The 67,047-nt window shown below is 48.6% G+C and overlaps 8 protein-coding genes across 9 annotated transcripts; 3 read left to right on the top strand and 5 right to left on the bottom strand.

Moving 5' to 3' along the window:
* The first annotated feature begins 23,024 nt into the window (after positions 1-23,024).
* LOC107279061 (uncharacterized) lies at positions 23,025-26,775 on the top strand. The gene is made up of 5 exons (XM_026020720.2): positions 23,025-23,252; positions 23,340-25,007; positions 25,100-26,017; positions 26,100-26,258; positions 26,338-26,775. The coding sequence occupies exons 2-5, from the start codon at positions 23,352-23,354 to the stop codon at positions 26,620-26,622; spliced, it is 3,018 nt and encodes a 1,005-aa protein (XP_025876505.1). The 5' UTR covers positions 23,025-23,252; positions 23,340-23,351; the 3' UTR covers positions 26,623-26,775.
* Positions 26,776-30,271: 3,496 nt separating this feature from the next.
* On the top strand, positions 30,272-32,422 carry LOC9267719 (uncharacterized). The gene is made up of 3 exons (XM_015757891.3): positions 30,272-30,660; positions 30,747-31,217; positions 31,298-32,422. Exons 1-3 carry the CDS (start codon positions 30,397-30,399, stop codon positions 32,141-32,143), a joined length of 1,581 nt encoding a protein of 526 aa, XP_015613377.1. The 5' UTR covers positions 30,272-30,396; the 3' UTR covers positions 32,144-32,422.
* Positions 32,423-33,767: 1,345 nt separating this feature from the next.
* LOC4348713 (SKP1-like protein 11) lies at positions 33,768-34,819 on the bottom strand. Its single transcript, XM_015757875.3, has 2 exons — positions 34,271-34,819; positions 33,768-34,156 (listed from the first exon to the last, which is right to left on the bottom strand). Exons 1-2 carry the CDS (start codon positions 34,754-34,756, stop codon positions 33,980-33,982), a joined length of 663 nt encoding a protein of 220 aa, XP_015613361.1. The 5' UTR covers positions 34,757-34,819; the 3' UTR covers positions 33,768-33,979.
* A 2,461-nt stretch (positions 34,820-37,280) lies between these two features.
* LOC9270558 (FH protein interacting protein FIP2) lies at positions 37,281-40,488 on the top strand. Its single transcript, XM_015757599.3, has 11 exons — positions 37,281-37,520; positions 37,619-37,725; positions 37,799-37,939; positions 38,054-38,215; positions 38,331-38,414; positions 38,625-38,671; positions 38,781-38,854; positions 38,988-39,046; positions 39,496-39,555; positions 39,811-39,891; positions 40,154-40,488. Exons 1-11 carry the CDS (start codon positions 37,493-37,495, stop codon positions 40,205-40,207), a joined length of 897 nt encoding a protein of 298 aa, XP_015613085.1. The 5' UTR covers positions 37,281-37,492; the 3' UTR covers positions 40,208-40,488.
* Positions 40,421-41,752, bottom strand: LOC9268009 (16.6 kDa heat shock protein-like). Its single transcript, XM_015757600.3, has 2 exons — positions 41,541-41,752; positions 40,421-41,014 (listed from the first exon to the last, which is right to left on the bottom strand). Exons 1-2 carry the CDS (start codon positions 41,659-41,661, stop codon positions 40,584-40,586), a joined length of 552 nt encoding a protein of 183 aa, XP_015613086.1. The 5' UTR covers positions 41,662-41,752; the 3' UTR covers positions 40,421-40,583.
* A 5,161-nt stretch (positions 41,753-46,913) lies between these two features.
* LOC4348712 (inactive protein RESTRICTED TEV MOVEMENT 2) lies at positions 46,914-49,337 on the bottom strand. Of its 2 annotated transcripts, none has more exons than XM_015759076.2 (3): positions 49,070-49,337; positions 48,692-48,870; positions 46,914-47,480 (listed from the first exon to the last, which is right to left on the bottom strand). In XM_015759076.2, exons 2-3 carry the CDS (start codon positions 48,792-48,794, stop codon positions 47,092-47,094), a joined length of 492 nt encoding a protein of 163 aa, XP_015614562.1. In that variant the 5' UTR covers positions 48,795-48,870; positions 49,070-49,337; the 3' UTR covers positions 46,914-47,091. The 2 variants fall into 2 exon arrangements, with proteins under 2 accessions (XP_015614562.1, XP_066160808.1); XM_066304711.1 differs by having other exon boundaries at positions 48,692-48,905; positions 49,070-49,201.
* Positions 49,323-57,332, bottom strand: LOC4348711 (soluble starch synthase 2-1, chloroplastic/amyloplastic-like). The gene is made up of 10 exons (NM_001423036.1): positions 56,960-57,332; positions 56,451-56,558; positions 56,084-56,308; positions 54,901-55,240; positions 53,291-53,355; positions 52,396-52,473; positions 52,205-52,315; positions 51,995-52,039; positions 51,416-51,589; positions 49,323-50,883 (listed from the first exon to the last, which is right to left on the bottom strand). The coding sequence occupies exons 1-10, from the start codon at positions 57,104-57,106 to the stop codon at positions 49,927-49,929; spliced, it is 2,250 nt and encodes a 749-aa protein (NP_001409965.1). The 5' UTR covers positions 57,107-57,332; the 3' UTR covers positions 49,323-49,926.
* An 8,530-nt stretch (positions 57,333-65,862) lies between these two features.
* LOC4348710 (uncharacterized) lies at positions 65,863-66,811 on the bottom strand. Its single transcript, XM_015759074.2, has 3 exons — positions 66,537-66,811; positions 66,228-66,456; positions 65,863-66,148 (listed from the first exon to the last, which is right to left on the bottom strand). Exons 1-3 carry the CDS (start codon positions 66,730-66,732, stop codon positions 66,028-66,030), a joined length of 546 nt encoding a protein of 181 aa, XP_015614560.1. The 5' UTR covers positions 66,733-66,811; the 3' UTR covers positions 65,863-66,027.
* Positions 66,812-67,047: the final 236 nt, after the last annotated feature.

Genomic DNA, 67,047 nt, shown 5'->3' with positions numbered 1-67,047 from the left:
ACCTCTCGCGTTCCCCCCCCCCAAACTTCCGAGACGGGCGGGCCCACCTGCAGTGGGGCCCAGCAGCAGCAGCGCCCTCGTTGCGCGGGCGCGGCCGTACGTGCGGAAGGATCTGACGGCGGGCGACGGCGCAGTCACCGGGGGGATGTGGCTGACAGGTGGGGTCCGCTGGCTAGCGCCGTGCGCGTCGGCTGGACGGACTCGTCGTGTCGCTTTTTCAGGTGGTGGTGTTGGTGGTAGTGGGCGCGTGCAGTACTAGTACGCGTGTTCGTGGTTGGTGAGTTTTGGTGGGCGCGGTGGTGACGGTCTCTGGCTCTCGGCTTGGCGGTGTGTGTGCGCCGCTCCCGACCCGAGCCGCGAGCGCGAGATTGTGGTGGTGGTGGGGGGCGTTGCGGCGTGCCGGCGAAGCGGAAACCGCGGAGACAGGCGCGGCGCGCGGTTGGGTGGTGGTGGTGGCCCGTAGTAGGCCGTAGGCGTAGACGGCGGGTGGACGGGTGGTGGATGAGTACGTGCGGCTTTTCCGGGGGTTTTTCCTCGGCGCGCGGTTGCGTTTGTGTCGGTGAGGGGAGGAAATCCCGCGTGTGCCGTGTGCGCGGTGCGCGTGAGAGAGAGGTTGGCGATTCTTGCGTGCGGCGTCTGGGGTGTTGGAAGGAAGAATTCCCCGTGCGCCGTCGGGACGCGGGAGTCGGGACGGGCGGCCGTCCGCTCTAAGAGCAAGGCGCCAATAATATAGCCAACTACTGTCTCCAAAATATTTATAGCCAATCTAATAGCCCATTCATATAATAGTTAACTATAAAAATATACTACATCATTAATATCTGATCCCACCTCTCATACACACATAATATCTTAGAGTCTGTGTTGCAGCCGGCTATAAATCTGTAGTCCGCTTTCTTCTCTCTCTTCTCTTTTCTCCTCGATATATGGTTATAGCCGGCTTATAGCCTGCTATTGTACCTGCTCTAATCTGCACCGCAGCATCCCTTCAACCAAGACTATGTGGTCTTTTGTTGCTAGCCCATTGGGCATTGGCAGATGGCAATGTACTACTCCCTCCAGTTTCATTTTAATTGATATTTTGGATAATAACACGGTCTACGAAATATACCTTTGATCTTATTTTTCTATTGTAATATACACAATAAATAAATGCATGTTAACTTTTATTATAGTGTTTTGAAAGACAAATTTATATATCTTGTTCTAGTTTTTTTAAACTAAATACTTTACTTTTGAAGTTATTAATAGTCAAAATTATAAAAGTTTGATCTTAACCTTGTCTAAAACGTCAATTATTATAGAACGGTTGCTAGCTTTTCTTTTCCTGGCCTTGCGTGTCAGCGGTCGGCAGTCGGCACGATTGAGAATTTGCTCGCTCATTATCTGGAAAAGTCTAAATCTAAACCCACCGGAGTTAACTATAGGGGTACTATTAAGGGAAAGAAAAATTGAGCAGAGTTAGCTCCTGTTTTTTTCAGTTTAAGATTATTATAATCTAGATTATTAAGTCAGATTACTATAAGCTAGATTGTTATAATCTATTCTCTCTGTTTTACAATATAAGTTATTCTAGCATTTTCCACATTCATATTGATGTTAATAAATCTAGACATATATATCTAGCTAGATTCATTAACATCAATATGAATGTAGGAAATGCTAGAATGACTTACATTGTGAAACGGAGGAAGTACAGTAGAATAAGCGGTTAGTTGTTTCTTTCCTAAATTATTAAAGCCTAGATTGTTGGGTTTGCAAGTCTAAAGAGGGAGTGGGGTGGCATGGTGGGTAATTTTTCACCCAATAATCTGAAAAAAGCTCACCTAAATAAGCTTATCAGATTATAATAAGCTAGACTCCAGATTATAATAAACTACTTCAATAAATTATTTGTTTCTTTCAGCTTACTCCCAATAATCTGGATTATAATAATCCCAAGCTGAAAGAAACAGAGCCTTAGGCCATGTTTAAATCCCACCTCAAAAGTTTACATCATGTCACATCGAACGTTTAAACACCTATATGAATTATTAAATATAGGCTAAAAGAATAACTAGCTGCACAGATTGCGACTAATTTGCGAGCTGAATCTTTTAAGGCTAATTGCTCCATGATTTGACAATGTGGTGCTACAATAAACATTTGCTAATGATTAATTAATTAGGCTTCATAAATTCGTCTCACGGTTTAGTGACGGATTCTGTAATTAGTTTTTTTATTAGTGTCTGAACACTTCATGTGACACCCTATATAATATCTGATGTAACACGCTAAAACTTTACACCCCTGAATCTAAACACCCCCTTATTTCCATTCTCAAAGCTAGTCTGAGCAAGGCAGAGCGTAGGATGTCGAATCGAATTCCTATAATGATTTTTTTTTACTTGGCCTGTTTAGTTCGCGAAATGAAATTTTTTGTGTCACATTGGATGTTTGACCAAATGTCGGAAGGGGTTTTCGAACACAAATGAAAAAACTAATTTCATAACTCGCATGGAAACCGCGAGACGAATCTTTTGAACCTAATTAATCCGTCATTAGCACATGTAGGTACTGTAGCAGTTATGGCTAATCATGGACTAATTAGGCTCAAAAGATTCGTCTCGCGATTTCCCCCGTAACTGTGTAATTAGTTTTTCTTTTAATCTATATTTAATGTTCTATGCATGCGTTCAAAGATTCGATATGATGTTTTTGGGAAAAACTTTTGGGGAACTAAATGGGGCCTTACAATGTGTCTTGTGCTATACATTCTCTTTCTCTCATGAAAGCTTTTACTTTTTATGTTTCTCTGTTTTTATTTAGAGAAAATCCCCTGTGTATCCCTGAAAGTTCACCTAATCCCTTATGTACCCCTGAATTTTGCTCAATCCCTTACTGTAACGCCCCGGTTTTCGTTCGGGAATAAAAATCATTTAATAATGCATTTTCTATAAATTAAATAAAAATTTAATCAATTTAATTTGGTGAAATTATGGAGGAAATTAAAATTTCCTTTAAAAATCATTGGCCGGGAATATTTTGTAATATTCTTTGTGCCCTAATATACTCTCCGGATTTTTCCGTGAATTTTCAGAGCTCAAGAAATAATTATAACAATACAAAGTTCATATAATCAAATAAAATAAAAAGAAAACAAATAAAATCTCCCTCCATCCCCCTTGGGCCATTTTCGACCCAAGTCCCTTTCCCCCTCCTGCGGCCCGCGCCCCCTCTCTCCCACTCTCGTGTCATAGGCCCATCTCCCTCAAGTTTGCTTTTCCTCCCCCTTCCAACTGTCTCGCTCCCCCTCCCCGACAGGTGGGTCCCGTGGGCCCCACCTGTCATCCCCAACCTTCGGCCTCCCTGGCCGGCAACCGCCCATGCCGCCACTGCCGCCCCACGTCGCGGCATTTTCTCGCGTGCCCGTCCCGCTCCCGCGCGCGTGTGCGACGTGGTCGTTGCCCACCTTCTTCCCCACCATTTCCCCCACTCAGCCCACAAAAACCGACGCCGGCCGAGCCGCCACCACCCCACGTCGGCGTCCCGCTTCCATCGGCCAATCCCACCTCTCCCGGCCACGATTTCAACCTCCCGAGCTCTATAAAACGATCCCCGCACCTCCTTCTCTCTTTTCCCCTCTCTCCCGAGCCCTCCCGTGCCCGGAAACCACCGCGACACCGCCGCACCCCATCGCCGCCGCTCGCCGGCAACCTTCGGCCGCCCGCCACTGCCGCCCTAGTGGTCGCCGCACCGCGTAGCCACCGCCGCAGGCTCCACCGCACGGTGCCGCACCTTGGCCCCGCTCCGTTTCCCCATTCCATCGCCGGAACCACCTCCCCACCGCGCTCCCTCTCTCCACCACTCACCGACGAGCTTGGCCGCCGCTCCTCGCCGCTCCAGCCACCGCCGCGCCATGCCGCCGCCACCGCCGGCATCGCCCCGCCGAGCTCCATCCCAGCCTCCGCTCCATTTTCCCCCTCCACCACTGGAACCGCCATTGCACCACCACACCCAAGCCGCTTCAACTCCTCAGCCACCAGCCGGTCGCCGCTGGCATTCGGAGCCACGTTCGGCCGCGCCGACGCCCCCTCTGTCTCCGTGGTGTTGAGCTGCGCGTTGGCCACCCCTCCGTCTTCGCGAATCACCGCCGAAAATCCCTCCCCTCTGCTCAAGGTGAGTTCGGCCTTTCCCGTCGGGTTCCGGCCGCCTTTTGCCGTCGTTCCGCGCCATCTCCCTCACTCCAGCTCCCTTCTATACCTTCCCCAGGTCCTGCCGGTTCTTGGCCGCGCCGCGGTCTTCGCCGGGAATCACCGGAGTGCCATCCCACCGTCATCCCGAGGCGCCCACCGTCGCCTTGCTCGCCGCCGGCCGCCTCCTTCCACTGTTTGACCTATCGGTGAGCACTCCCCTCCCTCTCCCTCTTCCTCCCCTTCGCCGGCAGCCTCCCGGGCCTGCCCGTGACGCGCCGCCGCCGCCGGTGGCCGTCCGACCGGGTCGCCGCCGCCGCGCTCCGCGCCGTGCCACTGCCAGCAATGTCGGGCAGCCGGCTGCCGCCTCACCTTGCCGCGTCGCGCCGCCGCTCCCTAGCGTGCGCCGTCGCCGCCCGCATGCGCCGCCGCTCCCCGCGCCGTCGCCGGCCGTCGTCGCCGGTGGCCGCGTTGCCGCGCGCCGTCGCTCGGTCGGGCCAGTCTAAGCCGTGCCTGTGTCCCGGCTACGCCGCCTCGTGGCCGCCCGATCGGCTAGGGCCGATCCGGGGCATCGGTTCCAGTGGACCACCTCGGTGGTCCCGGTCCACGGTGGTCTGGTGCCCTTGTGCCGCTGACCGGTGGGGCCTGCTTGCCGGCGCCACCCCTCCCCCTTGATGACATCAGCAAATCTTTTTTTCCTTTGAGAAATTATTTATTAATTTCGCAATAAATCGAGTTTAATTCTAGAAATTCATTTAAATGGCCCAAAACTTCTAAAATTCATATCTAATTCATATGAACTCCAAACTGGGCCATTCAACTTGCAAAATTCATCTAAAATTGAGCTCTACATGTTTGTTTACTTTTGATATACTGTTTGCTTGGTGTTTATTAGAGTTTTTCCTCGTTTTGTATGCCAGCGTGTAGAATCCGTCGTTTCGGAAGTCCGCGGTCGCGAGGATAAGAGTTCGGAAGATTGTTCGAAGAAGCAAGGCAAGTCACACATTCCCCTTGAGCATTTTGATCCTACTTTACAAATGTTTTACCGTTTGCAAATAAATATGCATGTTTTGCTAATTCCATGGGATCGGGGTTTACCTATCTGCTCGCTTGTGCCATATTTACTTGATATCTGTCCTTTGTCAACCTTGCATAATAAATCGACTAGCTTGTGTTACTATGTTGACCTAGCTATAACTATATGCTTAGCCATGCTTAATTGCCACTAACTCAGTTGATGGGATAATTGTAGTATTAGACCTTGTTAGTATCAGAACGAGCTGCGTGCTCGAGACATTTGGCCATGTTTCATGGTCGTAATTATCCAACTAAAATGCGACTGAATGGTGGGCTATGGGTGCATGGTGTTGCTGGTCGCACCCATGGCAATTAAGGACCGGTTCGCGGGATGCACTGGAAGACATACAACGCTTGCCACAAGCGGGAATGGGTAACTGCCTGACTTGAAGTATAGCTTTCCGCTGGCTGACGCATCCAGGCAAGGGTGAGCGTGATGAAGTTCGGATGGGCCCTACGACAGCCTATGCGGCTTTCTGATTTACCTAGGCACGAGAGGGGACTGCCCGCTGCCTGCCGGGGGCGGGGGTGAAACCTGAGGTGTTGTGTGCTTGGTCAGAGGGGGTTATATGAAGGGTCTTGTCACAATCACTCGACATGGTGACGTGTCTGGCCTGGCACGGTGACATGCCGGTGGATTGTGTCTTGTGGGTACAGTTGTGCACCTCTGGCTAGAGTAAAACTATTCGAATAGCCGTGCCCGCGGTTATGGGCGATCGACCAGAATCACCGTTGTCGGTGATATGGGACCGGGAGTATCATGACCAGAGGCTTGAGGCAGACGCAATCGCCCACGTGGCCTGGCACCTTCGGGAACGTCGGGCCCGAGGGTGAGGTGTCCGCCCTCCTCCTGATTTCCCCCGAGGGGGGGTCGGGTTGCGCTTGCCCCGGCCCCGAGGGCCGGGGCACCCCGACCCCTTAAGGAAGTCTGCGCCACATATATGGGATAAGTGAGCACAGCTGTGCTCACCTAACAGCATTTATTGCAGTCTGGTCAAGCGTGTCACGCTGCATGCAGCGCAGTACAGCACGCTCTTTTATCCGGTCTGTGACCAGTCACAGACCGGTCAGATCAAGGGTTAGGTGGCGACTGGCGGTCTGACGCACGCCTTGCCCCATCCCGTCAAGACGAAAGCCTCTAGGCACTCGTCTCAAACCGGAGCTAGCGTGTTATACCTTAAGAGATGGCACGTTAGCCCTGGTTAGATTTATACCAGGCTTCATCCTAACCATTACAGGCAAGGTGTTACTCGAAGAAGGGCAAACATGCACGTTGTTAAACTGACGCGTGGGGGACAAGAATGACCGGTCTGACACTGGTCGCATCAGCAACGGGCAGCCACGATCCCGCGTCATCTCCGTCTCCGCCGGGAGTGGAGGTAGGTGTGGGCTGTCCCATCAGAAGGGCTCCCGGATGGAAACCGTACCGATCTCCGCCCATTAAAGAGAAAAAGAACAGTCCAGTTTGGAAAGAGAAGGGTGCATGTGGTATCCCCTTGAAGTATAAAAGGAGGACCTTGCCCATAGAGAAGGGGGTTGATTCTTTCCAGATTCAGAGCCTAGAACGAGGGAGAGGTGGGCTCACACTTTGTAACTTGTCCATACACAAATCCACAAAAACACAGGAGTAGGGTATTACGCTTCCGAGCGGCCCGAACCTGTATAGATCGTCCGTGTCTCGCGTTTCTTGCTGGCTGACGATCCTTCCACATACAGAGAGAGAGAGAGAGAGCTTGGGATCTCACCCTAAGCCCCCGGCCGAACCGGCAAAGGGGGGCCTGCGCGGTCTCCCGGTGAGGAGCCTCGAGCTCCGTCATCTGGCGCGCCAGGTAGGGGGCTCAGCGTGTTTTTTCTGAGCTCTCATACTCTTCCGTGTGCACCAAGCTTCCCTTGTTCAACCTAATGGCTGAGCAAGCAAAGGCGCACGACCTCTCTCCGAGTGTGAGCGGCGACGACGGGGAGCCAAACCCACGCCGTCGAGCTCGTACTCCACCTCCTCCGCGCCAAAGCCCTAAGCAGGGGGAGGCGCTTGAGAGGGTCGACAAATCCGTGGCATCACCAGTCGCAGGTGATGCAGGAGAACGGCGAGATGGGGAGCGTCGCCTCCTCGTCTACGGCGACGGCAGCACGCCTCAGGGTGCGCTTCAGGCTGCTGGCGCACTCCTACGACACCCGCCTGTCGTCCATGACCCGGAGTCTCCAGCCCAGCGATGGCTGGACGACGTGGCCAACTTGGTCATGACGGCGCAGCAACGCCTGGGTGCTGGCGGACGGTCCGCCACCACCAGGACCTCAGGCGCCGCCACTACCGGTTCCGCGTCGTCAAGACGGAGGGCACGGCGAGCGGCGGCGGCTGCACGTCATTCGGCTGCCACTCCCTCGTCGACACCTTCGACTCGGGAGGATCAGCATGGGGAGCCGGATGCCCGCCTCGACATTGAGCGCCGACGTAGTGATCGGCGTGCTCCCCGCGCAATGGAGGGTGCCTCTTCGTCCAGGGTGTCACCTCGACATGGACGTGAGGATCAGCCCTCCGTGCCCCCGGCCGGTGGTGTTGGCTGTAGAGCCTTTGTGGCGAGTCTTCGGAATGTCCGTTGGCCCCCAAGGTTCCGGCCCACCATCACCGAGAAGTACGATGGGAGCGTCAACCCCACCGAGTTTCTCCAGGTCTATACGACCGGGATCGAGGCCGCTGGGGGTGACGACAGGGTCATGGCGAACTTCTTTCCCATGGCCCTAAAAGGACAGGCGCGGGGTTGGCTAATGAACCTGCCACCCGCGTCGGTCCACTCCTGGGAAGATTTGTGCCAACAGTTCACTATGAACTTCCAAGGCACATATCCGCGCCCAGGCGAAGAAGCGGACTTGCATGCAGTACAGCGAGGCGATGATGAGTCGCTTCGCTCGTACATTCAGCGGTTTTGCCAAGTCCGCAATACTATACCATGCATCCCTGCACACGCGGTGATCTACGCGTTCAGGGGGGGCGTGCGGCACAACCGCATGCTCGAAAAGATCGCTTCCAAAGAGCCCCAGACTACCGCGGAGCTTTTTCAGCTCGCGGACCGAGTGGCTCGTAAGGAGGAAGCGTGGACATGGAACTCCTCCGGTTCCGGAGTGGCAGCTTCGGCCGCCCCCGGATCCGCCGCTCAGACAGGGCGGCGTGACAGGAGGAGGAAGAAGAGGTCAGACCGTTCCGGCGACGAGGGTCATGTCCTCGCCGTCGAGGGCGCTCCGCGGGCCACTCGAAAGGGGAGGCCTGCGAGCGACAAAAAGAAAGAGGCTGGTACTCCCAGCAGGGAGCGCCCCGCCGGCAGGTGGTGCTCCGTCCACAACACCTCCCTCCACGATCTCGCGGACTGTCGTGCAGTCAAAAACCTAGCTGAGCGAACGAGGAAGTGGGAGGAGGACAGGAGGCAGGAACGCCGTGAGGGCAAGTCCCCGGCGGATCCTTCCGGCAAACGGCGAAGTGAGGCCAAGCAGAAGGCCCCCGCTGTTGACATCGATGACGGCGATGATGACCTAGGTTTCCAAGAACCTGGGGCCACCATTGCCACCGTCGATGGAGGAGCGTGTGCTCACGTCTCTCGCCGGAGCTTCAAGGCTATGAAGCGAGAGTTTCTGGCCATGGCCCCTACTCATGAGGCGATGCGTCGGGCGCGGTGGTCGGAGGTTGCTCTCACTTTCGACCAGACCGACCACCCACCGTGCATTGCCCGGGGAGGGCAGGTTGCGATGGTGGTTTCCCCCACCATCTGCAACGTGAAGTTGGGACGTGTCCTCGTAGATGGAGGAGCGGCCCTCAACATCCTTTCCCCCGCGGCTTTCGATGCCATCAAGGCCCCGGGGATGGTGCTCCGACCGTCCCAGCCGATTATCGGTGTGACGCCGGGGCACACGTGGCCATTAGGTCACATCGACCTACCGGTCACCTTCGGTGGACCCGCCAACTTCCGCACGGAGCGGGTGAGCTTCGATGTGGCGGACCTCAGTCTGCCCTACAACGCGGTCCTAGGGAGGCCCGCGTTGGTGAAGTTCATGGCGGCGGTCCACTACGCCTACCTCCAGATGAAGATGCCGGGCCCGGGTGGCCCCATCTCTGTCCATGGCGATCTTAAAGTCGCGCTCGCTTGCATGGAGCAGCGCGCGGACCGCCTCGCTGCTGCGTCCAAGCCCGAGGGTGGTGACGAGAGGCTTGGCCCTTCTGCCCCCACCGCCCCGAGGCAACGGATCGTCACATGCGACGAGGTCCCGGTCAAGGAGGTTGCCTTGGGCGACGGCCCATCCAAGACCACGCGGATCGGTGGTCTTCTGGATGGCAAATAGGAAGACGCGCTCGTCTCCTTCCTGCGGGCAAACGCTGACGTCTTCGCATGGAGACCAGCGGACATGCCCGGGGTCCCCAGGGAGGTGATTGAGCACCGTCTCGCCGTGCGGCCGGGCGCAAGGCCGGTCCGGCAGAAAGTGCGGCGGCAGGCCCCGGAACGTCAAGCCTTCATCCGCGAGGAGGTGGCGAGACTTCTGGAGGCCGGATTCATCCGTGAAGTCATCCATCCGGAGTGGCTGGCGAACCCGGTGGTCGTTCCCAAGGCGAACGGCAAGCTTCGGATGTGCATCGACTACACCGACCTTAACAAGGCATGTCCTAAGGATCCTTACCCCCTGCCTCGCATAGATCAGATTGTCGACTCCACTGCGGGGTGCGACCTTTTGTGTTTTCTAGATGCATACTCTGGTTACCATCAGATTCGCATGGCTAGGGAGGATGAGGAAAAAACTGCGTTCATTACCCCCGTAGGAACCTATTGTTATACATCAATGCCTTTTGGGTTAAAGAATGCAGGTCCTACTTTTCAGCGTACTACTCGAATTTCTTTGGGTAGCCAAATAGGACGTAATGTTGAGGCGTATGTCGATGACTTGGTTGTAAAAACGCGCAACCAAGAGACCTTACTCTCAGATCTAGCGGAAACTTTTGAAAATCTCCGCTCCGCCCGCATGAAACTGAACCCCGATAAGTGCGTGTTTGGTGTGCCTGCGGGCAAGCTTCTCGGGTTCTTGGTCTCTGCCCGAGGCATTGAGGCCAACCCCGAGAAGATACGAGCTATAGAGCGGATGCGCCCCCCCAGCAAACTTAGGGATGTGCAGTGCGTCACTGGTTGCATGGCTGCCCTAAGTCGTTTTATATCGAGGCTGGGAGAGAAGGCGCTACCCTTATTTAAGCTCCTCAAGCGCTCGGGGCCGTTTACTTGGACGGAGGAAGCTGAAAATGCCCTCGCCCAGTTGAAGGCGTATCTCAGCTCTCCTCCAGTTCTAGTCGCCCCGGAGCCAAATGAGCCCCTGCTACTTTACTTAGCGGCGACCCCCCAAGTAGTTAGTGCAGCGTTGGTTGTGGAGCGCGATGAGGACAATCCTCATTCTGCGTACCCCCACTCTGTGCCGACTTGGCCCGGGAGCAGGCAGGGAGGAGAGGCCCCCGAGTCGAACGGTGGCCTAAGGCCCCCGACGACCGGAGTCGGCCCTCTGCCCGCTTGTCAGACGGTGCTGAGTGCCCCCGACCCTCAGGAAGGCCCCGAGGCCACTGTGGGAAGGCCGCACCTACCACCCTTTGACCCCGAGGCTAACCCTGTGCTGATTCGACCCGGGAGAGAGCAGGGAGAAGAGGCCCCCGAGCCGAACGGAGGCCTGAAGCCCCTGACGATCGGAGCTGGCCCTTTGCCCGCGTGTCTGACGACGCCAGGAGCCCCCGACCCCCAGGACGGCCCCGAGGCCACTGTGGGAAGGCCGCACCTGTCATCTTCGAACCCCGAGGTCATCAGCGCAGGAGACGAGTGTGCCCCGAGAGGCCACTTGGACGAAGAACGCCCCGGGGATACGGCCCCTAGCAGAGAGGATCGGCCCCACCGAAGGGTGCAGCGGCCTGTCTACTTTGTTAGTGAGGCCCTCCGGGACGCCAAGACCCGATACCCTCAGGCCCAGAAGATGCTTTACGCTATTCTGATGGCCTCGAGGAAACTGCGCCATTATTTCCAGGCGCATCGGGTCACTGTGGTTACGTCTTATCCCCTCGGTCAAATCTTGCATAATCGAGAGGGTACAGGACGAGTGGTAAAATGGGCAATCGAGCTTTCTGAGTTCGATCTGCACTTTGAACCACGCCACGCTATCAAGAGCCAGGCCCTCGCCGATTTTGTGGCAGAATGGACCCCGGCTCCAGAGACCGTTTCAATACCCGAGGCCAGCACGAACCCCTCTCAGCTGCCTCACACCGCCCACTGGGTGATGCAGTTCGACGGTTCTCTGTCTCTCCAGGGCGCCGGTGCAGGGGTCACGTTGACCTCTCCGAACGGAGACGTCCTCAGATATTTGGTCCGTCTCGACTTTCGAGCGACTAACAATATGGCAGAGTACGAGGGACTCCTTGCCGGACTCAGAGTGGCAGTCGGACTGGGGATCCGCCGCCTCTTGGTATTAGGCGACTCCCAGCTAGTCGTTAACCAGGTCTGTAAGGAGTACCGGTGCTCTGACCCACAGATGGACGCCTACGTACGCCAAGTGCGGCGTATGGAGCGCCATTTCGATGGAATAGAGCTTCGGCATGTGCCCAGACGGGATAACATGATAGCCGACGAACTCTCACGGCTCGCGTCCTCGCGAGCCCAGACCCCACCGGGCGCCTTTGAAGAAAGGCTTACCCAGCCGTCGGCGCGACCCGATCCCTTAGGGGAGACGGATGCGCCTGACCGGCCCCCGAGGCCCGTCGGAGTCCAGGCCTCGGGACCCGAAGGGAGCGCTCCAAGCTCCCTTAGATTGATTGCTTGGATCTCTGAGATCCAAACATACCTCACAGATAAGACTCTACCTGAGGACCGCGAAGGGAGTGAACGCGTACAACGCATTTCCAAACGCTATGTGCTGGTAGAAGGGACCCTCTATCGGCGCGCGGCTAACGGAATCCTCCTGAAGTGCATTCCTCAGGAACAAGGCGTTGAGCTTCTTGCTGACATCCATGAGGGCGAGTGCGGAGCCCATTCCGCCTCGCGTACCCTGGTTGGCAAGGCCTTTCGTCAAGGATTTTATTGGCCGACAGCTCTCAATGACGCAGTCGATCTGGTCCGGCGATGCAGAGCGTGTCAGTTCCACGCCAAGCAAATCCATCAGCCGGCCCAGGCCCTGCAGATCATACCACTGTCGTGGCCATTTGCTGTCTGGGGGCTTGATATCCTGGGACCGTTCAAACGGGCCCCGGGCGGGTTTGAGTATCTGTATGTTGCGATCGACAAGTTCACTAAGTGGCCCGAGGCTTATCCGGTTGTCAAGATCGATAAGCACTCTGCTCTTAAGTTCATTAAGGGCATCACGGCCCGTTTTGGAGTGCCTAACCGTATTATTACGGATAATGGCACCCAATTCACTAGTGAACTCTTCGGCGACTACTGCGAAGACATGGGCATCAAGCTCTGCTTCGCCTCACCTGCCCACCCCAGAAGCAATGGCCAAGTGGAGCGCGCCAATGCAGAAATCCTCAAAGGCCTTAAAACCAAGACCTTCAATATTCTCAAGAAGCACGGCGATTCATGGATCGAGGAGTTGCCAGCGGTGCTCTGGGCAAACCGAACCACACCAAGCCGAGCGACCGGGGAAACGCCTTTCTTCCTCGTCTACGGCGCAGAAGCGGTTCTCCCATCCGAGCTCACCCTGAGGTCTCCTCGGGCCACCATGTACTGCGAGGCTGATCAAGATCAGCTTCGCAGAGATGACCTCGACTATTTAGAAGAACGAAGGCGGCGCGCGGCCCTCCGAGCCGCGCGCTACCAGCAGAGCTTGCGGCGCTACCATCAGCGCCACGTCCGGGCCCGATCACTCTGCGTCGACGACCTCGTCCTACGCCGCGTCCAAACGCGTGCTGGATTGAGCAAACTCTCACCAATGTGGGAGGGTCCGTATCGAGTGATCGGCGTCCCCCGGCCGGGCTCCGTACGGCTGGCCACGGGCGACGGCACTGAGCTGCCAAACCCGTGGAACATCGAACACCTTCGTCGCTTCTACCCCTGAGGAGGGGGGGGGGGTCGAGTGTCAGGTTTTGGGCTCGGGCTAACCCCGCACCCCCCTCGGGTGTGCAGGGTTAGCCGGGGGCTACCACACATGCACAGTCTTACTTTTCTTATTTCAGCATTTCAATAAAAGCAGTTCCAATTTCCTAAAGGTTGTGTCTGTGCCGTTTTTCCTTCTGAAGAATCTTAACTTAAAATAAGGTCACTCGTATTCAACCTTGCCCTCGGGGGTTCGGTTCGGACAGCTAAAATCGCCAAACGGGGCCCAGAACCGAGCCGTGCCCCGGGGCGTGGTGAACTCCGGGGGGGAATCGGCAAAAACCCACAATCGGGTCACCCATACCCCTCGGTCACCACGTTCCCGGCCTGGCCAGTCTCGACATGTGGATCTCCCCAGGCACTAGCCCCGACCCGAGCCATTCGAGGACTGGGACTTGGGCACGAGCCCTTATTTCAAGCTAAGGCGCAAAAGGACCACGGCACAAATCATCCTCAACTCATATGTATAGCAAAATGAAGTTAACATAGAAATTTTTCATCATTTTTGATTGCAGATTAAGTTAATTTGTACACAAAAGAGGCATGAAGGCCTTAGAAGAAAGGAAAAGAAAAAATTGGAGATTGGCGGGGGCTCGGGGGCTCATTCCAACGCGCCCGGGTCGCCGGCCTTGTCGCCACCGTCGTCCTCACCGCTGGCGTCGCCCTCCTCGTCGGAGCTGGGGGCGAAAGCAAGCCGAGGGGCCGACCCCTCGAAGCCGTTGACGATGTGGTCGGCAGCATCCCCGACCCGCGCGCGCGCGTCGTCCTCGGTCCCGGGAGGGAACTCCTCCAGCGCCATCCATGGAGAGAAGTTGGGGTCCCGGGCCTGGTAACTCGCCAGCACGAGTTCGACCGCTCCCCGCGCGAGGTCCCTTGAGGATGACTTGATGGTCTTCTCAAGCTCCTCGGGGAGTTGTTCGAGAACCCAGGCCATCCTGTGGAGGTGCGGAGCGAGGCCTTCCAGATTGGTGGGGGGCACCGTCGTCTGGCCTTTCCAGAGGCCCGCTTGCCGACCGGCGCGCTTCAGGCGGGAGACCGCATCCCAAAGCATGTCGGGCCCAATCTCGCCCGCCAAGCGAAGGGCCTCGGCCTCCCCGGTGGAGGAGTCCAGCGCTCGCTGCATATCGGCGACGGTGTGTTCGGCAGCTGCGAGGCGGGCGGCTAAGTCGCTTTCGCCCGCGGCCGCCCCACCGATATGCGCCCTCGCGTCCAGCTCCTTTTCCCGCGCCTCGAGGTCAGCAGCCCGCTGCTCCAGTGCGGCTCTCTCGGTGCGGACGCATTCAAGATTGCGGCGCGCCTGCTCCTCCTGCGCCGCCTCGCGAAGGGACAGGCTGTCCGCCTGCCGTCTGGTCGTGGCCTCGGCCTCCTCGAGAGCTCGCTCCCGCTCAGCGAGTGCATCCTCGCGGAGGCGGAGCGCGGACTCCTCCTCGGCGCAGGCGGCCTCATGCGCCGCCAGCGTCGCCTCTCGGAGACCAGCGGCGGCCTCGCGGTCCGTCAAGCCCCTCTCCACGGCGCCGGCGTGTTCTTCCAGCGCCATGGCACGGGCCTCAAGGGCCTCCTCGCGCCGCCGAGACGCCGCTTCAGTCTCCGTTACCCGCCGCTCTCGGACAGCGGCGGAGTCAAGGACCCCTTGGGCGGCGTCGAGCTTTTCCTTCAGCTCCGCCTCCCAGCTTGCGTGCTGAAGGCGGAGGGTGTCTTGCGCCTCGATCATCGCGGTGGTAGCAATGAGGGCGGCCGCTCGCTCCTCCTCCACCTCACGAGCGATCTCCGTCAGCGCCGCCTTCCGGGCTTCAAGCTCCGAGACGTGACGGCGGTGAGCTTTACGGCCCACCTCCACCATGGCGTCCACCGAGCGCCGCCCCTCCTCAACGCGTGCCCATGCGGCCTCGAGCTCCGCTCGTTCCGCGCGCAGGGCCTCCACTTGGGCGCTGAACCCATCTAGCACCGCGGTGTTTGCGGCGGCCAAGGCCTGCAGAATGGGCTCGGCGCTCAGCGGGGCGACGGAAGATGAGGAGAAGAGCCGCCTTGGAGAGAAGGCGATGCGGCTCGGCCCCCCGGAGGATGCGCTGGGCTCGGGGATGTCCCCCGGGCCCGTTTGGTCCTGGGCGTCGCCCGGTGAGGTAGGCCCAGGCGATGCGCCCGCGGCCTCGTCGCGAGCCGCCTCGGAGGATGTCGCCTGAGGGCCGCCCGAGGGAGTGGGCCCAAGTGACGCGCCAGCAGCAGCTGTCGCCTCAGCCTGGCGAACCCGGGCGGCCTCCTTCCGGGCAGCTTCTTCGGCTTGGCGAGCCCGGGCGGCCTCCTCCCGAGCAGCTTCCTCCGCTTGGCGAACCCGGGCGGCCTCCCGAGCGGCCTCTTCAGCTTCCCGAAGGCGATCTGCGGCTTCACGCCGGTCAGATTCTCGCCTCCGCTCCTCTGCGGCCGCTGGATCTTCGGCCTCGGACCGGCCGGACTTGGGGTGGCGGGAGGAATGCGACGGGACATTGCTGAAGCAGAAGAAAAAACCAGAAGACGAACAAAATGAGTAAGAAAAAAACTTACTTTTGGGAGAAAGATGGTTGCAATGAGAGTGAGACGAACCTGCGAGGGGGTCGGTTGAATGACCACTTTGGAGGGGAAATCAGATTTCCCCGGCATGGTTCCGTCTCCCCCGTCTTGCGGAGCCGTTTCTTTTTGCGCTCCCCCTCGGGCTGCGACGTCGGCGCGGCCCCCTCCGGGCGCCGGCTGCTGGCACGCGCCGCCCCGCCCCCTCGGGGAGGAGATGGGGGAGGTGTTCCTCCTTGTTTCCTCTTCCCCCGGGCGTCGGCAGGGCGGTTGCTCCCCGAGCCCCCGTCGCGGGGCCCAGAAGCACGGCCCCCTCCGGGGGCTGATTCTTCCTGGCGGCCCCCGCCGGCGCCGTCGTGGCCCTTAGGGGCTCTCTCCTCTGAGGCCCCGACCCCCATCATAATGGTTAGAATGGAGGCGCGGTCGGGATCGCTGCAGAGGGGGAGGATCTCCTGAGGAATGCGAGACGCCTCCGCGGAGCTAAGATTCAGCACCCTTTGGACCACGATCTTGAAGTCCTCGGGAGCCCAATCCCATCTGGCTCCCTGGTGGGTCCGCATGTAGTCTTCAGGCCCAGTGTACTCCCAGGCGCTCCGGGCGCGCCGTTGGAGCGGCGCAATCCGGCGACGGAGGTAATCGCCGTACACCATGGCCCCGGTGAGCCCCTGGGATCGCAGGCCCGCCAGGCGGTCGAGGACGGCGTCGTAGTCCTCCCCCAGATCTACCGGCGCCCGCCAGCTGGAGACCTGCGCCGGGGGCTGGCTTGGAAGTCGGAGGCGCGCTTCGTTGGCGAGGGGGGTGTAGAACCAGTCGCTCTTCCAGTCGTCCCACTTCTTGCGGAGGACGCAGGGGATGTAGCGGTTCAACACCGGCCCCCGCGGCTGGAAGTAGCAGCCGCCAACCACCGACGGCGGTGACACCGACTGCACGGTGAAGAACCACCGGAACAGCTGAAGAGAGGGGCGCACCCCAATGAACATCTCGCACAGGTGCGCGAAGATGGCCAATGTCATCACCGCATTGGGGGTGAGGTGCGCCATCTGGAGATCGTAGAACTCCAGGACATCCATGAAGAAAGAGGAAAATGGCGGGACCAGCCCAGCCATTGCGAAGGGGAGGAAGAAAATGGACCGCCCCGGGTAGTCTGGTGCCGGGCGCCCTTCGCCCAGCATCACTATCTCCCGACCGGTGGCGGACTCCGGCATGAAGCGGCGCGGCAGTCCGGCGTGCCTCTCGTTCACGATGCGGGAAGGCGGTAATACACTGCCGTCGAGCAGAGCAGAGCCCCGTGCCATGGCGGTGGAGGAAGAGATGATTGAGAACGAGCGCGTGTGGCGAAAGTAGGGCGTGGCAGAGAAAGAGTTAGAGCTCAGGCGGCGAAGGCAAGAGGAACAATGGCGAAAGGAAGGAAGCAAATCCTTTCCTCGATGCTTTTATACCCTTGCCATCGCTGGGCCTGGCTCCTCGTTTCTCGCGCCCACTACCTCGCTCCCTCGTATCTCGCTATCTCGCTCCCTCGTTTCCCGTGCCCACGCTTCCACTAATCCCATTCGCCCGCTTATGGCGCATGAAGTGGATATGCGGTTGTGGCAATCAAAATGGATTGTATCGTGCGCGCGTTAATTACGCTCGCCGACCGAAGCGGCGTTACCGTATCTCCGGGTGAGACAAATCTGCTCACCCAGATTCGCGCGCTGCTCAAGTGGTGTGGCAGTCTTGAATAGACCGCCCATTATGGACAACCAAAGTTACTAATGCCAATGTGCATGGATTGAGACCGTTGGGTATTTTGCCCAACTACGGGGACCGGTCCCACCTGTCACCAGGCTTTAGGGGTGGCGTCACACCTGACCGCTTCCCTTGGGAAGGGAAATTGCTCTGGCATAACGCCGGGGGCTACTGTCGGTGATATGGGACCGGGAGTATCATGACCAGAGGCTTGAGGCAGACGCAATCGCCCACGTGGCCTGGCACCTTCGGGGACGTCGGGCCCGAGGGTGAGGTGTCCGCCCTCCTCCTGATTTCCCCCGAGGGGGGGTCGGGTTGCGCTTGCCCCGGCCCCGAGGGCCGGGGCACCCCGACCCCTTAAGGAAGTCTGCGCCACATATATGGGATAAGTGAGCACAGCTGTGCTCACCTAACAGCATTTATTGCAGTCTGGTCAAGCGTGTCACGCTGCATGCAGCGCAGTACAGCACGCTCTTTTATCCGGTCTGTGACCAGTCACAGACCGGTCAGATCAAGGGTTAGGTGGCGACTGGCGGTCTGACGCACGCCTTGCCCCATCCCGTCAAGACGAAAGCCTCTAGGCACTCGTCTCAAACCGGAGCTAGCGTGTTATACCTTAAGAGATGGCACGTTAGCCCTGGTTAGATTTATACCAGGCTTCATCCTAACCATTACAGGCAAGGTGTTACTCGAAGAAGGGCAAACATGCACGTTGTTAAACTGACGCGTGGGGGACAAGAATGACCGGTCTGACACTGGTCGCATCAGCAACGGGCAGCCACGATCCCGCGTCATCTCCGTCTCCGCCGGGAGTGGAGGTAGGTGTGGGCTGTCCCATCAGAAGGGCTCCCGGATGGAAACCGTACCGATCTCCGCCCATTAAAGAGAAAAAGAACAGTCCAGTTTGGAAAGAGAAGGGTGCATGTGGTATCCCCTTGAAGTATAAAAGGAGGACCTTGCCCATAGAGAAGGGGGTTGATTCTTTCCAGATTCAGAGCATAGAACGAGGGAGAGGTGGGCTCACACTTTGTAACTTGTCCATACACAAATCCACAAAAACACAGGAGTAGGGTATTACGCTTCCGAGCGGCCCGAACCTGTATAGATCGTCCGTGTCTCGCGTTTCTTGCTGGCTGACGATCCTTCCACATACAGAGAGAGAGAGAGAGAGCTTGGGATCTCACCCTAAGCCCCCGGCCGAACCGGCAAAGGGGGGCCTGCGCGGTCTCCCGGTGAGGAGCCTCGAGCTCCGTCAACCGTGATTAGTCTCACACTTAATAAATCGCCCCAATGCACTGTAGTTCATGTGGGTTGGTTGGGCCTGTTCAACGTGGTGTAGCGTTGATCAGTGGAGATTTAATATTACCTTAAATGACTCAACCGTTTTACTGATTTGCTCAATAAAATGCTTTACAACCGCCTTTATGCAAATAGCCTCAAGCCATCTTTGTGTCCCTTGCACGTCTGCATCTTTGGTGTGGCTTGCTGAGTACGGTGGTTGTACTCAGCCTTGCTATTATTTCCCCCTTTTCAAAAGTGTAGTGCTTCTGAGCTGAAGATGGAGTTAGAGAACCAAGGCTCAGACCCAGTTGAGTTTTGCCTGTGGAGTGGAGCTGAATCCCCGCTAGGATCGCCTTTTTCCGCTGCTGCTGCTTTCTTTTTGGTGTGAGGACTAAGAGCCTCTTCTGTAAGTATTTACGCTTTATTTACGTTTGGAACTGTTTATTACTTGTCGTTTTATATACCTTGGCTGATTCCTGAACAGGGATTTAATACACAAAATAGTCTGGAAATTTAGGCTAAATTTCTGGGCGTGACACTTACATACCCCTGAATTTTAGTTTGGATCCCTTCCATGCCCTTTCCGCTAGTTGACCGTTAGTTACCGTTAAATTCTTATGAAAAAGTCCATTTTGCCCTTTGGTATAAAGAAGCATATAAATTAATAGAGTATATTGCTGGAGCATAGAAATTTGTTATATGAGACTAATATGTTTATGAGATAGTTATGCACCATATTATTTGCGATAAATATACTTTTAGATATGACATAAAAAATTAATACTTATTTATTTTTTTAGCATATGTGTTCTGATAGTAATAAACAAATATGTTGTATTACTATGAAAACACATATGCTACATAAAAAACTTTTAATAACTAATAAATAAGTATTAAATTTTTATATCATATGTAAAAGTAAATTTGTCACAAATAATATGGTGCATCACAGACTCATAAATATAATAGTCTCATCCAATAAATTTTTACATTCTAACAATGTACTTCATTAATTTATTATGATTCTTCATAGCAAAGGGCAAAATGGACTTTTTTAAAAGAATTTTATGGTCAACTAACGGTCAACTAGCGGAAAGAGCATGAAAGGGATCCAAACTAAAATTCAGAGGTATGTAAGGGATTGAGCAAAATTCAGGGGTATAGAAGGGATTAGGTGAACTTTCATGGGTTCATAGGGGATTTTCTCTTTTATTTATGTATCGCCATACTTTGTATCACAGCTATCTTGCTACCTTCCTCCCCCATCCCACCCCCAATGCTTCCCAATCTTCTTTCTATATATATATATATATATATATATATATATATATATATATATATATATATATATATATATATATATATATATATATATATATATACATACACCCCTCCCCTAGAATAACTATTCTACACCCCCCTCCCTCAACTCCCGATCCAGCCCACCCCTCCCTCCCCCCAAGTCCCCACGCGCGCCCCCCTCCCTCCCGGCGACCCCACCCTGTCCTGGCGCGCGTCCCCCCTCCCTCCCTTCGCTCTCTCCCAGTTCCCGGCGACCCCACGGCCCCACCCACTCCCGGCGCACGCGCCTCACCTCCTTCCTCTCGATCTCTCTCCCGATCTCTCCCTCCCTTCTCCTCTTTTTTTTCTTCTTCCTCTCTCTTATTTTTTCCTCCTATTCTTTTCTCTTTTTTTTTTAAAGAAAACCTCCTTCCTCCCGATCTCTCCCTCTTTTTTTTTCTTCTCCCTCCCTTCTCTTATTTTTCCTCCTATTCTTTCTCCCTCTTTTTTTTTCTTCTCCCTCCCTTCTCTTATTTTTCCACCTATTCTTTTCTTTTTTGAGAAAAAATAAAAATAAATTGCTGAATTCAAGACTAGAACCCATGATCTCATGGTTCATAACAAACTCTCCTAACCAATTCACCTGTATATCTGTTCAAATTTTATAAACACAAACCCGTTATGTTACTGTAGGAAATCATACCTTATTATTATGATTCGACAATAACATTATCGCAGAACTGCAGTAACACGATACGTTATTGTGAAATTTATAGGCCGTTACTGCAAAATTTATAGGTCGTTACTGCACTTTTTACAGTAACATCATGATGAAATTGCAGTAACAGAGAACATATGGTAGTAACAGTACTACTACAGTACCACTGCTTGCGCATAGCTAAATTTTTAAATCTCAATCTTATATAAAATACAAGTGCTAAAAAAGTGTATGTGCATGGTCACAAGTTAACACAAGTGCTAAAAGTACTTCTCTTTATCCATACAAAGATACGTAGTAGCAAGCTTAGTATAAGTGAATTTTTAGAATTGAAATCTTTAAAAAATAATATCTCTCACATCGCAAATTATTTTTTAGAACCGTTTTCACTATAATACTTTAAAACGATGTTACAACGAGACAATAGTCATATTACTACACGATGATCGAGACAAAAATGCTTTTATAACGTTGGTAATGCAGAAAGTAGTCATGTTACTGCATATTGATCGTCGCGTTACTACGCCGTTACAGTGAGACAAGAACTTAAAAAAAAGTAAATCTCAATCTTTAGAGAGCAATATCTCTCAGGTTATATAGTATTTTTCTAATCCGTCTGCACCATGATGTTCGTAAAAAAATACTTAACAAAACTAGATCCATCATGACTATTTTTTGATGTTGTTACTGCGAGAACTAGATCCATCATGACTATTTTTCGATGTTGTTACTGCGAGAAAGTTGTCATGTTACTGCACAATAACCGTTATGTTACTGCGGAAGTCCTGCGAGACGTGAACAGCAAAGTGGTGGGCGGGGTAGAGAGTCAATGGGCGGTTTGACTCGGGTTTGACCGGCGGGAGGGGGCTTTGACCGAGGTGGGAGGGGGGTTTTGGGCCCTAGGGAGAGTGAGGGAGGTGGGTTTGACCCATAGAAGGGGAGGTGTAAAATAGTTATTTTAGGGGAGGGATGTAGAATATATATATATATATATATATATTGGAAAATGTTTCTATACACCCAGGTGTATGTACTCCCACTCTAATCCACCGTCCATCAAAGGTAAGCACCGATCAATCCATCCCACCCTCCTACCGGGTCTTTATATTAAACCCGTTTGATCCTTTTCTTTTTGAAAAGAAATTCTATTAATTCTGAATTATCCCGGCCGGCCTAATCGGAAGGCACAACAATACTGATCCGTTTCATTAATAAATAGCAAGTTCGTCGGCGGCGGTAGTTCGATCTACCGCGTTCCCAGCTGCCAATCGGCGCGGTGTCTCTTTCATCCCGTCGATCGCTAGTCACCCTCGCCGGACGGCTGCTCTGCTGTGACTCTAGGCTGTGCCTCGGTGTACCGGCGCCGTCCGCGCGCCGCGATAGTGGTGCCTTCCGCCGGGCGTGCAACGGAGTAATCGAACTCATCAAGCCAGGAAGATGGGCACCGTAACATTCTATGCTGCCATGTCCTTCCGTACTTTCCTGTTCTTTGCTTCTTGTTTATGCATGGAGATCGAAGCTTCTGTTTAGTTCTTCCATTAATCTATTTCTATTGCTTACAGACTCGCGCTCCCCCGGCTGCTGCGGCCGTTTTTTAAATCGATCGGCGACGGCACGACATGGCGGCGTGCTAGCAGAACCAACCATGCATCAGATCGAAGCAGAGATGAATGATCGTGGCGTTTCTTCATCCAAGCGCAGCCGAGTAGCCGATCCGTTGCACTAGTCAGCGTGCTTCGTCCCTTGGTCGATTTCAGGCGACGGTGCCAGCTGCTAATTGCTACTCCCTTCCTGCTATCGGTGCCACACCGTGCTGATGGCGACGAAGCCGACGATGCACTATTTTCTGGGATAGATACTACTTTTTCCACTTTTTTTTTCAAACAACTATACTCCTTTTCCATCGATGATAAAAGGCAAAATAGCCATTTTCGTCCCTAAACTATCGCCCGAGGCTCAGTTTGGTCCCTGAACTATCAAATTGTCTAATTTCGTCCTTCAACAATTGATTTCGAACTCAATCTCGTCCGTTCCCCTTGATAGCACGCCACGTGGCCAGCTAGACATGCGAAATGTCCGTCCTGCCCCTCGCTCAATTCTTTACATGTTGGATGGCTAACGGCGTTTCAGGCTCCCCGTTGCCTCCCTCTCATCCTCGTCTTCTCTGTTCGTCATGGCAGCTACATAGGTAGGTTAGGGTTTTGGCTTGGGGGCTGGGGCGGAGATCAGTACAGGACGACGGCGTGTTCGAAGGGGTGGAGGCGCACCCCTTCTCCTGGTGGAGGCGTGCCCTTGTCCTTGGGCAGACGGACTGCTCATAGGCAACCAAGACACAGGAAGAGGAGAGGACGTGCTGCAAAGGTAAGATGAGTGGCACTTCACTAGTTTTGCACTTGAGTTTGATTTCATTGTAGAATGTTTAAATTTGACCATATAGTTGATCTATAGGGCCACGAAGCAATGTCTAAATTTGAGGTACTGGAAGTTCAATTTCATTTTAATGGGGAATTTGTTCTTGATGAGTCAAAGATGTCGTATTGCAATGGGGATTGTGGAGTGTCCCACATAGAGAAGGACAAGATCTCTATCCCTGAACTTGAAGGCCACCTATTGGATCACACAACTTTTCCTCAATCTGTTAGGATGTACTGGTTGCCATTTGGTGCAGAATTGAATAGTGGTATGAGGTTACTTGTAGATGACAAGTCATGTTTGGACATGATTCATGAGCTGGGAACTGCTACAACAGTAGATATATACACCGAATCAGTTGATATGGGTGGGAATGAAGAATCTGGAACACAGTATGCAGATGAGGATGTATTTGCCCTATTTCAAGATGATAATATCATGGATTTGGATCATGCAGAACCTATTGTCAAGGAACAAACTATCCAAAATAGGGACAAATTTGTTCAGGGCGATAACATGCTGTGTTTGGAAGGTCCAACCCATGGTCAGGATAGTCCGAATGAAGAAGCAGCAGAAGATTTAGAAGCAGAGAGTGATGGCTGTGATGCTACAGGTTTCACAAGTGATGAAGATGATGAAGTTAGAGAGATAAGAACCAAATACAAAGAGTTTATGTCAGAAGTAAAGAAGAGAGGAGATATTCCAATAGACAATCCAATTGAGGTTGATGGCATACAAGGTGGAGATATTCCATTGGGTAATAATCAGGTCTTAGAAGGTGGAGATGGTGCTGAATACTTTGATTCAGATGGTGATGCATCGTACGATGAGGACAGTGATGGTGTCTTTACAAGAAGGAAGTGCAGGTTCCCAATATTTGACAGTTTCGCTGATACTCCACAGTTTGCAGTTGACATGTGCTTTAGAGGAAAGGACCAATTGAAGGATGCTATAGAGAGGTATGCTCTGAAGAAGAAGATAAATATCAGATATGTGAAGAATGAGCAGAAAAGGATTAGGGCTGTTTGTAGGTGGAAAGGTTGTCCTTGGCTTCTATATGCTTCCCATAACTCAAGGAGTGATTGGTTTCAGATTGTAACTTATAATCCCAACCATGCTTGTTGTCCTGAGCTTAAAAATAAAAGGTTATCTACAAGAAGGATATGTGATAGGTATGAGAGTACTATCAAGGCTAATCCATCTTGGAAGGCTAGAGAAATGAAGGAGACAGTACAAGAGGACATGGGAGTGGATGTGTCAATCACAATGATTAAGAGAGCAAAGACACATGTAATGAAGAAAATAATGGATACTCAGACTGGTGAGTATTCCAAGCTGTTTGACTATGCTCTGAAGTTGCAGCGTAGTAATCCTGGAAATAGTGTGCATATTGCCCTTGACCCAGAGGAAGAGGACCATGTGTTTCAGAGGTTTTATGTATGTTTTGATGCATGTAGAAGAGGATTTTTAGAAGGATGTAGGAGGATAATTGGGCTTGATGGATGTTTCCTTAAGGGGCCATTGAAAGGTGAGTTGTTATCAGCTATTGGCAGGGATGCAAATAATCAGCTTTATCCAATTGCATGGGCTGTTGTGGAATATGAGAATAAAGACTCGTGGAATTGGTTTCTTGGGCATCTTCAGAAAGACATCAACATACCTGTTGGAGCAGCAGGCTGGGTGTTTATAACAGACCAACAGAAGGTAAATTTCTATCTATTTTTGTCCATTTTATGTAGAGGCTTTTTTAATCATTAAAATAAAATGGTTAAATCATTTGTGTCCATTTTATGCAGGGGCTGCTAAGCATAGTATCTACATTGTTTCCATTTGCTGAGCATAGGATGTGTGCACGCCACATATATGCCAACTGGAGAAAGAAACATAGGCTGCAGGAGTACCAAAAGAGGTTTTGGAAGATTGCAAAAGCACCTAATGAGCAGTTGTTTAACCATTACAAGAGAAAGCTTGCTGCAAAAACTCCTCGTGGATGGCAGGATTTGGAGAAAACAAATCCTATTCATTGGTCTCGAGCTTGGTTCAGACTTGGATCAAATTGTGAATCAGTTGACAACAACATGAGTGAATCATTCAATAGTTGGATTATAGAATCAAGGTTCAAGCCTATTATTACTATGCTGGAGGACATTAGGATCCAAGTGACTAGAAGAATCCAAGAAAATAGGAGTAACAGTGAGAGGTGGACTATGACAGTGTGTCCTAACATTATCAGGAAATTCAACAAGATTAGGCATAGGACACAGTTCTGTCATGTCTTGTGGAATGGTGATGCTGGATTTGAAGTGAGAGACAAAAAATGGAGGTTCACAGTAGACCTGACAAGCAAGACATGCTCCTGTAGGTACTGGCAAGTCTCTGGGATTCCATGCCAACATGCTTGTGCTGCCCTATTCAAAATGGCACAAGAGCCTAACAATTGCATACATGAGTGCTTCTCACTTGAGAGATATAAGAAGACATACCAACATGTACTGCAGCCAGTGGAACATGAGTCGGCTTGGCCTGTGTCTCCGAATCCCAAACCATTGCCTCCTAGAGTAAAAAAGATGCCAGGCCGACCAAAGAAAAATAGGAGAAAAGACCCTTCAAAGCCAGTGAAATCTGGAACCAAGTCATCAAAAGTTGGTACTAAAATTAGATGTCGTCGCTGTGGAAATTATGGTCACAACTCGAGGACATGCTGTGTGAAAATGGTGTTTACTGAATTTAATTTTTCCCCTTGCTGCACTATATTCATTCCTTACTCATTTTACTAACTTGGTATGTACTGTACAGCAGCAAGAACACGCTGAGTCATATAATCCTCCCGCCACCAATGCAAGTCACTCAAGCCCATTGCAAATTGAACCTGCACAGTCGAAGCAAACTAAAGGAAAATCCATAGCGACATCATCAAGTAAGAGTAAGATGCCTGAGGGTTCATCATTTATACAGGTTAGTAATAATTATGACATGTCCATGCTATAGCCTAAGTAATTTGTATATTTGCCTAAATTGGCTTTGTTGTTTACAGTCTGGCCATAAGAGAAGACTGGTATCTTTTGGAGAGAGTTCTCAAGCATCTGCGAAGTCAAGTGCTCAAGCATCGGCGAAGGCATCTGCTGGAGGGAGTGCTTCTGTTGTCATTGAAACCAATGCTGGGACTGCTAGCTCATTTGCAAAGGCAACAATCAATGTAAAAGGTGGGCATGCCTCTGCAAAAATCCATTCAACTTCACTTGGTCGTGGATCAGTATCTGCCCAAAGCAGCTCATCACAGAAAAATGGGCTGCTGAATTTCAAGAACAAGATGATGTAGCTTGCCAAATATAGTCCCAAAGCAATAATGCTTTTGTATCAGTTAGTCATGATGTCATGAACGCTTGCATTTGTTATGTCAAAACCATGAGCATAAGACATGTTAAATTTGTTTCTGGACAAGAGCATAAGACATGTTAAAATTGTTTTTCAATTCATTCCACATTGCCTCAAATAGTGGTTACACAATGAGCCATATACCACAAGCAATTACAATGCTAAAACAAATTAAGATTACAATGCACTCTCTTTGTTCTTTAATAGTACATTTTAGTTCATGAATTTGTTGTTTTACTCTCTGTCGATCAGCATACATATCATCCCATTGTCTAGATGAATGTTCGTACAGCTCCGACATGCTGTGCCTCATGGAAACTAGGTCCTGAATCACCCTTTTTGCTCTACCTTCAAATTGTTCATCGATCCAATACTTGAAATCACAGGGCTGCTCAACTTGGGAGCATGCCAGGAACCTTCTTCCAGTGTCTGGACCAGACCAACAACAACACAAAATTGGGAAGAATCCATGCCGACATGTAAGCCCTGTCCTCACCAGCATCCCCTCTGAATGTTCTTCAAGCAATGTTTCAAGCTGCACCAAATCGACGAATTTTTATCAAAAAACAAATCAATCCCCAATTCAAATCAACCCTAGCCCCAGCGCCAACAGCTCTGTACTCACCTCCACCGCGCGCGCAGCTCCATGAGCGCCAGAACTCGATGCTCCGGGATTCGGCGCTACTCCCATTCTTGGCATCGACCTTCTCACTCTCCCCTCCCTGGACCCATGCTCCATGGGGATACAGGCACAACGGATGCCGCCTCCACAATGGAGCGACCAGATCGGGGAGGAAACGAGGAGCGAGTAGATGGGGGAGATGGACGAGATAGAATGGATGAAGCAGATGAGGCAAAGAGAACTGGGGACCGGCGGCTAGTGGGTCTTCCTCCCCGGCGGCGACGACGACGAACAGAAGCCGCACCAACAGAGAAGACGAGGACGACGCCGTCAGCCATCCAACATGTAAAGAATTGAGCGAGGGGCAGGACGGACATTTCGCATGTCTAGCTGGCCACGTGGCGTGCTATCAAGGGGAACGGACGAGATTGAGTTCGAAATCAATTGTTGAAGGACGAAATTGGACAATTTGATAGTTCAGGGACCAAACTGAGCCTCGGGCGATAGTTTAGGGACGAAAATGGCTATTTTGCCATGATAAAAGTAGTATCATAACATACTGCTTTTGTTTTGAATATATATATATATATACTATCTTTTTTTTCGGGGCAATATGTATACATCAATTTCATATATCTTCTTGTTCAAAGTAAATTGGCATTAAATAAAAGAGACCAGAGACAGAAGATTTTTTCACCCGATGTTTGGAATTCGGAAGCTTACTGGCTTCCTACGCCACTGTTGAGGTGAGCCCAACTTCACCACTTAAACCACCGAGCCTCCGAACCCCTTCGTCAAGGGATAGGCAAGGCGGGAGCCAGTCCTGAATTAGTCTCCCAAGCCTCGATCACTAGTGGTATCTCTTCTCCGATCTCTGGATAGGTGAGCTCCAAACCTTCACAGTCAACCACCGGGCCTCCTCTACAAACTCCTTTGTAGAGGTCACTGGGTCACAACCGCCACCAAGCCCTCTAGATGTCAGCAAACACTAAGAGTAACAAGTCAAGACCCACTTAACTCTTACCAAGCGCCAAAGCTCAATCGCATGCACAAGCACAATGCCTCTACCACTCTCAATTCGTAAGTAATGCACTCTAGAGAGGAGAGAAGAGGCTTCACATAAGCTCAAGCATGCACAATATGCTCACAAAAGTTGGTTCTCATATATATGCCTCAGACCAAGAGCAACAGCCAAACTACTACTACTCACGGCCTTGTTGGTTTAGCGGCGATCGATCACGCTTAGTGGCGTCCAGTCTGATGCTAGCTTTCTCCTTGATTATGTGTAGGTGCTGGCGGTGCATGGTAGTGTTTTTTTTCCTTCCTAACTATTGCTTTATAGGGGTACTAGCCTTGTAACTTCTTCATATTCTATTCAATAAATCATCGTGCCGTCTCGAGCTGATCATTAAAAAAAAAGAAAGAGAAATCATGCATAAATCTCATCGTCAACTCAGACGTTTTAAATTGGAAAAAGTACGAATTACCCCCCTGAACTATCGAGGTCGACCGAAATACACCCTCGGACTCAAAAACCAGACATTCTACACCCGAACTATTGAAACCGGACAAATAATCCCCCCCAGCTTAATCTGCGGTGGTTTTAGTCCTACGTGGCAGTTTAGTCAGCAATTCTTTAAAAAAAATTAGTGGGGCCCACTGTCAGATCTCTCTCATCCTCTCTCAGCCTCTCCATGTCCCCTCTCTCTCTGTCTCTCGCCGACATCGGCCACCAGAGGCCACCGAGGTCAGGAAGGATGGAGAAAAGCAGCGGAAGTTGGGGACGAGACGCGCGATGGCCACCGGTCTCAGGGAGGATGGAAGGGAGAGTAGTGATGGCTGCCGGTCCCGCGCGAACAAGCTCGCCGGCGCGGCCTTCTCCCTCTCCATGCGGTGCCGGACTGTCGTCACCTCGCCGCCACCGACCACACACGCTTGCTCCCGCGTCGCCGCCGTCGACGCCCTCTTCCATGGCGTTGTTGGTCGCTGTCGCCGCCGCCGAGTGGCCCCTCGTGCGTGCGCGGCGCCGCTAGGCCTGGAGCGCCGCAGCGTGGTCCGGGCATGGACAACGACGAGGAGTAGGAGGGTGATGCGCGGGGCACGGCCGAAGGAGCTCCAATTCTGCCGCCCGCCGCCCGGGAAGCTCCGCCTCCGCCGTCGGCCGCACCGCTCCGCCTTCGTCTCCGCCACCCGCCACCCGGGGAGCTCTGCCTCCGCCTCCGCCACCCGCTGCCCGGGGAGCTCCGCCTTCACCTCCGCCGCTCGCCGCTCAGGTCGCCTCCGCCGGCGCTGCCGCGGTCCTCGCGCTACTCACCATCGCGACCGCGTTCCTCCTCACAGGCCGTGCGCGCCGACCGCCGGCCGTCCCCGCGCGCCGCTGCCCGGGGAGCTCTGCCTTCGCCTCTGCTGCTGGCCGCCGCGTGACCTCCGCCTCCGCCTCCGCCGTCCGCCGCCATCCTCGGTGCCGCCGTGGCCTGTGCTAGTGAGGAGAGTGAGAAGAGAGAGAGATTGGGATAGAGATAGGAGGGGAGCTGACAGGTGGGGTCCACCGATTTTTTAATTAAAAGAATTGCTGATTGTATTGCCATGTAGGACCAAAACCAACGTGGATTGAAGCGGGGGGTTAGTTGTCCGTTTTGCATAGTTGGGGATAAAAAATATTAGGTTTTGTGGTTTAGGGGGATAATTCGGTCGACCGCGATAGTTTAGAGGATAATTCGTACTTTTTCCTTTAAATTCAATCGAAATCCACATGCCACGCCCCCGACCCCCTCTACATTTCTCTCTCACACACACATACAAGTCAAGACAAATTAATATAGCGTAAATAGCACGTCGAGACTAAAAATGGAGATTAGACAAGGCCGAATACATCGAAACATCGAAAAATGAAAGGTAATAAAGCAAAAGCAAAAGCCAAAAGAGGCAAAGGCACACAAGAATAACCGAACAAGGGAGCCGTGAAGGAAAGAAAAAGGCGGGAATCGAAGCGCCTAGCGACACTCCAGTACTCCACTCCTCTCAAATCCCCTTCGAAGCAAAGAAGAAATCCACCTGACCCCGCGCCACCTGTCGCCTCCGAGCAGCCGCCTCGCCATGGCCGCCTCCTCCTCCAACCCCACGCCTCTGCTGCTGCCACCGCCGCCGCCGCAAGAGCCCGCGCCTCTGTCGCCGCCGCCGCCGCTGCCTACGCCGAAGCCGATCCCCACCGTCGCCGACAACTTCCGCAGCCTGCTCAGGTCCGGCGAGGCGCTCCTCCGCTTCGCCTTCCGCGGCAACTCCGGCCAATTGACTCACCGGCATCCGCCTCCGCCTCGGCCGCCGCCGCAGCAGCAGCATCCCCACCACCACAACCGCCCGGTGCGTACGCCTCGATCGTGAGCTCGAACACACTCGATCAGCAACCATGGCGATTACCTTCTTCACTGAGACACTCGCGTTTGCAGGCTGAGATCATGAAGCGGCTGCAGCGGGAGAAGTTCGCCGACATGATCAAGCACATGGACGGGCACGAGCAGATCGACCGCCTCGTCGCGCTGTACACGAGCAGCGCCAAGGGGTTCCACCTCCCGGAGCTCCCCGTCCGGGTGAAGGTCGCACTCGACGCGGCCGGCGCGCTGCTCCTCGTCGACGGCGACGAGCTCGAGCAGGCGAGGGACAGGCTCGCCAAGGCCAGGAACACGACGGGGCTCGGCTCCAGGTTCGTGTTCGAGTCGAGCACCCGTGGCGGCAAGGACACCGTCGCCGCGGAGCTCGCCACCGGGCTCGGGGCGGCGGCGGCGGCGGCGGCCGGCGGGAGGCCACTGGAGCTCACCCGGCTGCAGTACTGCGCCCACGTCAGCGACCTGCTGTCGATGACCCTCGTCCCGTTTGGCGCCCAGTGCAACAACTTCTTGCACGGTTCGAGCCTGATCCAGGTAACTTGCCACTGAGCTCGCTGGAGTATTGGCGGTTGCGGCGGCGAGCTTTTGTCTGACGATGAAACTGTTCGCCGCAGAGTATCCAGAGCAGAGCGTTGTCCGGCGGGCCGCCGTCGTATTCGGAGCGTCATGACTGCGGCGCCGGCGTGAGCATCAAGGGATCAAGATTCAGGGCCTCCATAGCTGAGCTGATCTTTGGTTCTCCAGGCGAACATGGCGGCGGCGGCGGCGGCGGCAATGGCGATCACGAGGTGCCCAACCGGTTGACGACGTTCGGCAAGGTGAGCTACGAGACGGCCGACGACATCAAGCTCAGCTTGTCGGGGCTGTGGCAGGTCCGCTCGCCGGCGTCCCGGTTCAGCGACCTCGGCGCGCTCGCCGTGCCGCTGGGCAGCCTGAAGACGCGGAGAGCCATCGCTCCTCCTCCGTCGCCGCCGGCGACGACGCATCCTCCTCCGTCGCCGGACCTGATGGTGCAGGTGCCGGCGCCTCCTGCTCCTCCCACCCCCATGATGGGTATAGGGTCGACGGTGGCGGTGCAGGGCTCCGTTGCCGCCGCCGCCGCCGCCGCCACGGCGCCGTCGTCGCACACGGTGGCCGTCATGGTGGACTGCGACATGTACGACACCTTGAGAGCAGAAGGCTGGGTCGAGATGGAGACGGCGGCGGCGGCGACTCCGGCGAGGCGGCGCGGGCCGGTGGCGCGGTGGGGAGTCTGCGTGTCCGACTGCCCGGAGCACGAGCTCGGGTGGGGGGTGCGGATCGGCGGCACGGCGGAGAGGAACGCGCACCGGCCGCACGTGGAAGGGTTCCTCAGCTTCGACCTCGGCAAGGGCGGCAGGGTGCAGCCGGGCCTCGTCATCGCCATGGACGGCGACAAGCGGACGCCGGCGCTGGTGCTGAGGTCGTCGTGGCTCATGTGACGCCGGTGATCAAACTTGCCCGTTCTTCCCCTTCATGCCGGTGTTTTGGTTTTTTGCTCTGAAATCTGTTGCAGATATAATAAGCGTACGTGACAAATGCCCTCCTTCAATTTACACCTGAGTGAGATTTCATTTTTCTTTTGCTTTTTGAGGGATTTTTTTTTCTACCACCAACATATCGATCGTCGCTTGCTTTAGATAGCAAAAGGGAACTCGAATTTGAGTAAATTTGATAACACCTTTAACTTTTTTGTCCAAAAGTGCCCAAGTTAATTGTAATCTGTAGCTCTCAGAAATTTGAGCTAAAGTTGCCATTCCTTAATAGTCTTGAATTTTATTCTTGACTGAGGTGGTAGTGTCAGTGCGTTGCAACTGGCGTCAACTAAACATGCTACTCCAACATTTTGAAAAACAATATATATCAAAAGTATATATATACTCAAACTCCAGAAAATCTTAGAACATAAATGCCCAGGTAATATGGCTATATCCGCACTATTTTGAGTAAAGCAATCCTTTTATAGCACTCATGGGACATGTGACTTCTCAAGTATTCATAATTTCCAGGTATGAACCACCTGAACTCTGAATGCATCAATTCGCAAAGTTTTCCTAATGTCATTCACAGCCTTGTACAGGCAACATTCATATTGTATAATTTCTATGTATACATGCCCACAAGATGGTATGGCTAGATAACTAGATAAGGCACTATAAGCAAGATTGGGCACTAAACAAACACCAGTTGTTTTCATGGTACCAAACACACTGATCAATCAAACTAAACATCACAAAATGCAATTCACAGCAAAGAGCAGAATGCAAAGGCATCAAGCATGCCAACAGAAAATAAAGCATTGCCAGACTAAATTAGCAAGATTAGTAGGAATCCAAAATTTCTCAGATATGAACTTGCGAAACGGCAAAAAACTAACTTGATCACAAATGTGCAATCCACAAATCAATTAGTACGGATATAAACCAATCTAAATACATGTACACATCTTCAACACTAAAACTTGCAGAATGGTTAACTTCCTGCCATAATCTTCTCTATTCGCCTAATCATCAATCTGTGTCCGGGGTACCAACATACTGATCAAGCAAACTAAACATCACAGAAATGCACACTTCACAGCTGAGAACAGAATGCAGAAGGTATCAAGCATTCAAACAGAAATAACACTGCCAGACTAAGCAAGATACTAGCAAGCGAAGATTTCTCAGAGATGAATGGCTAAAAAAGGCAATTAGTACTGATATGAACAAATCTAAAAATACTCATCTTCACACTAAAACTTGCAGGATGCTAACTTAATTTCTGCCATAATCTTCCATGTACACCTAATCATCAATCCTGCAGCCTATCTAGCAGGCATAAAACTGGAGGTGACAATCTCAACTCACCAAGAACAGCAACAGCGACTAACACAAACACGCCCGGTGAAATTTTTTTTATGCCCGGCGAGAAATAGCACAAACGCATTTAGCCAGCGTATCATACCCTGACAAAGCAATTGAGCATAACAGATTCACAATTCCTAGCAGAGAGGCAGGTAAAGAACATCTCACAGCTGCAGAACCATCCAAGCAAAAATAAACTAATTACTGAAGCTGAGCAAGATATAAAATAAGCATACCGATTTACTCTATCTAACTGTTTTGTGCTGATCTGAACCAGATCAGAAGAACATCCACCACAACTCACAGCAAAATTTTGCAGTATTCGATGCCTAATTTGATTCTACCAGTATGGAAGTTTTTTCAGTAATTCAGAACTCAATCTGTGGAGGCCTATCTTCTAATAGTCAGAACAAGCCAAGCCTTCCTCTCCCTTCAGTCCTCGAAGGCCCAGGCGTTCTCCCTCCTGACCTCCGCCTCCTGCTCCGGCGTGTAGTCGTTCTCGATCTCGAAGATGTCGCGGATCTCCTCCGGCTTCTTCCCCCTCATCTTGTCCGCCACCGCGGTGCACGCGTCGTCGAGCAGCTCCTCGATGTTCAGGTAGTTGGCAGCCTCCCAAATCATCCCAAATTGCAACAATCGGTGTTAAAATCGAGAGACCACACAATCCAATTGGGGGAGAAAAAAACAGAATAAGGTTTGGCGGGGGTGTGGTTGCGCTTATACCATGATGATCTCGAAGAGGGTGGAGTTGTCGACGTCGAGGAACTTCTTGTCGAACGCCTTGAGGCCGTGCGGGTCGGCGTCGGGGTCGACGAAGGTGACGGGCTTGATGGAGGAGGCGGTGGGGGGGAGCTCGACGGGGAAGGGCGGGAACGGGTAGCGGTCGCGGTCGGAGGCCTCCGGGTCGTAGTGCGGCGCGTGCCTCTCGCAGTACTCGACGAGGAGGGCGAGCACGTCGGAGTGGACGCCGGCGATGGGGATGGCGCCCGTGGCGCACTCGTCCTCGATCATGCCGCGGAGCGTCTTCGACACCCGCGCCGCCGCCACCGACGCGAGCACCTCCACGCCGTCGTCCGACACCAGCACCAGCTTCTCGCCCTCCTCCTCCGCGGCGGCGGGGGGCGGCGCAGCCGCTGCCTCGTCCGCCTCCTCCGGCGGCAGGGGGCGCTTGCCCTTGTGGTCCTCGGCGGCGGCGGTTGTGGAGGCCATGGGTGTGGGATTGATGAGAGCTTTTTTCTCTCTTCTACTTCTTCGTGGGGGTTTGGGGGATTTGGGGGGTTTCGTTTCGTTTCGTTGCGTTTTATGGAGAAGGGGAACGGAACTGAACCGACCGGGGTTGGGTTGAGTCGGGTATTCTTCGGCATGATCCGATTCCGACCACCGAGCTGGTTTGGTTAGTGCCACAAACGCACAAGCGCGCGGGTCGGTCTCGGTGAGAACTTCGTGATGCTAAAATTTCAGTGTTTTCGAAATAAAAATATGGAGGAAACTACAAATCGGACTTCTGATTTTATCTTCAAAATCAGGCGTTGTTTCAGTATTTGGAGAAGAATGCTTCACCACTAGCTTTCAAACTATTTAAGTGATGAAACACGGTTGAATTATGGATTAAAACACTTTGTCTAGATACACAAAACATCAAAGCTTCAATTACTGAAACATCAACAAATCCACAAGAACTGAAGACAAAAATTAAAACATCATAAAAATTCTCACTGCAACATTTTGATCCAACACAAATAAACATCAAAATACATTGGTTGAAACATAAAAAAAAGAATCACAAAATACACCAGTCAGATACGGCTTCTTCTTCTCCTTCGGTGGCAACAGAGAGGAGTAGACCGAACTGTAGAGCTCCAATACGGCTTTGCTGCTAGCGGAGGATGAGACCAAAGAAACGGCATCGGTGGTGACGAAGCAGGGGTGATAGGGCTTGAGGTTATCACCGGTGGCAGGCTGGAGAAACCACGTCGGTGGCGCTAAAGCAGTGGTGACATGACTTGGGGGTTTCTGGCAGCGGCGAAACGGTGTTGATAGTGATGAAGGTTGGGAGGGGCTACCATCCTCTTGTGTGAGCCGGCAATTGGAAAAGAGCCCAATATTTTGTTATCCCATGATCCCATCAGGCGCGTGATAGCTAGCATTCTCCCAAAACCTCAGCTTCAAGTTTAGATATCATATAACATGACACTAAAATTAAAATAGCTATTGCTTATGGACTAGCCACAAAATAACACTCACGTATATCTTCGATGTAGTGTACAGCATATATATCTCACTTTGGCTTTCACATGTTGACTAGATTGAAGAACAAGATTTATATTTTATAAAGTGAATTATATTTTGTACTATCTTTTATTATCTAAAATTTACTCTACACCACTCTTTACTTCATCTTTTCACTCTACGCTATATATTTATCTTTTTTTAGACCACTCAAACTCTCTTCATGCGCATATCAATAACCTCGAACATATCGACACCTTCATGCTGATAATCTCCTTTATTTACGTGCAGCTAACATCTTTGTCGAAGGAGAAGTTTAATGTGGTTAATAAAAGCATAAGAGTTACATAGTCCTAAACGTTGTAAAGGTAAAAATATCTAATCTGGAATAAAAATATGAGATAATGGGTGGTTCAAACTAAAACTTGGATATGAATGTGATCCAAAGTATAAATCACTCTATTTTATATCATAATTACGGTACGGGTGTATGGCTAATACTTTACATTCTCCTATAGTCACGTATAGTCACACCTCGTTTGTCGAAGGCTTTAATATTGGATTGGATAAACCTTCGTGACGTCTCTTTTCCTTTTCTACGTTTGCACATCTTCTTCAGAGTTATAGATATGTTTCAAGCATTGATCGATCCTAAATTTTTTTAAGCAATATTCTTCTTTATTAAATATTAGAAACTTAAGTACGGAGACAAAAATCCCTTTGAATTAAATCTTTGAGCATCAGAGATAAACGAAAGAGACATTGGGCTATAGAGTGGCCCTAATCATGGTTGCTAATATAGGATATGACTTGCATATGCATTGACATTATAAAAAACACAATTAGTTATAATATAATAGACCTATAATACAAAATAATATAAAGTTATATTGATTATTACGTCGAATTCACAAGCCAAATTTTTTTTCTCTCAATAGTACGATAGACCCAAGATTGTGTTTGAGAGGGAAGGAACGAAGAAGACTGAGGAATACCTAAAACGAGGTGAACCATTATCATATGATTAATTAAATATTAATTATTTTAAACTTGAAAAGTTGGTTAATATGATTTTTGAAACATTTCTATAGAGTATATTTTAAAAAAACATACCGTTAACAATTCAGAAAAGCGCGTACATAGAAAACAATGAAGTTTTCTTCGTAATTTGTTAATGCCAAACACACACTCACAATCTCTAAAGATCCGAGTTTATTACATATCTATTTTACGTTGAAATGAATTTCTAAAACTTATATTGGAGAGGATATGAACAATTATTTCAAAACGAAAAGACAATTGAGGCCGTGTTTAGTTCCAAAATATTTCTTCAAATTTTCAACTTTTTCATCACATCGAAATTTTCTTACACACATAAACTTTTAACTTTTCCGTCGCATCGTTTCAATTTCAACAAAATTTATATTTTTGATGTGAACTAAACACAGCCTAAAACACCTTATCGTTTCAAAGTTCAAAGTTCAAACCATTCGAAAAAAATCCCAAGAAATCATAGGCTGCAGTGGCTGCAACTGCTGCGCGTACCGTGCTCTGCCCTCGGCTCGGCCGGCGCGACCTCTCCTCCTCGACCCGCCTCACTTCTCGGCTTCCCCCGCCGCCGCCGCCGCGGCGGGACGCGGGCCCAGCGCCGGCGCGCGCCATAGAAACCGCAAGAGCGAAGCGCGGCGAGATCCGGAGCCCGCGCCGCTCGCCGCCATGCAGCCGCCGATCCTCCTCAACATCGGTCCGCCGCCTCTTCCACCACCCGTAGCATATCCGTTTCTGCTCGATTCGATCCAAAAATTGGTCTCACCCCCTCACGCGAGCCCGCCGCCGATGCAGGGGGCAGCAGGTACGAGACGACGGCGGACACGCTCACGCAGCGGGATCCCGGGTCGCTCCTCGCCGCCGCGCTCTCCGGCGCCGCCGCCCACGGCCTCCCCACCACCGTACGCCGCTCGCCCCTCGCTGCCGGTTGTGGTTTGATTCTCCTAATCTCCTCGGCTGACCTCGTCGCTGCAGGAGGATGGGGCCGTGTTCGTGGACCGCGACGGGGAGCTGTTCCGGCACGTGCTCAACTGGCTCAGGGACGGCGCCGTCCCCGCGCTCGCCGACGCCGAGTACCGGCAGCTGCTGCGGGAGGCGGAGTACTACCGGCTTCCTGTATATGAGCAATGCCTCCTGCCACCCTGGTTGTGTGTGTGGGGGGATTTTGACCCCAATGCTGTGTGAGAACCTGACATTGATTTTTTGGTTTGGTCTGATTTGATCCTCTAGGGATTGATCGATTGCATAAGTGAAAGGATTGAGGATTGGGATGATAAGATTGGAAGATCTTCAGAGGCCGAGCTGACTCGCAAGGACGTGATCAAGTGCATCCAGGCTGATAAAGTCCGGTTCCGAGGCGTCAACCTTTCTGGCCTTGACCTGTCCAAGCTTGTAAGCTCTTGGGAAAGCTCACTTGTGTAGTTTGCCATCCATTGTTACTGAAATGCTTCTTGTAAACTTGCGGTGAACTTGTTTGTATGTGCCTTGTTTTCCCTATGTTCTGCAGGACTTATCGGAAGTTGATTTCAGTTGCGGGTGTATTGAGGAGACAAAATTTTCCCTTGCCAATCTTTACAAAGCTAAATTTCGGGTACAGAACTTGTAGTGTGATATCATTCTGCTTATTGCATATGTGTTAATTGATGAATTGCCTATTTGGATTTTTACATCTCATTTATTTATATATTTCAACTCAGTGTTAATTGATGAATTTCCTATTGTGTTTTTGCTTCAACTGAGAAATACTGAAAATTGGTAATGTGTGGAATTCGGTTGTGAAACACCTATGTATTCTTTGCAGGAGGTTCAAGCTTCTCGATCTTCGTTCAATTATGCTAATTTGCGTGAGTAAGAAGATTTCAGAGTCGCCTTTCCCTTCAGTTTCTCTTCTCCTTTAGCTAGTTCATGTTTTGGACTTTGGAGGTTCTGTTAGTAATTACAAAATATGAAATTGCAGGTGTGAGTTTGTAGGAGCAAATCTCCAAGAGTCTACTTTGGACAGAGCCAACCTACAAAGTGCAAACCTGCAAGGTACTTGACCTTCTATTCTTTTCACATTTTACTTGATCACAGATTATTCTGCTTGAACCTGCATAGTTTTCCTTTTCTCTGCAAAATATAAACAAATGAGTAGTTGCAATAAATTCTTCAGCCTATTCTGCAGATGCATGCTTGGTAAAATGTAGCTTCATTGAAACAGATCTTCGTTCAGCACATCTGCAGGTTTGGAAATAAAAAATTGTGTTCAGTACTCCATATTGCTGCGTATTTCTGCTATATGCTAACTGAAATTCTGTTCCATTAATTATTATGTGCAAGGACACTGCTGCCAATTTCTTATAATATAGGAAACTGTTTTTTTTTATGATGATGAACCTGAAGCCAAAAAACATTAACATTTACGATATATAGTCTTTCTTTTGTTCTCTAGTTCTGTAGCATCTAATATTCTAATATATCATCTTGCATGCTGGATCCATGCCAATCATTTTTTATGTGTAGCACCATATAGGCACATACCTTTTTCCCCGTAGCGTCACTTTGCAGAGAAACCGTATGTGAACTTATTTGTACCTACAATACACATATTATAATAAGTTGAATGCTGTTTGATTCTCATGGATCAGTTTTAACACCAATTGTTCAATACTTCAATTTACATGGATTTTCAGAGGGCAGACCTTACAGGTGCCAATTTGACAGGAGCTAACCTTGAAGGAGCCAATCTGAAGGTAAAAATTGTACATTGCGAATTTGTGATGCATTTATTCCCAGGATAAGCTGATAATCTTTTGTGTTACTAATCTAGAATGGTTCCTTCAGTAAGATTTGACAATGTCCAATAACCTCTGTACCAATTCAGGCATACTATCTCTCATGTTGTGCATCATGGAAACTGAAGATATACTAAAAGTTTTTATTGTCTCTTCCAACAATTGCCATTTAGACGAGACAAATCTAAATTAGTATCCTTTTCACTTTTTCAGGGAGCTAAATTGTCTGGTTCAAACTTGCAAGGTGCAAATCTTCAGCGAGCTTACCTGCGGGAAGTTGATTTACGTGAAACTGTATGTCTACTTCCTATCACTCCACTTCATGGCAGCCAGTTATCTATTTCTGTTTCACATATGAATGCACAGGAAAGTCGCATCTAGTAGGATAAAAGTGCACAACCTCAATAATTCTGTGTACCTTCTTCCCCTAGGTTTAGATCATGCAACTGCAAGATGCAATTTACTTGATATGGATCTAACGTGGGAATGTGGCATCATAGGTTCTAGTAGTTCAAGATTGTTTTCTAAAATTTAATCCATGTGTTCTTTTGAGCAGCAATTAACTGGTGCTAAGCTCGGTGGTGCAAATCTGCTTGGAGCTATCAGATAGTACAACAGGGGAGTGTCCATCTTCGTCGACATTGTTTGCGCGTTGCTTGTTGGAAGAAACACTGAATTACAGATTTACAGTAGTTGCTGAATCCTGTACAATACTCCATATCATCAGTCCACACCCCCGTGAGTTCCTGTCTAACATCTCAGAACATCTCAGTGATTTCCGACATCACTCTGGCTAGCAAGCAGTGAAAGTTCAGCGCAGAAATTATCAGCACAGTTAATCAATATCCTGAGCTTCCCAATTATGCTTATTACAGGGATTTTATTCCATTATTTATCCTCGTCCACACTGGAAAGTATCCATATCTTGTTGGTATATACCATGTTATGCAGCGATTGTGTTTGCACATAGGGTGACGCGGTTTGTATCACTCGTTCTTGGTCAGTTTGTTGGCGAACGTGACGAGCCAGAGCAAGACGACGGCGATCACGACGTTGAGGACGACCTGCCGGTGCCGGCTCAGCGCCCCGGCGAGCTGCCACGCCGGGTGCCCGCCGCGCCTCGCCGCCGCCGCGCGGCGGCGGCCGCCGGCGATCTCTCCCTCCTGCTGCTGCTGCTGCTCGCCGTCGCTGCCGCCGGCGGCGGCGGGAGCGCCGGGGCCGGGCACCTGGACGTAGAGGACGCCCTTGTCGAGCTGGACCTTGATCGCCGACGCGTCGTCGGCGGCGCCGGGAGGGAGGTCGAAGCGCTTGAGGAAGTGGAGCCAATGGCGGCCGCCGCCGTTGACGGCGCGCTCGCCGCTGATCCTGAGGCTCCCCGACGCCTCCACCTGGACCTTGAGATGGTCCTTGCTGAACCCTGCAACAATTTGGCATATATTATATCAGTAGTTTTGCAACAAAAATAGTTGAACAAAAAATAGATGCCTACCTATTTCTTACAACGAATGCTACTGGTACTTTTGGCCAAGATTTCAAGAAAAACGGTACGGGTTCACAATCCTGATATCGGATAAAAACCGCTCACTAACGGTATCTCTAGTTTTCAAGGATACTATTGATAAACGGGTTCACAATCCTGATATCGGATCAAAAACCGCTCACTAGCGGTATCTGGTTTTCAAGGATACTGTTGATAAACCAACAAAAACCGATGTAATCCAGATAAATCTTATCAAACAATTAAAATCCAGTTTAATTTTCTCTAACTTACCAAAAATCCAACATTTTGTATTTTCGACTTAGTCCAGAAAGTCTGAATTTTCGGTTTCGGTCGGTTTCTAGCATATCGCCTTGAAAACTGAATCTCCCTACAGGGGGAATGTTCCGTAGAACACCTAGCTAAGAACAAAACCTGAATTTGAGACGCAGAATTGAGGAGATACCTGTAACGTCGAGGACGAGCGTGTCGAACTCGTCACCGTGAATCCATTCGCTGTGGGGGTCGATTTCAGACAGGACACGGGAGCGAGAGCCAGATGCTGCTGCTGCTGCTGCCTGATCCATTTTGCTTGTGCTATTTTACTTGTGCTGAACTGTGTGCTTTGCTTCCTTGCTCGGTTGCTGCTTGGATGAGAAATTTGCCGTGCACAGCAGCTGGGTTATATAGGCTAAATGGCTAATCCATGGAGCAGTAAAATATTGGGACGTGAGATGGAAGGCATGCCAAGTCTGGTAATGGTGATGAAGGAAAGGGGAGGATACCTCACCTTGCCGACCAGCATGTATTCATCAATGGGGCCAACTCCTAGCTAGTAGATGGATTTCCTTGCTTTTGTGCAACTCCATTTTACAACCTTTTCTTTTACAGTTATTTATTATTGCAAATCTTTTTTGCTTGATCATGAAGCTGAAGCTGATGCATGTCCTCCTTTTCAGGGCATCTACAGACTGAAATGTTGAAAGAAACTAAGCAGGGCAATGGGAAACTGAAAAGGGTACTACCAGTTTTAGCTCCCCTCCCGGATTTGAATTCTATATGATTGTTTTGCCCAAAACGGTCCTTGAAACAAAAGATTGGACACCATTGAATCCTATTGGAAATTTCTGCCTCAATGCATGGAGATTTCCGAAGGAAAGTTAGCACGAGGTTTAACCTCTTGGAAATGTCTATCTGCCTTATCCAATTACTATGCTTTTCTTATGGCTTGTTCACTTTGCTACCATTTTCAACCTTACTTTTTTTTAAGTAAAGTTACCAAAAAAATTGGCTACATTTAGTTGTTCCCAAATTTTAGTAAGTACATATGAAATCTTGCTAAAATTTAGCAACATTATCAAAATTTTGGCAACCTTACCAAAATTTGGCAATGCCAAAACTTGATAAGGTTGAAAATGGTAGCAAAGTGAACAAGCTCTTACTGTTTATTCAAATTGCCATTCATGAGTTTGTATTTTATTTCATAATCATCGGTTTTGCATATGCATTCATATCGAAGTCCTGTTTTTTCCCCTTTAATTTACTAGTTCTAGAAGGACCTTAATTATTTGGTGGAAACATTCCAATAGGTTCATCATCGCATTAGATCTCCTTCGCATTGGATCTGATCATTTGGCTCAATGAAGACGGAATATGGAGCGGATCTAGACCATAGACACCGTAGGCCATACCCCAGGGCCTGAAGTCAAAAGCCCATGGGAGTTGACAAATTTCCACCATGATAGGGTGATCTCACAAGAAAATTAGAATGGGCTGGCTCAGTTCATATCTCTAAGTTGTGCCCGTCCTGACAGATGTTATAGGCCATTGTTCGGTTAGTCCCTCCCATAAGAGAATTGATGGGGATTTGAAGGGACTTATTCCGCACATATTATGATATGAAATTAACCCCAATTAACCCCCTCCAATCCCTTTCTCTTAATCCTCTTCAATCTTTTTCTCCTCCAATCCTTCCTTTTGGGCTTAACCGAACAAAGCCCTCAATCTCCTCCAATCCTTTCTCTTCAGATTAGCCTCCAATCCTTTCTCTTGGGATTAGCAGAACAAGGCCGTATTGGGTCATCGGATTCAACATTTTTGGAGCTTTGATGAAGACTCCGGTTCAAAGCACACGCCTTGGATCCACTACCATTTTTGTTGAACCAGTTCTATATATACAATATGGAAGCATGCCGATCAATTAGCGCCTTTTTTTTGGGACCGTCTATAGATCACTTGACAGAAAACCCCCTTAGAAATCTTGCAAATTTTGGACCACCCAATTGCTTTAAGATTCGTGCAGGCAACCAAACCCTAAAAAACCTTTCCTCTCCCAATTCCCCCTCACGCCGCCGCTCCTCAGTGCGAGAGCATTCTGCCCGCCTCCGCCTCCGCCACTGCCTGGCCTCGCCGGCTTGTCAGAAGGCGTCAACGGCGCCGGTGAGCCCCCACCTCCACACCCCGACTAGCCTCCTCCCCCCTCACCTCTCTCCTCGAGCCATCGAAGGCGAGATGCTCCTGGCCCGCCGTCTTCCTCGTTGCTAGATCCGCCACCATCGGCCACCACAAGCTCGCTATGCCCCTCCACCAACGCCGGCCCACCGCCCTCCTCCGTCCCTATGGCTCCGGCGCCGCCGCCGGCGCTTCGCCGCCCGCCCGTTCCGCCGCTCACCGCAGGGCCGCCGCCTCCCACGACCATTCCTCTAAGCTCGGCGAACTTCCCCTTCTTCCTGTTGGGATACGGGTAGGCTACGATAGCATAAATCAAAATTTTCCATCGCGTAAACCAGGAACCATGCAAGTATTAGATCATAGATCGTTACCACTCGACGCGCTGCGCAGTGGAAGAAAACGCGGAGAAGTCGAAGGAGCTCTCGCGTAGTAGCGCGCGTCCATGTAGAGGAAGTAGTCGATCGCATCGGCTCGACCTTCTCCTACTCGTGCGTTCTCCTCGCCGTACTCCCACACCGATCAGCACGGCAAACCAGCGGCGCCTCTACCGGTATCCACACGTACAGGGACGGAACGCCACGCGCAGATGTGCTAGCACCCGCGCGCGGCTAGGGTTTTGCTCGGGGAGGGAAGTGACGGCTAGGGTTTCTCACGTGATGCAATGCCTCCGCCGGTCACACCCCTCACGAATATATAGGATCCATTACTCGGGCCTCCAAGGCCCGTAGGACTCCTATTCGGATCCCTATCCGAATTAAGCTTATATTCGATCCCTATCCAATCCCTTATTCTGGTCCATTAAGCGTGCGACCCTGTATGTTCATGTACACTCGGCTGTAACCCGAAAACTCCTTTTCGGTCCACGCGTCAACAGCGGCCCCTAGCAGAACGTATTGACCCACCGGGCATACATCAAGATCATATTGGCTGAACCTCTAGTGTATACTTGTATGAACCCCTTTGCCTCACGATATCGATTAAGCTCAAGGCTAGATATGTGCCATCCTCTAATAGCTCAATCATTCACTCGAACCTGTTAATAGATTATATAACTTGTGATTGACTCCTCAATCACCTTTGGCATGGCCATGCACTTCCATAATCTATAACATCGAGGGGCCCAAAGATATCTCTCCATAGGAGGGGCAAATCCTATCTTGATTATTCATATACCACTACATGTTTCATAGCATACCCGAAAACTATTTTTATAACTACCCAATTACGGAGTAGTGTTTAGCAGTCCCTAAGTAAACTATTGCACATGTTGGAAACCATGATAATCTCAGGTCTAAGGATTCAACACCAACACTAAATGAGATCACTGATGACACAACACATATGGCTCTTGCAGTGTTTCATGTTGGGTCTATCCAACAACATGTTCACCAACATGTGTCCACATTATTAATTTGGTATCTCTATACTATGATCCATGAGACATGATCATCAATTAATACATGTGCTGATCATTTAAACATATTTGTTCCACATATGATATTTGATCAGGGATCCTTTAGAAATAGTAACAAACAACATAAAGAGTCTCATAAAAGAATCACATATTCATTAACAAATAATGAGTTATCTATTTCGAGGAACAATGTCAGATAAATATGTAAACATAGTATGTGATACAATCATCTCTATGATTGCCTCTAGGGCATATCACTAACACTTCCCCCTTCCCTCCCACCCCTCCCCACCCCGGGACCCTAATTCGTTGGCCCTCCGCCGGGGAAGTAGAGGAGTTTGCCGGAGTTGGAGAGCAGCTGGATCACGAATCAGGAAGCACATCTAGTGGACCAAAATTTGCAATATTTAGAGATAGATTTTCTGTCAACAGATGGTTAGCAATTCTGTTTTTCATTTGGCATATGTTCAATTAATCTCAATTCAATCGGTTCTAGTTAAACATGGAAGCAGTCAAGCAGAAGGAAGCTTACAAAGAAATCGGCGGGAGAGCTTTCCATTCTCGCATACCCCACGCCGCCGCCGTTTCTTCCGGCAATATCACCGTGCGCCGCCGAGAACCCCGGTGCAATCGCGCTACGTGCTTCTCCTATGCACGATATAAGACGCGGCCACCCCATGCAATGCATACACACGGTGGCAGCGACACCGCTCACAGATCACGCCGGCGACGGCGGCGGCGACGACGAGGAGTTGGTTTTGTGTGCTGTAGCCGGCGGCGAGCGCGCGATGCAGCTGTTCCATCTCGTCGCGGCGTGGCTGTTCCCATGCGCGGTGTGCGCGACGACGACGATGACGACGCCCGCGGCGGCGGACGATGGCGAGGGCGGCAGGGCGGCCGAGCCGCCGCCGATCGGAGACCGGCTCCAGCTCGGGACGTCGTCGTCTCGGCAGCAGCGCAGCCGCTCCGCCTCGCCGCCGTGCTTCGGCGCCCGCACGCGTCGGCAGACAGCGGCGGCGACAAACGGCGAGGCAGTGGTGGCCAACGACGAGCCGACGACGGCGGAGCACCATCCGAGGAAGAGCGGGCGCCGACCGGCGCCCGCCAGGAACGCCATTGCAACGGACGCGCCCGCCGTCTCGTCAGCCTCATACTCCTCCCCCACGTCCTCACCTCCCTCCTCGCTCCGCGACCGGCTCCGGCTCGGCCTCACGGCGTCGCCGCCGCGCCGCGCGCACGACGGCAGCGGCATGTCGCGCTCGCCGGAGGCGGAGAAGGGCGGCGCGGTCGGAGGCTACCTCCGCAGGATCTCCAAGCGGCTGATGACGACGCGCGGCGCCACCGCCGCCGCGGACGCGGCGGCGCCGTCGGCCACAATGATACCCCGCTCCTCTCCGCTCGTGGGAGAGGGGAGGAGAAAAGGCGGGAGCGCCATCGCGACGGAAGATGAAATCCGAGCTTTCGTCATCGCGAATGGTTCGCGCGCAATTCCCTTGGTCTAACGTGCGACGGTACGTGTGCCTTCGCCGCTCTAAAGCTAATCATCCGTTTCAAAACATGGCCTGAGATTAAGGGTAATTTTATCATTCTTAATAAGATATACAGAGATATCATATTTTCTAATGTAAAATTTGATACGTTTAAATACTAAATACCTATAAAAAATTTTAGTGTAAAATTTAGATACCTTAAGATACTTTCTTAATAACTATAAAATTATCTCAAGGCTTAAGGGGGTGTTTGGGAACTAGGGACTAAATTTAGTCCCTCTCACAAAAATATAAGTCCCTATTTTTGTGAGAGGGACTAAAGTTTAGCCCCACTTTAGTCTCTCCAACCAAACACCACCTAAAGTTAGTGTCTAGGAGTTGGAGGACTTTTTGTGACACGTGAATCCGATGGGTATAAGGCCCACATGTTAGCCACTTAAAGTCAGATGATAGTACTGCACAAGGATTTGCATGGGGACATCTCTTTCATGCGACATGGATGATCATATATATGAACAGAAAAAGCCAAGGCTTTGTTTACATTTCCATTTTCATTTTTCCATTCAGATGGATTTCATTAATTCTTACAGCGAAACCCATCGCATCATCGCGATCGATCAGTGCTCGTCATCTCAGAAATAAATACCGTGTGTCCCCCCGGTTCATGGCTTCACGCTGTACCTGATGTAGATGACGAAGCTAAACAAGACGAGCACCACGCCGAGCAGGGTGGTCGCGAGCTTTCCCCGCTCCCGGAGGAATTGGCATCGTTCGCCGCCGCCCCGCTGATCCCCTCCTACTACCGCGGCGGCGGCGGCCGTCTTGGCGGGCGGCGGCTGCTGCTGCGGCTTGACGCCGGGCAGGGTGACGCGGATGACGCCGTCGTGGAGCCTCGCCTGGATGGCCTTGAGGTCGCAGCCGTCGGGCACCGGGAACTGCAGCCGGAAGCGGCTCCACCGGTTGGTCTCGCCGGCGACGGGGCACTCGCCGCTCACGACCAGCCGCCGCCGGCTGCGGACCAGCTGCACCTTGATGTGCTCCTTCTTGTACCCTGCATATATGACACGCCATCGATCACCAAAATGGAACGAGTCATAAACTTTGTCCAATTTGAAACAAATTATCGACACAATTGTAGATATAAATTAAATATTTTGATAAATAAACTTAACATGTAGTATTTCGTTATCTTGGCTTTCTACCAAAAGCCGGATCATTTGAAATATAATAATGATCTCAGTTTAAAAACAAATAGCTTTGTTAAGGGATCGAGCAATGTAGTACAAAAATATTTTTCAACAAAACGTATTTCTTTTGCGTGTGGAACAAATACTTCATGATATGATGGCAATAATATAATCTGTTGAATTAACTGAAAAGAACAGAACCATTCTTCCTTAAATAATCGTCAGGGACGACGTGTGTATTACCACAAGTAACTTTTTTTTTTCTTTCTGCGAGGACGCATCTTCCAGGTGTATAGAATGTACGGGTGCTAATAATGTGTACTCCCTATGCATTTTCGTATACAACAGCGTTTAAAATGGGACAGAGCACACGAAAAGCATTTTGAAAGAAAAAAGAAACTTTATTCTTATGTTAAGGTTGTGTTCTTCCCTTTTTTTCTCAACTCGCCTCCATCATTTTTCACGCACACACTTTTCAAATTATTAAACGGTGTGAATTTTTGCAAAAGTTTTCTATAGGAAAGTTGCTTTTATTAATCCATTTTCAAGTTTTTTAAGCTAATACTTAATTAATCTGGTTCTAATCATTTGCTTTGTTTTCCGTGTCAGACAAAGTTGGCCGAACTCAGTCTAAGGGCATGTTTAGTTGGCAAAAAGTTTTCCCCTGCACATCACATCAGATATACGGATACATATTTAAATTATTAAACATAGTCTAATAAAAAAACAAAATGCAGATTCCGCCAGGAAACCGTGAGACGAATTTAATTATTATGCCTAATTAATCCGTTATTATCAAATATTTACTGTAGCACCATATTGTCAAATCATGGCACACTTAGGCTTAAAAGATTCGTCTCGCAATTTTCTGGCAAATTGTGTAACTGGTTTTTTTTTTGTCTATATTTAATACTCCATGCATGTGTCCAAATATTTAATGTGACAACGCGAAAAATTTTGTTTGGGAACTAAACATGCCCTAAAGTAGCTAAATATGCATAGCAACAAATCAAAAGAGCATGTATGTATGTAATAGGACTGCTCATGAAAAATTGGAGACGCAGGAGAGCTTTGCCTTTGGCGGAGAGATCGATGGTGAGGGTGTGCGTGGGCGGCTCGCGGACCATCTTGTGCGGCGGCTTGAAGTCCTCGTACGAGCGGCCGCCGGCGCCGTCCATCTCTTCCTCCTCAACCGACGGAGCTACCGCTCAATTCACCCCCAAAATCGGTGTGCCGCAGGATGAAGGGATTCAGCTAGGCAGAAGTAGCTTTGATTATAGCTTAGGAATCTGTCATGCATAGGTCGAGGACTATATATATATACATGTACATGGCTGGAGTTGTCGTGGAATGGACGCTGGTGATGGAAGAAGAATCCATTTGGTAGGGAAGGAATTTTTGCAGGTGAGGAATGGTGAGCTTGTGTGGGCAAGTTAAATTGGAGATACCTTACCTTGTATGTCACCGTCTCTCCTTGGGGCTAAGCATCCGGCGTCGCAGGCTTGCGGCCACCTCATGCGAGCTTGCGAGCATTGCACACGCTGATACCCACACGGTCGTTGCATACTTGCAATCTCCTTTTCTTTCATGTGCCAATGGACCAGTCGAGGAATCTGCATGAAGCGTATGCATCAACTATCAAGGGGCAGTGTTGCCTACCTCCCCAAGTCACAAGTAGAAGGGAAAGCCACCATGGGATCCACGGGTTTAACTGATCATAGCTGCAGACCAATGGAAAAGCTGACAGTAAATTTGCAGGGGAAATTCCCACTAGTATCAATGTCAATGTCATCTGGGAAATCCCGGGACGCTAATCGTCTAAAGATCGAAGAACTGGACAACAAGAGCCAAGAAAAAAATAAGGTACAACCGAACCACTCGGTGCATAGGGGAAATATCAACTAGTCTATCCGCTAGTATCTGCTATTCTACTGTACTAAAAGCATCTAACCGAGCTCAACAACCTACCCAGGGGCGAACAATGGTGGTTTGGAGCCTCTCCAGAGCGCACAATGGGGCTTGGAGCCTCTCCTTAGGACAGAGGTGCATGCTGGCAGACGGCTGAATCTTCCATGTGTTTTGCCACCTTCCAACAAAGGCATCGTCCGCTGCTGTATTCACCTGGGAAGTAGGTTCATCATGTGCCTTCTTGAAAATGATGTCAGATCTGACAAAAAAACTCTGTTCATCCAAATCACAGGAAGATGTAAGCCATGGAACTAGATGGTGGCCGCATCTGAGCAGCTGACACGAGAAAAAGGCATTTCGGTCATGAATGACTGAACAACCGTCGAGGTCTTCTTGGACTGATCACCATTGATACTTGGCAGCTAGGAGGACTTCCTCATACAGCTTAGCAGCATTATCCCAACTTAGATCTTGCATCATCCCTCTCTTTTGGAGTCCCTCCCAACTAGTCCTGTAGTTCCTGTACGTGTTCAAGCAGTGCCCTAGAGCATCAATCAGTCTGTTTGCCTCTGCCTTTTCAAAAGTCCAACCAAGTCCGGACTCCTCGTAGGGATTGTAGTGCTCAACGGTGTCTCGAAGACCACCGACCGCATGGACTACTGGGACAGTCCCATACATCATGGCATAGAGCTGATTCAATCCACATGGCTCAAACCTTGATGGCATCAATAGTATATCAGCCCCTGCTGTCATTCGATGAGCCAACCTGATGGAAAAACCAACCCACCCCCTAACTCTATCGTAATGTTGGCTCTCAAGCCTCCTCAATGTATCTTCGAGGTCTTGCCGTCCAGTGCCCAACATTATTAACTGTACATCTTGGCCAGCAATCCATGGCATTGCTTCTGCTATAAGGTCTACACCTTTTTGATGGTCTAGCCGTCCAATGAAAGCAATGACAGGAACATCGCCACGAACTGGGAGACCAAGTTCCTTCTGCAATGCTGCCTTACATTGCTGTTTACCTGCCTGAACTGTTTCTAGAGAATAATTGGTGTACCCATCAGATTTTAGGTGGATATCACACCTAGGATTCCAATCAGTTGTATCAATGCCATTTACAATGCCCTGAAATTTCCAATCGCTTTCATTGATGATCCCATGAAGACCCCAACCACCTTCAGCTGTTTTGAGCTCCCATGCATAACCATGGCTTACAGTAAGCAAACGGTCAGCAGCTTTAATACCAGCTGCAAATATGTTTAGGTGATCACCCCCAAATGGGTCATAAAGTTTGAAAAGATCCATGTAATCAACTGGCAAATCCAGATAACTGAAGTCATCTAATGGGCCACGACCCTGAAAAGTGAAATTAAGTAAACTTATTATCAACAGAATAACAGGTACCCTGAAGCAAAAAAACCACATAATTCAGTACAGCCACTATGTAGATTGTTCAACAGAAAACAGAAGACAACAAACAGAAGCTGTAATCTATTCATTGAAAGTTTGAAATTTTTTCAGACTTCTCTAAAACTTTCTTCTCTGTATTATCTCAATTTTCTGCATGGTAGTCTCTGTTTAATGTTTCAGATATCCATCATGATGTTGCTTGAATCTATCTGCTATCTAAAGCTAAAAATGTTTTCCTTTCTAGAAAGGACAAGTTAAACACTGAAAGATCTATTAATATTCGTTCATGAGCAATCTGTGACCTCAAGGACTAAAAATGGACTATATGATTGTTCAACTTGGTAGATACATTTAATAGATTTGATTCCTTAACTTTCCATGAACCAGAAGTAACACATGGATTGTGCATTTAGTAGGTGATTCATTGGGAGACTTAGGGCAAACACAAATCACACGCGAAAGTTAAAGATCAACATACCTGATGTGCTATATTGTGTATGACAAGAACAGAACGGGCATATATCATGAAACCATTGTCATGATAGTATGCCTTCAAATAAACAGGCAGTAGTGCAGTATGCCAATCATTTGCAAGGAACACAAGATTTCCATCACCGTAGCAGTAGCCACCACAAGGAACATACCATGGAACCTAAAGCAAGGTAATCTTGTGTTTTATAAGCATATCAAGGAAGACAGAGAAACAGGGCTAACCAAAGGTCAATCATGTTAATAATACTTTAGTTCAAAATCTATCCTTGAAAAGCCGCTTGAACAGATCAATAAGGAAGGCAACTGATCTTTCTTTGAGCATAAAAAACGTAAGCAAGACACCAAATTACAAAATAAGGACTAATGGAAAGATAAAAGATTAAATAAGAAAGAAGATTTTTCAGATTGTCTATTGCAAGGTTTGTTGACTGTGTAACCAGACGTGTAATGTGGATGGAGGTTTTAGGATTTGCCACTCCCAAATAATGGTAAATGATGATTTACTTTGGATGTATTTTCTCATGGAAAGGCACGTGGTATACTTGACATATGAGCAAATTTTTACCTCTATAGCCGCTTTGCACAACAAAACCATCCGTTTTAAGATGTCCTGCAGATAAAAGTCAATCATCTTAGCTTTAAATCACAAACAACTGAAAAAAGGCAAGAAAGATATACCACTGACTATACATAAGAAAATTTTAATCTCAATTTTTCTTATCACCAAACATGCAATGAAGTGGTAAGTGGTAACAGAGAACAATCCATTACTTACTGTTCGGTCTCCGCCATAAATGTCATTCTCAACGTGGTGGAAGATAGGATTGTCAATGAAAACAAAATCCACACCATCTATGTATGCATGATAATAAATTACCTCCATATCCTGTACAGTGTACACATAGTCTCAAACGAGAATATAGTCAATAAGTTACAAGGTTCTCATGACATGACAGAATAATATACCTGCCCTGCAACCTGGTATCTCCTTGGCTCTCCTAGCTGTTGAGGTTCTGCGTAGTTTTTATACATTGGCACTACTACCTATAAAATATATGTACCCATTGCAAGTTACTACTATTCAAGGAAAAAGGAAACAAGACATATTTCCTATTCAAGCACTTCTACAAATGTAACCACCAAAATATTAGTTTATATTGTCAATTAGGGGGCAGCAACACATAGAAGAGATCAACCTAAGGACCTGAAAATGTGCCAATTTGCAGAAAGGTCATATACCTGTACTACTGCATCACTCAGTTTCAACTATTTGTCTATTGCAAGATGGCAAGATTTTCTCTCAAGATAAAATGTTTAGGTTAGAACTCTGGACATAGTACCAGAGCTATTTCAAGCCCAGGAAACTACTCTATATTTACAATTATTATACTGAAACCCAACATGCAAAGGTGTACTGTTCAGAATTTAGGTCCTTTAATCTCTAGTGCATAATAGATGTGCCTTAGCCAACAACTTGTGTCGTGAAATTTGCTTAAATATTTCACACCAATTCATGTAATAGGGCATATGGTGAGTTCTGCTGACATGTCCCAATTATTCCAAATATATCATATTATTTTGTAGTAACTGGTTCTATATGAGAAGGTTGTATAACTAATTATGCCACAACTGATTACTTGTGAGTTTCCTGTCTATTGAGGTTTGTTACTCCAATCAAGTCAATCTAAGTAATGATTAAACTATATGCAGCGTATGCGAACTGAAGTTCTTGTAGACTCGAATGCCATCTTGCTCTGCTTGTATCACGTGTTGACTTGTAGAACTTATTAGATGTGATTAGCTTACTGAGTCTATCCAAAAATATTGGTTCAGGAAGTCTTATTTAAAAATTAAAACATACCATGACACGGTGACCTCTCCTAGCCAAAGCCTTTGGCAAAGCTCCAGCAACATCTCCAAGCCCACCTGCAGGAGATTAAGAGATGTCAAAGGAGGGGGAAGAGAGATGAATGCGACTGGTGTATTTATACTTGCAAATATACACGGCAATGAGTTTTGTTATATAGCAACAGTCGAGTTACTGTGTATTGCAGCCACCCAAAAAGGTGGACAAGTGACCATGCCACCACCATTGCCTCCCTCCGTCCCTCATATAGACCATCCTCTCCTTAGCTATAGTAATTGGGTAACTGCCTAAGTCCCTGAATTTATATCAACCATCTTCCCTTCCCCCTCCTTTATCAACTCGAAAGCTAGTAAATGGACCTCATGTTTGGGTAATTGAGTGTAAATCTAGAGTTGTTCATGTTTAGACTCATGCATGCTTAGGCCCAACACTGGGGTGAACTCAAGGCTACTTTTGGTACGTTGGTCCAGCTCATGCCCTAAAAAGGTCACTAAAAACAATAAAAACTCAACTGGTGGGTTAAGACGGCCCACGGAAAACCCAAAACCCCCTGAACACGGCGCGTGACCGGACGCTCTCAACCTCATGCGGGCAGCACACGCTTCTACCAGCACCTGTGAGGGGGGACAAATAAAAGACATTCGTACATTAAATAAACTGGAACTTCTCTGTTCTTTTGGGGGCTTCAGGCATGGAAGTGTCAAGCCAAGCTCTGGCATGGCCTTCCAAGGCCAAGGCAATATTTTCTTGGGGGTTTATGAGCAGGTCTGGTTGAAACAATAGACTAACCTGTGATTGTGTAGTGTATAGAATGAATGTTCTATAGCATATAGCAGGTCCAATATGCTCAGTAATATTTGCAAAGATATAGAATTAATTTGGTAGCTTATAATTCTCAAATATAGTATGGTTAGGCTTGAGGAGTTGCTGGTGTATATGTCTGAAGTCTTGGAAAATTAATTCAACATGCCATAGATAGACTATATAGGAGTAGTTTTTTGGGGCATCGATGCATTTGTACTTTACTAGATCAAGTTTAGGGATATTGACTAGTTGGGCCGACTTCATTGCACGAAAAATTCATGATGTAAGACACAGCATGCATGCTCTTCTACAACAGGCAGGAATGAATATATCTACATCTATGTTCTCCCTGACACCTAAAGTAACACCCATCGAACCCCAATGTTTCAATCATTGAGTGTGAGCTCTACAGAAGCTACAGAAATGAAATTAGCCTACTTTTGCCTTCGACTCAAGTGAGGCTTCATCAGGACATAGGTTATAAAGTTGCCAATTGTGAGTAACTGGATGGAAACTATCAAGAAATGAAAAAAGGCATGAAGACAGACTACATCAACATTTGTCACGAGAAACATAACGGGCTGACGGAACAAGAACGGTTAATATAGGAACACAAACAACACGTCCTTAAATTAAATCAGCTCACACAGGAAATGTAACCATGTAATGTTGTATTTGGAATTTTGGGTGTTAGCCCACACACCCTCCAGTCCGCCAACTTACAGGTACTAGGTTAAACCCGCAATGTCCTTTCATGGAAACTGAAAAAATTAGAAGGTATGTGGCTATTATGATCTTGCCTGTTTTGGACCAAGGAGCACACTCCGCCGCTACCAATATGATATTGATAAGATCTACAGCAGCTGAAGCAGATGGATCATCACTAGTGCCCTCAGCAACTGACTGTCCCATTTCACTTATTTGACTTAGTTGTGCCTCATAATCCTGAGTTGCAACAACTTCAGATTGATCTGGACGTCTATCAAGGTACATCTGTAGGTCATAGCTAAATTCATCATCGTCTGGAACTTCATCAAGATGATAAAAAGAACTATCTCTTTGACCAAATGGATCTTGCTCATTATAAATGGAACTGTCCTCTATAATTGAAGTGATCTTCTTCCTTTCTGATGCCGATATCTGAATAAGTTGGCCACATATCATAACTCAAAACCACCATTTTCAGTAAACAATAAAAGAGGAGGACCAGAACTGTTTCATATAGTAATGTTTTAATGTGAACAGCCAGCAACATGCATAAATGTAACTGCAAAATGGCCCAAAAAAAGGTTGTAATTCAAGGTCGTTCGCAGGGTGCCTTTCTCATCACCACTATATAATAACCATTTAAGAAATTAGCATGCTACATTTAGTAACATTTCACATTCCAGCAAGAACATGAAAAAGGACACATTTTCAGTAAACTCAGTGCATCAGCCCTTCAGTAGAATACCTAATTGCTTCCATCAAACATGGTGCAAAGGACCTCACTGGTAGATGTTAACAGAGCCTCCATTACCTTTACACCGCCTTGTTCCTCAGAAGCTAGAACTTAAACTGTCTCGTGATGGTATAGAATGTAAAATCCAAGACTAAAAGGTATATCTTTCAACAATGGAGACTACAATGTTTATTACTTCAACAGTGGAAGGAAATGCTCTAACAGCATGTATGTGGATAGAACGAATCTGACTAACATGAATGTCTACCGCTTGTTTGTATAAGAGAGCTTTATAGGTGATCCAACAACTAAAACTATATCATACTTTGGGAAGTTCATAGTAATCTTGTATTTTCAATTTATGTACCTGCAACCAAAAATTGTCTACATAAATGAAAGGTCACACAAATAATGCTACAACCTTTTTAGTTTCATCATTTTTGTGGGCTTGTGACAACCTGCTAAATCATAACTTTAAACAGACAACTTATTTTAAGATTGAGAAACACATTTGTTCCAGCAACAACTTATAGAACAGCTACCTTCTCAAGTAGATTCCGATGGATCTCCAACACCTCTTTGCTCTTGCGGATAACAGCACGAAGCTTCTCATTGGTAACCTTGATTCCATCATCACTATCGTCACCAACTTGATTCCCTGCATTGCCGACCATTCCAACAACGCATAGACACCTGCTTGACCCCGGTTTGGTCAAACCTGGGAACACCAGCGGCGACCCATAACCAACATTCACATGGGACCTTGCCTAGGTGAGACAATACATTGCATCAGAAACTGAAATCTGCAGGCATTCAGCTGGTTTGACTCGATCGAATTGCGACGTGGCAGACCTAGAATTTCCAGGACGAGTGTACAGGGTAAACAAAATAATACTCCTGATGGCTCACCGTGGATGATAGCCATTGCAGTGCTGCTCGGCAGCTGGTGCGAGCGCCCGAATTCTGAGCCTCCACACGCCCCCACTCCAACCTGCTCCTCCTCGGCACTGCCCAAGTCTGCCCAGGTTAAAAAAGTGTACAACATTCAGATTAGGAAAAAAAAAAACTATTATGCACCTGCCGAATATGCTCTTAACCTTAGGCCATATGATTTCCAGTTTTCTGACGTGCATTGGAGCTTAATGCGCTCTTAGCCTTAGGCCATGATTTCTAGTTTTCTACTGCGCATTCGAGAGCGAGTTTGAAGTCATTTGGCGCAAATACAATTATACAAAGCAATTAGATCAACAATTAGGATATATATCTCTCTCTAATACACCAACTAAAGTAGCTATTTCGCAAGTGCCGGTTCTCATCTAGGCTGCGCGACCTCCCAATCAACGAACATCCACGCGATTCGAGAGTGAGTGGGCGAGTGTGTGTGAGAGAGTGTGTGTACGAGAGAGGGGGGAGCTCACAGGGCGAGCCGCGGCGGTAATCGGGCGCCGGCGCGGGGAAGGTAGGCGCCGCCCGCCTCCGGGCCCGGGACCCCAGCAGCTGTGGCATCCGGGGGAGTAGCAGGATCCCGAAGGGGCGAGGAGGGAGGAGACGGCCGCCGCCGCCATTGGAGGTCGTCGCTGCTGCTCCCACCCCGCGCGTTGGCCACCTACTGGAGTGAAGTAGTGGAATCGGCGAGCCCTCCTCCCGCGGCGGCGGCGGCGGCGGCGGCGGCGCTGATCCGAATTCGTGGGCTTGGAGTGGAGGAGGAGAAGGTGGTGGAGTCCACTCGACCTCGCGAGGAGACTCCCGTTGAGTTCCACGATTTGATCTCTTGTTTTTTCTTTCCTTTTTTCTTTTTTTTTGGTGCGCAGCAGTGCGAGCCAATTGCCGCTGGCCACGAGCCCAGGGGTAGCGATGACGAGGACCCCACGAGCAGACGACGAGGCCATCGAGGGTGCTGAGGTGGAAGGTGTAGCGGCAACGTGTGGCGCGTGTTTGCCTGCCGGCCTGGGGTTGCTTCTCTACCCTTTTCTTGGCCTGGGCTGCTTTCCCTTCTGTTTGCCTTTCCTCTTGTTCTCTTTGATTTGAGAAGCAAACTGATTGGATGGGCTACTACGATTCAAATTTCAGGTTAGGTTAGATTTGCTCTCCAGCTTGAAAGGAAAGTTTGAAGTGTCATGTTGGCTGTTGCCAACAAATGGAAATTTTGTTTTATGTTATGCAACTTGTAAAGTGATGAATTGTAACTGAAAAAAGGTGAGCCATGTGTACTTAACAACTCTAGTATCGAGAGAGTTTATTGGTGGCTAGTGTCAAGGTTAATGAAGAAGATTATGCAGTCAATCTAAAGCATCGTATGTGTAAAGAAAACATTAAGCGAGAGGCTATAAACCAATTTCATCAGTAAGAAATCGACATTGATAAATAGAGCTGGAGAGTTAGATCAGATGGTCATCGACAAGATTAAAGAATGCTAGTAAAATTGGAGTTAGGCCAGTAGTGAATAAGAGGGGCTAACCAATGCACGCCTCTACAACATGATGGCAGTCAAGTTGGAGACGGATTTGCTTTAATGTTTACTGTATGAATTTGCGGCTAGACATAGTCACGTATGAAGGTTCAAGATGAAGAATTTAATGCAACATCCATAGTTTCATTGAGATTGCTCCTTTCGAAAATCCAGAAGCCGAAAAAAAGAAACGGATGTGATCATATTACTCTACTCTATTTTTCTGTTGAAATGATTCATGCTAATTAAAGTTCATATGGGAAACATGCATTAACGAATGAGTGATGAACTGCAGACGTCAACATATCCAAGCTCGCGCTGCTTGCCAACGTCGAGAGAATTCGTCGCACTGTGTGAGTAACTCTAAGGCACTGTTTCCCTAAAAAAAAACTCTAAGGCACTGTGCTTTAGGCAGTAGCAGTGCAAGTCCTTTATTTGAATTACCTTAAGATAAATGTACAACGAATCCATACCTCTCACAGTTACTACACGGGATCCCCAAACCAACCATCCCAACCCATTCTCTCTGTTACTTTCCCATTCTCTCTCCCACTTTCCCCTTTCTTGGCGCCGGGCCGGCGACCACCTCCACACGGCGGACTCCAGTCTACATGACGCCATGCGCATAGTAGAACGGTGGGGTGCTCGACAGCGCCTTGCGCGCAGTGGTGGTGGTTGCCGTCGTCGCGCCGGCGATGAGGAGACGGAGCGAGGACAGCGGGGGCCTGGAGTGGCGCCGGGCCCTTCCTCTCTCGGCCGGCGACGAGGAGGCGGAGCGAGGAGGACGGCGGCGGCGGCACGGATCTGGAGCAGCATCAGGCCCCTCCTCTCTCGGCAGCGACGAGGAGACGGAGCGAGGAGGACGGCGGTGGCGACGTGGATCTGGAGCGGCGCCGGGCCCCTCCTCTCTTAGCCGGCAACAAGGAGACGGAGCGCGGAGACGGAAAAGAAGCGTGGCGACGAGGAGATGGCACGGCGGCGACCCCGGCTCTCCTTGCCACCGGTCGTCGTGCCTTTCTCTTCCGTTGGTGGCTCTCCCTCACCACCCACTCCTTCCTTGGCGTCGCCGCGCCCCCGACCAGCCCCCACCGTTTCTTCCTGTGCTCCGGCTACTCCCCTTCCTCGTCGGACTAGGCAGCGTGGTCGGCGAGCTCCAAGCCCGCGCAGAACCTCGGCGACGACAGACGGACAGAGTAGATGAATTTGGAAGTTTTATGGAGTAGGGGACCACTCACAGTAAGTGTAAAAAAAATAGTCGGTATGCACTTAAATGTAAGTGTCTAAATTACATATGTAATTTTAGTGTATTTACAATGTAAATTCTAAAATTATATATGTAGGTCATAAAATTACATATGTAATTTTAGTGTATTTACAATGTAAATTCTAAAATTACATATGTAGGTCATAAAATTACATATGTAATTTTAGACCATGTAAGTTCTAATTAATACACTAAAATTACATATATAAGTAAATATAAATAAGAGAGATGCTAGTGCAAATTTAATGGGAAACTAATATATAACAGGAGCAACATGTTCGTAGTACAGAGAGATCAAATAACTACGGACTTAGCAAATCAAACGTTCGTTAAGTCAAGCATTAAAGTGCAACACGAATCTACATGATATCGAAGGGTCAGATTAACCGACTGTGATCAAGCTAATTTTGTGTCGCCATAAATATAGCATGTCCATTATTTTTTGGCATGAGGAAACCAGATCCTTGCTAGGAGATGTAAACCTTTGTAAAGATATGGTCCCACTACCTTTTTTCATCCACGTCAGAATTTGGTCTAGCTGGCAAACGAGATAACGCTGCAGGTAGGAGTACTGTGAAAGACCTTAGAGCAGATATTAGCTAGCTGTAAACATATTTTAATGAGATAAAAGATGAGAGAGAAGAGCAGTGGGCTACAGATCTGTAGCTAGATGCAGCGCGGACTCCAAGACGCAATGTGTGTATGACATGTTGGACCATATATTAATAGTATAGTAAACAACTATTGTATAAATTAGCTATTAGATTGACTATAGATGAATTAGAGCTAGTAGTGGGCTATACTATTAAACTTGCTCTTAGGAGGAAGAAAAAGAGCAGAGATGACTACGACACAATTACGCTTCCTCGACCACTTTCAGTTCAATGGCTCCACAAACATAAACGTGAAAGATAGCGCCATGTAAACTCCCTACTCTATATACAATTGCTGGTGGCCCGCGCAATTATGCGGCTAGCACTTAAACAAAATCATATATTTTTTAGTATGATTTTACTTAAAATTTATTAAGTAGCTATCTCATTGTATTAAGACTTTGAAAGACCAAATATTATCATTCCCGTGTTTCTAATTATATAGTTTTTAAAAGTCACACTTGCTATCCCTTACATCTCCTTTATTTGCTTGCTTGATCTAACACTATTTCTATTTATTCTTCTTGGAAACTTTAAAAAATGGATCTTATAGTTTTTAGAGTTTATTGCCTTGTTGGGTTTCTTTTTATAATTTTTAGAAGTCCCGTCAAACGTTGCTATTATACTCCTCTACGGCTCGTCCACTGTCTTTTCTCTTTATTGTTATTGAGATTTTGAAAATCGAATATAATTATCGTTTGGGTTATTTTTTACTTTCTAAAAGTCCTGCCAAACCGTCAGCGGCTTTGCCATTGTACTCTTTTATAGCTCGCTCGCTGCCTCCTTTCTTATTGTCATTAAAATTTTAAAATCGAACATGATTATTATTGTTTTTTTACTTTGTAGAAGTTCTGAACCTTTAAAATTTGGACCTTATGGTTTTTAGAGTTTATTGTCTTGTTGGGTTTCTTTTTTTATAATTTTTAGAAGTCTCGTCAAACGATGCCACTGTACTCCTCTACGGCCCATCCGCCGCTTAGTCTTTATTATCATTGGGATTCTAAAAATCAAACATAACTATTGTTGGAATTCATTTTTTATTTTCTAGAAGTCCCGCCAACTATCGGCGGCTCTGCAACTATACTCCTATACACCCCGCCCGCTGCTTCTCCTTTTTATTGTCATTGAGATTTTAAAAATCAAAAATGATTATCAATCAGGTTTATTTTTTTTACTTTCTAGAAGTTCCAGCAACCGCCTTGCCCGTTTGCTTCACGGCCTTCCTGTCATCCCTCTTTTTAATCATCATTAGGATTCTATTTGGTGTTTTATTAACAATTTTTATATGTTGTATCAACCGCCACCACTCTACTACTTTATAGGTCAATTACTTAGAATTCTATTTGGTGTTTTATTAACAATTTTTATATGTTGTATCAACCGCCACATCTCTACTCTTTTATAGGACTGTTACTTAATTTATGTCGTCATATGTTTTACATGGTCTTTTCTTTCAATAGTCTTTATTTTTTATCACCAATTTTAGTTATTTATAAATTGTATTTATAATTAAATCTTTTTTCTTTTTCTAATTTCATAATTTATTTTTTTTTCAAATTTTAATTAATACCATATAGTGTTATTTAAATATTTTTATTGTTTAATTTCAGTTGTTTAAAAATTTTATTCCTGCTTAACTCTCTTTTAATTTTTCTAATTTTGGATATTATTTTATTTTTTATTCTAAATTTTAATTAATCTCGTATCGGGTTCTTATATGGATTATAATTGCGAATTTTTTATTCCGAATTTTAATTGCGAATTTCAGTTAATTTTAAATTGTACCCCTACTTAAAATCTTCTTTTATTTTTGCTGGTTTCGGATTTTATTTTTATTTTAATTTCGAATATTAACTAATCTCTCTTTTATTTTTGCTAGTTTTGGATTTTATTTTTATATTTATTCCGAGTATTACCTAATCTCGTATTTGGTTCTTATATGGACTCTCCCCTCAACATTCCTTATTTTTAATTCTGAATTTTAGTTATTTTAAAATTGTATTCTTATTTGGACTCTCCTTTTATTTTCTAATTTCAGATTTTATTTTATTTTTATTTCAAATTTAGATTAATCTCGTATTGGGTTCTTATATGGACTCTCCTCTCAATATTCCTTATTTTTAATTCCGAATTTCAGCTATTTTTAAATTGTATTTCTACTTAGACTCTCCTTTTATTTTCTAATTTTGGATTTTATTTTATTTTTATTTCGAATTTTGATTAATCTCGTATTGGATTCTTATATGTAAACTTCTTTTAATATTGCTTATTTTTAATTCCGAATTTTAGCTATTTTTAGATTGTATTTTCTACTTGACTCTCCTTTTCTTTTTTTTTTCTTTTTCTCCGATTAACATGTAAATTTCTAACCCCCACAGTGAACGTGGTGCCTCCTTTCAAAACTGTTTTAATAATATAATATAAGATAGATAGATGGCTCCACAACATAAACATGAAAGATAGCGCCCTGTAAACTCCCTACTCTATCAATAGTTGAATACAGACGGCAAAATATCTTGACTGTTCTTCAAAACAACAAGAACATAAAAAAGAGCGCGACGTTGTAGTCATTCAAGAAAAAAAGAAAACGTTGGTTTGACGGTCACTGTTTTTTTTCCCGGTAAAGAATCTGACTCCGTACCTGATAGTTTATTAGGATTACAACTAGAAAATAAACGCGGCTTTGCCGCATAATAGGCCAGCCAGTATGAAATACTCCATCCGTTTTATATTGATCATTTAACATAAATTGAAATTTTCAAATTGATCATCATATTATCATAGCCCCTTCGTTTGACGTGTAATATTATTGCATTTAAGCATGACAATTGAGTATGCATGCATGTATGTAGGAATTCGAGGTAGTAAAGCTATCGTTTCTTAGAGCAAGTTTAATAATATAGCCAATCACTGACTCCAAATCATCTATAGTCAATTTAGTAGGAAATTCATATACTCCTATAAACATTACTACACAATTTATACTTGGTCGCACCTGTCATACACACATGTATCTTGCAGTCTGTGCTACAGCTGGCTATAAATCTATAGCCCATTGCTCTTCTCTTTTCTGTTTTATCTCCTCGAAATGTGTTTATAACTAGACCTGATCTTATGTATGGGGCCTAAGAGGAGTTAAAGTGTGCATGTTTCTTGATTTTTCCCTACCACATACTCACATTAAATGAAATATAGGAAAGTTAATACTTTTTTTTTCTTGGTGAAAAAGTTATATGGTAATCAATATGGAATGGAGGGAGTAAATGATATGTTATGATAAGTACACTTAATTTCTTTATCTATTTAATGCCTAAAATTAAGGAAACTATGCTCTTTTATTCATATATTAATTTAAAGCAGCAAGACATTGAATTCATATACATAAGTTGGAAGTCGAATATATGCGCACAAATTCCAAATTCCAACGAAACCAAAGTAATGAAACTACTTACTCCCTTCTTCTAAAGTCTAAAACTTATTCCATTCTTTGGTTTTTCCAAAAGTTTAAGTCCTATTTATAGTTATTATGTGTTAAATTAAATTATTGATCAGAACCCAATAAACCATTTTATTACTTATTGGTTGCATGTTTATTGGTTTTGTCACATTGTAAATAAATTAATTACTCCTTGGTCTTGGTGCCAAAAGAAATAATCCCTCCGTCCCAAAAAAACTTAATTCCTGGGTTTTTGTGTCTAACGTTTGACCATCAATCTTATCTGAAATAAAATGAAAAATTTAAAAAGATAAGTCATGCATAAAGTATTATTTATGTTTTATCATCTAACAATAATAAAAATAGTAATCATAAAAAATTTCATATAAGACGGACGGTCAAACGTTGGGCACGAAAATCCAAGAATTGAGTCCTTTTGGGATGGAGGGAGTAGGTCTTGGACTTTTGGATGGAGGGAGTATTTTCATTTTATCTCCTGGCGGAGCTAAAAAGATTTTTTGAGCCCAAGCAAACTATACTTCTAGTATTTGTTATATAAATTTCATCATCAATTCATTCAATAACATATAAATTTAATGGAGTTTTTGTTGGTGAACTTGCGCGGCCACCTGCGATAGCCAGGTGTGGCTTCACCCCTGCCTCCACATGTCTATAAAAATCAAGAAAATCCCTTTTTAAAAAATAATTTTATCTTCTAAAAGTGCATAACATTAAAAAATTCTATTTGCACAATAAAGAAGAGTAAGGAATTAATTATTTGTTTGAAAATTTGGAATTGCGTTGAGCTCAAGCTAAAGCAAAAGATACCAGTGCCTCCTTATTCTCTTCTACTACTTAATTATATCCTGGATACTCCCTCAAAAAATTATACCCTGGATAAATGATTGCAAAGAGGCCTTATCTGCCCATTGCAACTTGTATGTGCAGCCGAACTGTGGTCCCCACTGTTTGGCTTATTTTCTAATAAGCCGTTAGAAAATAAAAATGAATTTGTAGATAAAACTTTTATAAATATGTTCTTGGTGACTTAAAAGCCAATGTTGAAAAAGAAACTACTTTGAAAATATCTCAAAATTATACTTAAAAATTTAAAATTTGGCTTTTTCTTTAGCTGATTAGGCCATCCGATAGGAGCCTGTAAGTGTCAACTGAGAGCACAATCAAATGATATAATAAGATCTTTAGTTTTTCTGCCCTACACTATCTGAATGTAATGCTCACTGATTTTTCATTTAGATGGCAACGTCATGAAAAAAATCAGAGCCGTCCGTCTGTACATTGATCTAGCCGTTCGTACGCTGTCTTCAGTTGTAGGCTTGCAGCTAAATAAAGTCATTTTTTTTTTGTCCTTCCCAGTCCCCAGTCCCCAGTCCCCGCTCCTATTTGTCAACGACTCCGCTGCTCTCCAGTCTCCATTCCTCAATCTGCTCCTTGCTCCTCGGCGTCTCCATCTTCGCCGCGATGCCGTTGCGACAACGGACAGTATATGGCCTCCTTTGCAGGAAATTCGATGGCGCCTGCGTCTACAAGATCGAAGTAGCGCCGTCAACATGAGCGAGGAGAAGTCTGCGATGCGCTCCCTATCCTCCACCTCCTGCAATCCCTCCTGCTCCTTGGGCCGTTGGCGGGTGGTTCGCCGCGGCGTCATAGCCACGACGCGCAGGTGGCAGAGGATCCGGCGCGACGCCACCACTCACCCGTGCACGCCGCCTCCTCTCCTCTGCTAGCTAGCGCCCCCTCCCTTCTCCTGATCCGGCCTCCGGGTCGACGGCCACCACCGCCGCTCTTCTCTTCATTGGGCTCAACGGATCTTGCCGAAGTTTGTATCGGCGACGACTATCGCGTGCTTGTGGTGACTCCTGCAGCATGACGACAGCCCCGCGCGTCAAGGAAGGACAGCAGCATGGCGGTGGGGAGCGCAAGGGAGGGCGAGGTGGCCGGGCGGTGGTGAAGAAGACGAGCCCGCGCCTTGAGGGAGGACATGAGCGGGTGGTCCGCTGCGGCGCGCGGGTGGCGGAGGATCCGGTGGGCGGCGAGGCGTGCATCGGGAGGAGGGATGGGTGGAGTAGGGGTCAAGTGCTTTTGCGAGAAAAAATCAAGCTTCGTTGGTCCATCGCAGCGAACTTTTGGGGAGCAAAGAGACACGTGGCAGATTTTTGGGGAGGAAAAGCTTCTCTAACCAGGGATAGAGCCCTGAAATCGGTATTAGAGATTTCACCACCGATTAATTTTAGAGTTTTGTATGAAGTGAGTATAGCTTAATTAGTTAGGGTTATTTGTGATATAGGCTATTATTCTTTCAATGATAGCCCATGTATCCGTCAACAACCGATCGATAACGAGATGCCTTTACGGCTCATTGTTCCTTCATTGTTCCTTCAGTGATAGTCGTTGCAGCGAGGCGCCTGTGCGTCGTTTGTACCGTGTTTCAAAAACTTTTTTGCAAAATTAAGAAACATGTGCAACGGTATAGCAAAAGCACAGATGAGACGCAGGGCAGCACACAGTAAAAATGTTTATTGACGGCGCTTCAGGGTAGGAACTTTGGAAGGACAAATTCAGCACTGAGCAGGAACAACAATGGTAAAACAAGTGTCTCTCTCTTGATTCTCTTTCCCCCTCGAAAGCTGGTCTTCCGGATGTAATGGCGATCCATCATCAGTTCAGTTGCTCGTGCAGTGGCCGCCGTCGTCTTCGTCGCCGGCGTCGGGAGGCGGCTTGACGACCATGATCGGGCAGCTCGCGCGGTGCGCGCAGTAGTCGCTGACGCTGCCCAGGAACGCCCTGCGCGACGCCATGGAGTCCTGGTCACTGACACTGACACGAACAGCTAGGGGGTGTGTGCGTGACTGCGTGTGCGTACCTCTTGAGGGCGCCGAGGCCGCGGCTGCCGACGACGAGCAGGCCGGCGCCGGCGTCCTCAGCGGCGCGGCACAGCGCCTCCCGGGGCTCCCCCTCCACCGCCACCGTCGCCGCGGCCACCCCACGCCGCTCGCAGATCAGCCTCGCCCTGACGAGCAGGTTCCGCGCGTTCTCCGCCTGCGCCGCCCGCACCGCCTCCATCATCGACGCCGCGCCGTACACCGCCGACCCTGCGCGAACACCCGTAAGCAATCACCCCTCGAGACAGCTGCGCATTGCGGCGGCCCGACGGGGACGACGACTGACTGACCTGGGCCGACGGGGAACATGACGTGGTGGAGCGGCTCAATGGCATGGACAAGCACCAGCTCCGGCGCCGGCCGCGGCACCTGCTCCTCCTCGCCGCCGTCGCCGGTGGCGGCGGCGGGGAAGAAGAGGTGGTCGAGCACCCAGGACAGCGCGCGGTGGCTGCCACGGCTGTCGTCCACCGCCACAAGCACCTTCATCTGCGAATTCTTGATTTCTTTGGAGTTTGGACTGATCTCGCCGAGGTGATTGGAATGGCACGACTAGTGAATTGGGATCAGTGCCAAAAAGAACAGGGATCATTTATAATAGGAGTCGGCATGCGTGCCGGTGGAGATAGGAGGTGATGTGTTTGGATGAGAACATCGGTGGCGCGGGGGCGGGGATGGCGTTCGTGCGTGTCGGGAGATGGGGGCAAGTGGCGAACCGGGAGCGCGCGCCGCCCTGGTTTCGCCAGCGCCGAGCCGCCACGCCGCGCGGGGCACACGGTTTTCTCGCCCACGTCGCGGGCCCTG

This window comes from Oryza sativa, chromosome 10 (assembly GCF_034140825.1).
Source record: "Oryza sativa Japonica Group chromosome 10, ASM3414082v1".
In the NCBI taxonomy this organism is placed as follows: domain Eukaryota; kingdom Viridiplantae; phylum Streptophyta; class Magnoliopsida; order Poales; family Poaceae; genus Oryza; species Oryza sativa.
Note: the sequence above shows the minus strand (reverse complement) of the source record. Positions and strands in the feature narration are given on the sequence as shown.

What these genes read in the sequence shown, in the direction of transcription:
- LOC4348712 (XM_015759076.2), bottom strand. Translation starts at nt 48,794, where the DNA reads ATGGACGGCGCCGGCGGCCGCTCGTACGAGGACTTCAAGCCGCCGCAC. An exon ending in CATCGATCTCTCCGCCAAAG is followed by an intron (nt 47,481 to 48,691) that starts GCAAAGCTCTCC and finishes TCATATATGCAG; the next exon opens with GGTACAAGAAGGAGCACATC.
- LOC9270558 (XM_015757599.3), top strand. Translation starts at nt 37,493, where the DNA reads ATGCAGCCGCCGATCCTCCTCAACATCG. An exon ending in TTTACAAAGCTAAATTTCGG is followed by an intron (nt 38,415 to 38,624) that starts GTACAGAACTTG and finishes TATTCTTTGCAG; the next exon opens with GAGGTTCAAGCTTCTCGATC. An exon ending in AATTATGCTAATTTGCGTGA is followed by an intron (nt 38,672 to 38,780) that starts GTAAGAAGATTT and finishes ATGAAATTGCAG; the next exon opens with GTGTGAGTTTGTAGGAGCAA.
- LOC4348711 (NM_001423036.1), bottom strand. Translation starts at nt 57,106, where the DNA reads ATGGCGGCGGCGGCCGTCTCCTCCCTCCTCGCCCCTTCGGGATCCTGC. An exon ending in TTACCGCCGCGGCTCGCCCT is followed by an intron (nt 56,559 to 56,959) that starts GTGAGCTCCCCC and finishes TAACCTGGGCAG; the next exon opens with ACTTGGGCAGTGCCGAGGAG. An exon ending in TGCTCCTTGGTCCAAAACAG is followed by an intron (nt 53,356 to 54,900) that starts GCAAGATCATAA and finishes AATCTCCTGCAG; the next exon opens with GTGGGCTTGGAGATGTTGCT.
- LOC9267719 (XM_015757891.3), top strand. Translation starts at nt 30,397, where the DNA reads ATGGCCGCCTCCTCCTCCAACCCCACGCCTCTGCTGCTGCCACCGCCG. An exon ending in CCCACCACCACAACCGCCCG is followed by an intron (nt 30,661 to 30,746) that starts GTGCGTACGCCT and finishes TCGCGTTTGCAG; the next exon opens with GCTGAGATCATGAAGCGGCT. An exon ending in ACGGTTCGAGCCTGATCCAG is followed by an intron (nt 31,218 to 31,297) that starts GTAACTTGCCAC and finishes TGTTCGCCGCAG; the next exon opens with AGTATCCAGAGCAGAGCGTT.
- LOC4348713 (XM_015757875.3), bottom strand. Translation starts at nt 34,756, where the DNA reads ATGGCCTCCACAACCGCCGCCGCCGAGGACCACAAGGGCAAGCGCCCC. An exon ending in CCCTCTTCGAGATCATCATG is followed by an intron (nt 34,157 to 34,270) that starts GTATAAGCGCAA and finishes ATGATTTGGGAG; the next exon opens with GCTGCCAACTACCTGAACAT.
- LOC9268009 (XM_015757600.3), bottom strand. Translation starts at nt 41,661, where the DNA reads ATGGATCAGGCAGCAGCAGCAGCAGCATCTGGCTCTCGCTCCCGTGTC. An exon ending in GCTCGTCCTCGACGTTACAG is followed by an intron (nt 41,015 to 41,540) that starts GTATCTCCTCAA and finishes AAATTGTTGCAG; the next exon opens with GGTTCAGCAAGGACCATCTC.
- LOC107279061 (XM_026020720.2), top strand. Translation starts at nt 23,352, where the DNA reads ATGTCTAAATTTGAGGTACTGGAAGTTCAATTTCATTTTAATGGGGAA. An exon ending in GGACATGCTGTGTGAAAATG is followed by an intron (nt 26,018 to 26,099) that starts GTGTTTACTGAA and finishes TGTACTGTACAG; the next exon opens with CAGCAAGAACACGCTGAGTC. An exon ending in AGGGTTCATCATTTATACAG is followed by an intron (nt 26,259 to 26,337) that starts GTTAGTAATAAT and finishes TGTTGTTTACAG; the next exon opens with TCTGGCCATAAGAGAAGACT.
- LOC4348710 (XM_015759074.2), bottom strand. Translation starts at nt 66,732, where the DNA reads ATGAAGGTGCTTGTGGCGGTGGACGACAGCCGTGGCAGCCACCGCGCG. An exon ending in CATGTTCCCCGTCGGCCCAG is followed by an intron (nt 66,457 to 66,536) that starts GTCAGTCAGTCG and finishes GTGTTCGCGCAG; the next exon opens with GGTCGGCGGTGTACGGCGCG. An exon ending in GGCCTCGGCGCCCTCAAGAG is followed by an intron (nt 66,149 to 66,227) that starts GTACGCACACGC and finishes GGCGTCGCGCAG; the next exon opens with GGCGTTCCTGGGCAGCGTCA.